Here is a 72,089-nt window from a genome sequence, read left to right as displayed (position 1 = left end):
GCTCCTGACACCACCCAGTTTAACAGGCAGTGGACACCCACTTAGCACCTGCTCTTCTCTGTACTGTGCCCCCAGAGTGCCCCTGGGCTTTAGGAAGTGTAGTGTTTTTTTTAAACAACGGACATTTATTTCTCACTCTTCCAGAGGTCCAGGGGCTAGTAGGTTTGGTTTACAAACCTACACACCCTTTCTCAGGGGTGAAGGCTTCCTGCTGTGTCCTCAGAGGGTGGAGAGAGTGACAGCTCCGGTCTGTCTTCCTCTGCTTCTGAGGATGCCAGCGTCGTCCTGGGACCCCATGCTCATCACCTCATCACAACCTAATCAACCCCTAAAGGCCACACCTCCAGATACCATCCCTTTGCGGGTTAGGGTTTCAATATACAAATCTGGGGGTGACATATTCAGTCCATAACAGAGATGTAGGAGATACAGGAACATAGAGATATTCCTTCTGGAACAGAAAGAATCACTTTTGTGACTACTTACTTAAGAAGTATAGTTTTGATGGCACATTCTAGACCTCCAGAGGGTGGGGTTTTGCTGCTGACGCCTCTCGTATCTACTTTTTTGGGTGACTCCTATATGAGCTTGATTATTTTTAGCAACTTTTTCAAATACTTGGCCATCTCTTCCCAAATACGTGTCAGAATTGCAGTGGCAGTTTTTCCTTCTCTTGTTGATTTGGACTCGTTTCCAGGAGCAGATTAGGAAAAGCCTGAGTTACACACCATGTACTGTCACTTCTCTTCTGCAGTTTCTTATTCTTTTTAATTTGTACTAAGTGGCCTCACTCAGACAGGTATGTGCAGAGCGTCCAGATTGGTTGCTGCAAGGACCACAGAGTTGGGTTCATGCGATTCCAGGCCCCTCATGTCTCTCTCCTTTACAGACATAGAGCAGGTCCTCTGTGTCTGTAAAGTTTCCTCGTGCTCTGTGAGTTTGCACACCTATAAATCAGGACGCCCGACAGTGGTTCTGCCCCAGGCACAGGGTCAGACAGATCTCGGTCCTGAGCAAGCCCTGGGGCCATAAGGACAGCGGGACGAAGCGTGGGAGCAGGACTCACCGCGAGCATCTTGGGGCGGCGTTGGATGCTGACCGCACTGTCCCCACAGGTTCTTGAACAACGTCGCTCCTTCTTCCCGCTGATAGCGATGCTCACGTGGATGGTGTCTGTGGCCAGCGTGGTCCGCAGGCTGGTTTACGAGCTGGAGATCCAGCTGGAGGAGGTGAACAGCCTGGGGGATGGGAGGGGGCGTTGGGGGGTTGGGGGTTGACGGCTGCCCCATCACGGACGGGACGCTGCGTGCGCTCGGCTGGGTCCCACCGTCCCAGGAGACTCGCTCCGCATGGAAGCCCAGGGCCCTGGCAGAGCTGCAGAGGTGACACGTCTGGTCCATCCAGGAGAAGAAAGGAGGCTGAGGACGGGCCCACGAGAGTCGCTCACTCGGCAATGTTTACGCGATCCAGACAGACACACGGACGGAATTCCCGTCTTCGTTTACAGATGGAACTCTTTACGTACAGCTTTGCTGTTTTTATCCCAGTGTTGTTAAAACTCGAAACTATCAAAACTGCTTTTAAGAATGAAAGTTCATAAAAGCGTCTGGTAAAGACCTGCCTTCCCATTCAGCCGGGCAGATAGGTGGGCACATGGTATCCACTTATTTATTAAAGCAAAGGAAAAGTGCAGAGAGTCATTCAGTTTTTTTTTTTTTTTGACAGAACTGAAAGCCATTCAAATGGCATTCTCTTTTTTTTAATTAATTAATTATTTATTTAATTTATTTATGGCTGTGTTGGGTCTTCGTTTCTGTGCGAGGGCTTTCTCTAGTTGTGGCAAGTGGGGGCCACTCTTCATCGCGGTGCGGGGGCCTCTTATTATCGCGGTCTCTCTTGTTGCGGAGCACAGACTCCAGACGCGCAGGCTCAGTAGTTGTGGCTCACGGGCTTAGTTGCTCCGCGGCATGTGGGATCTTCCCAGACCAGGGCTCGAACCCATGTCTCTTCCATTGGCAGGCAGACTCTCAACCACTGCGCCACCAGGGAAGCCCAGTCATTCAGTTTTGACTAGAGTTGCACTGTTGTATTGCATGTTGTTCACCTGTGTAGCACGAATGCATTCCTGGATTTCTGTGTTTCTACCCCATCCAGCTGGGCCCCAGGTGTAAGGCCTGGGACTGGGCGTTGGTGGTGCTGAGCTCCCTGCCCAGGGTCGCCAGGGTGGGGCGTGCATCTGAATTGCTCTCACTGTGAAGGAACCAGCCCTACACCCAGGGGTATCACCATGTTATAGGTGAGCAAGCGGTCCGTTCAGTGGATGGATTAATTTTAGTGTTATTGCTTCAAACTGAATTACTCTGCAAAACACATCCTAGAACCTGAGCAGTCACCCCCGAAGTGAACAGCTTAAGGCCCAGTGTTTCCCCCTTCATGTTTCTCTTTGTTGTTATTAAACAAAACCAACACAAACCAAATGACAAAAAAAAGAGGGAACAAAACCGACAAAAGTTCAATAAACCAGGAAAGGCATCGAGACTGCGGCCGGTCAGGCTGGGGTCTGGGGTCTGCTCCCCTTCGCAGCTGACTTCTCACAGCTGTGAGGTTGTTCTCAGGCCACCTCGTCCCCTTTCTCCCCCTCCCCACGGCCAGCGACCTGCTCTGCAGGGGGTTCGTTCGTGTCAACGACTGACTCTGGAGGACGCGTCCAGCACGGTGTCTCCGAGGCCATGTTTCCACACTGGCGGCCACAGGCAGGGATGAGCCCCGGCTGGCCTGTCCCCCTGGCGCACCTGCCGTGTCCTCTCTCAACCCCTTGATGACCGGTTCTCCCTGTGTTGGCAGTATGTGAGGACGATGGGCGTGCCCCCCGCTGTCCACTTGCTGGCCCGGCTCCCAGAGCACGGGGCCAAGCTGCCGGTGAGCAGCGCCGCCCTGGCCCTCATCCTCGGGGTCAGCGGCATCTTCCCCTCCAGCAGCACCTGGATGGCATCCTCTTCCTCCTGGACGTCGGGGTGTCGGTGGTCACGCTGAGCTGCCTCCTGAGTGCATCCTTCGGCCGGGCGAGCTCGGCCGCCCTGTGCAGCAACCTGCCCTACGCGGCCAGCTTCCTGCCCTGCATCGCGCCGGCCTGCAGGCCTCCCTCGTCAGTGTGTTGTTTTGTGAAACTGCAGAACAAGGCTGCCGTGTACCCCACAGCACGTTTCAGTGCATCACTGTCAGATGTGTGGGGCTTTCCCGTCTCCCCGGTGTGTCCTCCACCCTCAGCTGCAGCCTTGCGGTGGTAGGTTCACTGACACCACGGAGGGCTTGCTGAAGGGCGGTCCATGAAAAACTGGTGTTTTTCACGGAATAGGGACTCTGCTCTGAAGACTCTTGGAGAAATCGGGAGCATCCTAAAGGAAGCGCACGACTTCAGTTTCTCTTTGTTTCACACATGGAAGGAAACAGATCTCCAAAGCTATTTTAGAAGTAAAAAATAAGCATTTTTTTTGAAGCATCATGAATTACATCACATTAGCTGGAAAGATGTCTCCGTTGGCAGTGTCAGAGTCACCCATCCATTTAGAATGTACCTCCCCAAAAGCATTAGAATATGTCCAGGTCTGTGCTATAAATACGTAGAAGACAGAAACTCATCCATTCTTGGTGACTGTTACCTGGTGAGCGCAGTGCCGACACACAGTAGGGTCACACAGTACACAGCACTGGGACGCACAATAGGGACACACAGTACACAGCACTAAGACACACAGTAGGGACACAGTACACAACACTGGCACACACAGTAGGGTCAGCACTGGGACACACAGCAAGGACAGCACTGGGACACACAGCAGGGACACAGTACACAGCACTGGGACACAGTACACAGTACTGGGACACACAGCAGGGACACAGTACACAGCACTGGCACACACCATAGGGACACAGTACACAACACTGGCACACAGAGTAGGGTCAGCACTGAGACACACAGTAGGGACAGCACTGGGTCACACAGCAGGGACATGGTACACAACACTGGGACACACAGCAGGGACACAGTACACAGCACTGGCACACACAATAGGGACACAGTACACAACACTGGCACACACAGTAGGGTCAGCACTGGGACACACAGTAAGGACAGCACTGGGACACACAGCAGGGACATGGTACACAGCACTGGGGCACACAGCAGGGACACGGTACACAGCACTGGGACACACAGCAGGGATACACAATACACAGCACTGGGACACACAGTACATTGGAAGGGATGGTGGAGCCATGTCTCAGGGCCTGCGTCATGGCCCTGTCATCACGTAAACATCCCTGACCTCAAGGGCAGGGCAGGTCCTCATGGCACCCTGTGAAGAGTGTGATTGGAGTCCCTGAGGGAGAATCCGGGGTGGGACCAGGTGGGAGAAGTCAGACAGAGAGAGACAGTTGCTGTGTGTTTTCACTTAAAGGCGGAATCTAAAATATCCAGCAAATGACCGAATATAACAAAACAGAAGCCGACTCACAGATACAGAGAGCAAACTAGGGGATACGAGGGAGGGGTGGAGGGAGGGGCACGATAGGGTAGGGAGCAAGAGGTGCAAAGTACTAGGTATGAAATAAATGTTCCGAGGATGTGACGTGCAGGGCAGGGAATATAGCCACTATTTTATTGGAACTTTATGTGGAAGATAATCTATGAAAACATCAAATCACTATGTTGTTCACTTGGACTAACAGAACTCGTAAGTCAGCTATACTTCAGTTATTAGGAAAAAACCGCCCAGGGTTGCCAGGGGGCCCCTGAGGCCTTCAGAGGTCACCCGGTCCTGACAGCCCAGCCAGTCTCACTGATGTGGGTGGGGTGAAGGTCTCTGCTCATTTCGGGCCTCGGGGCAAAATGCTTCCATGAAAGCCAAATTACTCTTCTCCAGCATCAGTAAACCCTTCAGTCTGCCCTGGTTTCCACAGCTCGGCTCCTATGCTTAGATTTGCATGGTATTCATCAGTATGTTATCCAGTTTGGGTTAGTTTATGTCACACCGGTAGTCAGTAATTTTGTGTGTTAATTGGATGTTTTCAGAATAATGAAAACAACTGGGACCACTCAGTGACCCCACCAGGTATTCCTTATGTATAGAAAAAGAGCCACTGACCACCCGGCCTGAATTTCAACGGGTGTGTTTTGTTTTTTATTTCAATCTTTAGGTTTAAGTTTTTATGTCTACAAAGTCTGATTTCCTTTTTACATGTTGAAATGGTTTCTAGCAAATAAAGAATCTAACTCTGGTACATTATATTTTTAAACGTAAGATACTTTTCCAATGAGCTTTCTTTTTTTTAAACACCAGAACTCGCTGCTGGAAATGAAATCACATTTTCCTCCAATGCGCCCTCTTCTCGTGTGCAGTCTCCATCAGTCGGCCTGCAGTGTGCTCCAGGGCATTCACTTAATAAAAAATACATAGTAAGTTGCTCTATTCCATTTGCCACTGTTTTGTGTTATACATTTGTGTGTACCGTGCATTGTATCTACGACACTTCAAGCACTGCAGTAAAGAGAGAGAATTCCTTTTAACATTAAAAACTGGCTTGTTATCACGCTTTTCAGAACAGGCTGATGCACGGCCCAGTCTTGGGCTCAGATGTGGAGTCACCGTCTGGAGCGATGGTTTCGCATCATTAAGACCCTGAATGTGCTGTGGTGTCGTTATTTGAACTTAGGGCTGTGGACTTCCTATGGCCCAATTGGACACTAAGTTGCAGTTTTTCTCTTCTCCCCCTCGATCTGCAAGCAGTACCTCCTCTCCACAACTGCCTTTGGACGAGGAGTATTTTTGGTTACATTCCTGGAAGGGCAAGAGGCAGGTAAGAGGATGCAGTTTTTAAAAAAGTGACTCAGGTTTTTGGAAATTTAGTTATCGTGTTGCAAGCGATACAGTAGAGAGTGTTAGTTACAAAGCGTAAGGTTTGGAAGGAGATCCTGGCGTTGGTTTAGCTGATGTAAATCCCTCCCTCCATCCAGTTATCCTGGTTTTAGGAACAAGGACAATCCTGGCCTCCTGTGCTCCAGGTCGGCCGCCCAGCCAGTGCCTGGGGCTTCCTCGTGACACCCCTGAAACACACTTGGTCAATTAGTGACTCTCGGAATTCTCCCCTGAACGGGCCGTACAGGGTCTCGTCTCTTAGACTGTTATTAAGCTGCAGTCTGTCTTCCTGGACTTCCTGCCCACTGTTCCTGGTTTCTCTTTCTAACCGCCTCTTTCACATGCAGCTGTTTATATATCAGCTGTCATCTTCACCTCCAGGGTTTCTGGATCCTTCTTGAAGCCATGATCCAGAAGGAGATCTAACCAGCATAGAGCAGAGAACAATTATCTCCCCTCTTTTCTCTGTATTTTATTCCTATTAATTCAGCCTACAATAATTAAAAAAAATTTTGTTGGCAATGTTTTTCACTTATATTGAGATTTTGTCAACTAAAACCCTAGACCAGAACAGACATATATTTCTTAGATGTTTACATAGTTTTTTGTGGTGTGTTTTTGAAAACACAGGGAAAATATATGCCATATATGAAACTGAACTCCAGATAGCATTACACTAGCTCATTAATTTGTGCCAGTCTTGAAATTCTCCAACTTTTCTGTAAAACATGTTGAACTGTTCTGAACTATACTACAATAAAAATGTATTAAAACAGATGAGTAATCCTGAAATGACCTATCCTGAATTCCTCAAACTGACTTTTAAACAAAATTGGATCATAAGGATATGGCAGAAAAATGGTCACTGTTAGATCCTTTGAATATTTTGGACCAAATTCCAACAAGTACACAATGTTAAAACATTTATTTCATCGAGTTCTAGGTCAGTACTTGAGAAAGATGAATATTTTTCTTAAAACAAATTATATTTTAATCCAGCAATAACTTGCAGATATATTGTAATAAGAAAATGATTCTTTCCAATTGCAGATCCTATATATCCTGTTTATATGTTTTCCAAGAGCGAGAAGAATAGTATAATTTAGAGTTCAGGTTCTCAAGGAGCCGTCATCTTTTTTTAAAACATGCTTATTTTCCCTAAATATAGATTGTTTTAGTTAAGCAGGTAATATAAGTAATATATATAGTATATATATATATATATATATATATATATATATATATATATATATATACTATATAGATAGTATATAGATATAAGTAAAGCAAACTTTAAACTTTTTTAAATGTTAGGTATTCAGGCATTGATAATGGTCACCCACCTGCTGTCCTTGAATCAGGGTGAGATGAAGCTAGCATTTCACAGGAGGTACAGGGCCCATGGCCTTGACCTTCCTTTTGTTTTAGTTGCAGTCAGCTTTGCCTCCAGGACTGATGAATTCACCTCACCAAAGTCTGCCTGAAAGAGGGTGAGCAGCTCTGACTCTGACCTTACTCTTCCTTCCAGGTATTCAGTGGGATAATATGTACCGGTCTCTGGAACTAGGGGGCATGACATTTGGCTGGGTTTGCTGGATGATTCTGTTTGATTCAGGCCTTTACTTCTTATGTGGATGGCACTAGAACAACTTGATTCCTGGTAAGAATTCTGCACTTTATAAGATGACAAAATCAACTTAAAAAACAGTTTGAACCGAAGTATGTGAACATTAGGATAATTATTTATTCTTTAAATAAGACATCAGAAAGGGAGTTGATAGGATGTGTTTTATTTTATTTTTTAAAAAATTTATTTATTTAATTAATTAATTTATTTTTGGCTGCGTTGGGTCCTCGTTGCTGTGCATGGGCTTTCTCTAGCTGTGGCGAGCGGGGGCTGCTCTTCGTTGCGGTGCACGGGCTTCTCATTGTGGTGGCTTCTCTTGCTGCAGAGCACGGGCCCTAGGTGTGCAGGCTTCAGTAGTTGTGGCATGTGGGCTCAGTAGTTGCGGAACACAGGCCCTAGAGCGCAGCCTCAGTAGTTGTGGCGTGTGGGCTCAGTAGTTGTGGTGTGTGGGCTCAGTAGTTGTGGCTCACGGGCTCTAGAGCACAGGCTCAGTAGTTGTGGCGCACGGGCTTAGCTGCTCCATGGCATGTGGGATCTTAGTTCTCCCACCAGGGTTTGAACCCACGCCCCCGGCAGTGGAAGTGTGGAGTCTTAGCTACTGGACCACCAGAGAAGTCCTAAATTCTTTTATTTTTTAAAGAATCTTAGTTCCCTCTCCTCTTCTACCTGAATCATTTCTAGATTTTTATCTTTGGGCTCAGTAATTCTTCCATATGGTCTGCTCTATTTCCAGAGCTTTCTATTGCATTCTTCCTCGCATTTATTGAGTTCCTCAGCTCCAGAATTTCTGTTTGGTTCTTTTTTAGAGTTTCAATCTCTTTGGCAAAGTATTACTTCTGTTCATTAATTTTATTCCTGAGCTCATTAAACTGACTTTCTGAGTTTTCTTACAGCCCGTGGAGTTTCTTCTTGACAGCTATTTTGAATTCTCTATCAGTTAGATCACAAACTTCTGTGACTTTAAGTTTGGTTTCTGGAGAATTGTCACTTTTCTCTCTGTGCTGTCATGTTATGGTTTTTTGTGGAGCTGGATGAATTTCTCCTCTGCTGGCACACTTGAAGTAGTGAACACCTTTCTTATTTTGGTAAAACATTTTTTAACTTTGATTCTAACAGTTCAACAGATTGGTGATTAGAGGCCCTTTTTTGGTTTTTCAGTAGGTGATGCTGTAGCTCAAGTTTTTGGTTTCTCTTACCCGAGTGGCCTCCGGCTGCATTTGGGACTCAGAACTTCCCATCCGTCCACGGCCTGTGCCAGAGGTGTCCCCACTGCCCTTGTTCCTGCTCTTTGCGTCTCTGGAGTCCTGGTTCCCTCTGTCACTGGCATTGCCACTGGGGGGCACCAGGTTGGAGGACACCTCCCCTGCATCCCAGGTGGCCTGGGTCAGGGCACTGCTGCCCTGGCATGGCGAGGGGGGGCAGGGAGGGGCCGGGGTGGCAGGTGTCTCCCCCAGGTCTGGGGTTGTCAGACAGGGCGGCTGGAGTCATGGGTGCCACCGTGGCTGGAGGGCTCGGGGTTGTCGGCCCTGTCCTGTGGCTGTGGGCACCTCTGTGCTGTGAGCCTGGGGTCCTGTGCCCCACCTCCCGGGTGCTGTGGTTCTCCGGGCTGTGGGCTCAGCTGTCGTGGCCCCAGTGGGGACGGGGATCACAGGCCCCGCCTCCTCTATACCTTCAGACAGGCAGGTGTGAGGGTCTCTCCAGGGTCCTGGTGTACTGGGCAGAAGAACCTTTGCTTAGTCATGGGTGTTTTACGAGTTGCGCATTGAAGGGGGTGGAAAGAGGGAGCATCTCATGCCCCTGTGGTGCTGACCTTGAATCAAAGTTGGTGTTTTTAATCGAGGAGAAAAGATACATAATTCAGTCAGTCTATTAGGGAGAAAAAGTTTTGCTCATTCATAAATTCATCAAAATAAGTAGCATTAAAAATAATGAAGAAATAGGAAAAGTATGATTTTAAAGAGAGGGAAGGCCTTTCAAAACATTATGCCAAGGACATAAGCAATAAAAATCACTAGTTTTCATTATAAGAATTTAAATTAATATTTCAAAGTATCCAAAGAAAAATGACAATATGCTTTGCAAAGTTATGAAAGAAAATTGAAATTCTCAGGTCAAAGTTTAAAAACATAATATCTCAGTGGAAATCCTAGCAAGTAACTTGAACCAATTATTTATTAAAAAGTAAAGTTTAAATTTAGTGAATTTATAAAAAGGTTTAATGAGCACGCAAGAGCATAGATTTGCACATACCTAGAAGACAATTTTTTCTTTTCTATGATAAAAATGACAATAACTAGTGCAGGAGATAGACCGTAAAAATTGACTCTATGTTTTGTTTTTTGTCTTGTTTTCTCAGAATGCTAAATAATTTAAGAAGAGGAAAAGATTGGCGGGGTGGTGGTGCATACAACAGCATAGAAGGGAGAGAGACATGTTTTCGGAGCAAAGCAGCCTGGTGATGGCCGAGAGTTTACTCCAGTGGTTTTGTCGAGGAAATGCTCTTTCTTCCCATTCTTCCTTTAAAAACTGTGAGAGGCTTGGTTCTGTCTTCCCGGAGGAACTGAAAGAACAGACCCTTGAGTGAAATGTGGACGTGCTGTGAGCAGGTGTCTTTCGAAAGGTGATGATGTGCCCTGGAGGCTAGATGGACCGCGCATGTGCGCTGAGATCCACCGGTTTTGAGCTGGTCCTGTCTGCTCGGCGCTCCCGCCCGGCTCCTGAGAACTCACGTGTGTGTTGCCCCTCTCCTCTCATCCCGGTCTGTGCCCGTCCCCGCACCTCCTGGCTCTGCTTCCTGCTCCAATGATGAGTTTGCTTGTTGGGCTTGTAGAGAGATGTGGTCCTTCTTGTTTGGACCTCCGGATCTCCTCAGAATGAGGTTTTTGTTAATTTTCTAAGTTTTGCTGCTTCTGGCAGCTCTGGACACTGGGAATCAATCACCTGGCCGTAGGCTATGCCCAGTTCCCCAGTCACTGCCTCGAGGGAGGGGAGGTTTGATGAATGGGTGCAGGGTGGAGAAGTGATGTGACCACGACTTTCCAGAAGATGCCCTGGAGAACGGGGTCTGGGAGTTGGTGGAGAAAGCTCAGGGGCAGGACAGACCAGAGAGATGCTGCCACCAGAAGAGGCTTCTTGCAAGAGCAGCAAACACCCAAAGCACTGAGCCCGAAAGAATCTAAAGCAGGGTCTCAGAGAGATATTGGGGCATCCACGTCCATAGCAATGTTGTTCACAGTGACCAGAACGTGGAAGCAACCCAGGTGTCTATCGCTGAATGAATGTGTAAATAAAGTGTGGTCTATACATGCAATGGAATGTCATTCAGCCTTAAAAAAGAAGGAAATTCTGACACTTGCTACAAGGTGAATGAACCTTGAAGATATTATATGCTAAGTGAAATAAACAGTTACAAAGAGATAAATTCTGTATGATTCTACTTATATGAAATACCTAGTGTGATGGTTAATTTTATGTGTCAACTTGACTGGACTAAAAGATGCCCAGATAGCAAGTGAAACATGATGCCGGGTATGTCTGTGAAGGTGTTTCCAGAAGAGATTAGAATGAGTGAAACAAATGGCCCTCAGCAATATGGGTGGGCATCCTCCAAGCTACCCAGGGTCTGAATAGAACAGAAAGGCACAGGAAGGGTGAATTTTCCCTGTGCTTAAGCTGGAGCATCTCTCTTCTCCTGTCTTTGGACACTGAAGTGCCTGGTTCTTGGGTCTTCAGACTCAGACCAGGACTTGTACTAGCAGCCTGCCCTGGTTCTCAGGCCTTTGGGTTTGGACTAGAACCACACCACTGGCTCTCCTGGGCCTCCAGCTTGCAGACGGCAGATGGTGGGACTTCTCAGCCTCCATGATTGCATGAGCCCAATGTGTCATAGTAAACTTCTGTCTATGGACACACACACACACACGTATGTATATATGTCTTCTTGATTCTGTTTCTCTGGAGATTGCTGAGTGACATACCTGCAGTAGCCAAATCATGGAGACAGAAGGTAGAATGGGGGTCAATAGGGGCTGGAGGAGGGGGAGGTGAGATGGTACAAGGTGAAAGCTGTTCTGGAGGTGGTTACACAACAGTGTGAATGTACTTCACATTCCTGAATTATTTGCTTAAACATGGTTAAGGTGGTAACTTGTGTGATATGTACTTTATGATAGTTAAAAAAAAAAGACTGAGCCCTTGAGGGAGGTGTCTGGTGCTCAGAAGTCCCACTTTGTAGATCATGTTTCAGGGGAAGAAAAGGGAGCTTGGGCGAGCTCATGGAGGAGAGAAGTTGGCCCAGAAAAGCTGAGCGATGGCGGGAATGCTGGTTGGTGAGGAAGCGCTGAGTCATCCCTTATCATGTGAGTCAGCAAACTATCAGCCAAGCTGGCGGTTTCTAGAGAGCATTTTATTTTTTTCTGAAAGGTAAATCAGGTCAACTTGGGGCTCAGAAGGGAAGGGAAAGCTGTCTTCCTTGAGGGGCCAGGAGACCTAAGAGCCCAATTTGCTTATCTTTTGGAAGGACCGAGGCCACGAGGGCCACACTGGGTCCGGGGTTTGCCAGCATCAGGTTGGGGGCCACTCTGAGTGGTTGAACTACTGGCTAGATAGGAAGACCAGAGTCTATTCCAAAATCAAAGGTCAAAACTCCGAGATCGTTGTAACACAGGTATAAAAACAAAAAGACACAGAGTCGGCCAAAGATGGCAATAAATATTTCTCCTTTTTTTAATCATGAAATTCCTGATTCTTCTGTTTCAAAAGTTAAAAGAACAATTGCAGTTGGTAATTTATATATCCTTAAATAACACAGAGTATTTATTTTCAACTTTGACAAAGTCTGCCAATAATAACAAAAAATAAAATTGCTAGGAAATATCAGTGGGCTCTCAGATCCATAAGTAGTAATTACAATTTCTAGGTGTTCCCTGACTCAGTTTGCTCTTTTTAAGACAAATATTTTGTAACACACCCTTGACTCTCTTGAGATGAAATTCACAGATAATAAAGCCTACCTGCACACGTGATACCTGCAGATGATTTAAAAATTAGTGTAATGTCTTAACTGTAATATAAAAGAGAAAGAAAAAGTAATTCGTAATGAAATAATATACAAATTCTCAATGCTCAGCCATGACTTTATTAAAACACAAAATGAGGTAGCTACTCGGATGCTCGGAGTAAGTTTATATGTTTAAGGGAAGAAAAATGATCAGAAAGCATTTGGTACTACAAGTAAAAGAAACAGAGGAGATAAAGACAGAGAGTAGAATAAAGCTAATATTCAGGTAAGTAATGACAGATAAGACTCACTTGTATATGATAAAGATGGAAATAACTTCAATTAAAGTAGGAAAAATTAGACACAAATGGACTGGAAAAAAGAATGATATTTTGGTAAATGATCTGGGTCTTATTTAAAAGTGTACGATCAGATAATTCCCTGTGTCATCTCACGGGGCTGGTAATGATGAAATGGCAGATACATCTGTCTTATAATTCCACCCCATGTCAGGGCCTCCACTCAGACTCTAGATTTTTAGACTTTGGTTATTGTATTCTGTAGTCAGCGTCAGGAAATGGAGGGTGGACTGGACAAAAGAACAGTAATAAAGAGGGTTCATGGAGAAGACACAGGGAGATGCCTGGGAACAGCATCAGAATAAGATTGAAATCTAACAGGAAGCCTCCCTATGAATCATTTGAATGTGTAATTTTTATACAATGGATTTCTTATTGTGCTATAATGCTATATATATATATAATGACAGTAACGTAAAATAGTTTTCAGAAAACCTTTATTAGTAACATTTAGCGCATTCATGAAACTACGCTAACTTTAAGAGCATTTGGTTCCAAGTTTGTTGGAAGCATCTCAGCTCTAACCCGTATTGTGGGTCACAGGTTGTGCCGTAGCCACAGCTGCGCTGCCCCGCAGACTCAGACAGTGAGCCGGCATCACACCCATGATGGGATGTGGTTTCCCGAAATGATGAACAACTTCCTCATCAAATAATCTCCCACTGGGTTTTAAAGTGGTTGCATTCCTGGAAAATTCTGTGTGTAATGCCCAGGAACTTTGGGTTTCTGTGTCCTGCACTCACGTGACCATAAGAGCTTGTCCCTTGCGTGAGTGCGTGCGGTGGTCTCACAGGATGCAGGCCAAGGACAGGTCTTTGTTGGGTTGTGTTCTGTGCCTTGTGGGACTCCTCCCTTCCCACATGCCTGCCCACTGGAGGGGATTTGTGCAGCCCTTAGTCGCTCATCAGGCCTTTTTATTTTCTGTGTTTCTACTAATCTGACATCCTGGGCTTTCCTGACTCTGGAGGGATGGCCCCCCAGGGCGAGCTAATCCCTGGAGACAGTGAAGGCTATGCCAGTGGGCACGCCTTTCACACTCAATACAACAGCCTCCAATGCAGGTTCCCACACTCAGGCCACTGTCCCCTGCCCTCCTCACCCGGCCCAGGGCCAGGCAACCGGGGCAGCCCTGTGCCCAGAGCCCGTGGGCATTACTCAGACTGGCCGGTCCTAAGCCTGCTCGCCCTTTCCTGCCACGGAAACCACAATAGAGGCTGTTGCCCACGATTTCCCTGGTTTCCTCTGCTCCCTGACTGACTCTGCTGCTTCCCTGTGAGGCCCTGCAGGGTGAGGCACGTCCCCTCCTCTTGAGAACTGTGACGACCAGAGACTCTGCTGGCCTCATTGTGCCTGAATAATAATAAAGCCTACGTTTAAAACTACCCGTTCACTCTGCCCACTCAAAGCGTCCCTTCCCACGTGTCCAAGACAGCCCTGGGGGCTCCTAGCCACTTGGGGATCAGGACAGTCACCGTGTGAGGGTCTCCCCGGGTAGGAGGGTCTCCCCGGGTTGGGGGGCGGGTGGGAACTTCCTGTCTGTCTCTCTCACACGCTTACACATGTATATACACCGCCACACCGGTGCTTTCTCTGCATTCCCTTGTCTTTTTGATGAAGCGATGGTGTAGGAACGCAGCCCAGCGTTTCCCAGGCTGAGTGTCTGACGGGGACGCCCTGCAGACCCAGTGTCATACATCACACGGTCTCCCCGCCTGCAGGGCCCTGCACTTCACTCAGCTCACGAGCAAGCATCTGGTCCTCCCGGAGTTGGGAGTTTTGTTTCATAAACTCTCTTTACGTGCCTCCAGTGGGATCGGATTCTGCCCTATCCGTCCAACATCCCCGGCTTCTTCCTTCGCCACCGTCCGCTAGGGGGCAGCACTGATCAGCCTCCCGGCCCCGTGGTCTCCGGCGTCCCCCCCTCGAGCAGCAGAGCTCGGGAGGAACTGAGGGCCTTGGCATGTGTTAACGTTCCCACAGCACTTGGTAATGTGAGCAGGTGCCCAGAAATCAGGCGTGACTTCAGGAGCAAAAGCCCAGGGTGGAGGAGCGCCGAGTGGCCTCTGTGCCAACTGGGACTCGGCAGCTCCCCATCCGCTTAGATTAATAGGTTAATTAGGAGGATTTAAAAGTCCAGACAGAGCAAAGCGACGATGGGCTACTTACCAAATCATCCATTAATATTCAGTTTATGTCTAATTTGTTTTTCTAACTCGGCACGGCCTGCAGCCGTGACCCTGGCCCGGGCCTCGTGCACAAGACCTGGACCACCCAGCGTCCTCCCAGCGCCCACCAGGCCTCTGGGGGCCTCCCCACCTCTGCTGACCCACAGTCTGTTCCATCCCCAGCGTCTGCCCCGCCTGCTCTTCTACCAGGCGGCGCCCCTCCCACTGGCCGGGGTGGCTCCGGGGCTCGCTCAGCCCGGGGTGGGAAGGGGGGTGGGGGGTGGTGTGCTTCCAGCAGGAAACCGCTGCCCGAAGGCCAGAGGGAGAGAAGGGGCTGCCGGCCCCGCAGACCGGGTTCCCTGATGCGTTCGTTGCTCATCCTCTCCTTCTGTTTCCGCAAACGCATCATTCACACGAGTGTCCAGGACCTGACTCTCGTTCCCACTGGGTGGTTGAAGAGGGTGGGGCCCAGGAGCTGAGGCAGGCGAGGCTCCCTGCTGATTTGAAGGGGCAGCAGCCTGTGTGCAGGTGGGCAGGTGCCACCAGAGGCCGTCCGGCGGTTCCCCGAGTGGCTTCTTTTTTGTTTGTTTTTTTAGCAGCAAAAATTTTATTAATAAAAATGAGAGCGATCGCTTACATAATTTGCTTTGTCTGGTAAATATCAACTCATTTAGGAACTTAATGCTCATTATCATCTCCATTTTTACAGATAAGATAACTGAGACACAGAGAGGTTATTTAAAACTTAAATGGCAGAACTAAGATTCAGACTTCGTCAGCCTGGCACATAGCCAATGCTCTTAAATGCTACAGTGCCTTGCCTTTCGTTTGACCAGAAGGATTGCATTCCACCCAATTAAATAGGACATTCCAAAATGCTTTTCTTCATTTAGTTGATAATATAGATTTTAAATACACAAAATCTCAGTAATATAAGGACTAAAAAATTTAGGAGGGTAGAACATTTTAAAATAATTGCTTTTCGGTAGAAGTTGAAAGGATTTGGCATCACAGTCTATATTATTGATGTTAATTTGACACTCTAAGTGACGAATGACTTTTTTTTTTAATTTTTAAATTTCATTTATTTTTTTTATACAGCAGGTTCTTATTAGTCATCCATTTTATACACATCAGTGTATACCTGTCAATCCCAATCGCCCAATTCATCACCCCCCCCACCCCCCCCCCCCCACTGCCGCTTTTCCCGCTTCGTGTCCATACATTTGTTCTCTACATCTGTGTCTCAATTTCTGCCCTGCAAACTGGTTCATCTGTACCATTTTTCTAGGTTCCACATATATGCGTTAATATACGATATTTGTTTTTCTCTTTCTGACTTACTTCACTCTGTATGACAGTCTCTAGATCCATCCACGTCTCTACAAATGACCCAATTTCGTTCCTTTTTATGACTGACTAATATTCCATTGTATGTATGTACCACATCTTCTTTATCCATTCATCTGTCGATGGGAATTTAGGTTGCTTCCATGACCTGGCTATTGTAAATAGTGCTGCAGTGAACATTGGGGTGCATGTGTCTTTTTGAATTATTGTTTCCTCTGGGTATATGCCCAGTAGTGGGATTGCTGGGTCATATGGTAGTTCTATTTTTAGTTTTTTAAGGAACCTCCATACTGTTCTCCATAGTGGCTGTATCAATTTACATTCCCACCAACAGTGCGAGAGGGTTCCCATTTCTCCACACCCTCTCCAGCATTTGTTGTTTGTATATTTTCTGATGATGCCCATTCTAACTGGTGTGAGGTAATGCCTCATTGTAGTTTTGATTTGCGTTTCACTAATGATTAGTGATGTTGAGCAGCTTTTCATGTGCCTCTTGGCCATCTATATGTCTTCTTTGGAGAAATGTCTATTTAGGTCTTCTGCCCATTTTTTGATTGGGTTGTCTGTTTTTTAAATATTGAGCTGCACGAGCTGTTTATATATTTTGGAGATTAATCCTTTGTCCATTGATTCATTTGCAAATATTTTCTCCCATTCTGAGGGTTGTCATTTCATCTTGTTTGTAGTTTCCTTTGCTTTGCAAAAGCTTTTAAGTTTCATTAGGTCCCATTTGTTTGTTTTTATTTCCATCACTCTAGGAGGTGGATCAAAAAAGATCTTGCTGTGATTTATGTCAAAGAGTGTTCTTCCTATGTTTTCCTCTAAGAGTTTTATAGTGTCCGGTCTTACATCTAGGTCTCAAATCCATTTTGAGTTTATTTTTGTGTATGGTGTTAGGGAGTGTTTTAATTTCATTCTTTTACATGTAGCTGTCCAGTTTTCCCAGCACTACTTATTGAAGAGACTGTCTTTTCTCCATTGTATATCCTTGCCTCCTTTGTCATAGATTAGTTGACCATAGATGCGTGGGTTTGTCTCTGGGCTTTCTGTCCTGTTCCATTGAACTATATTTCTGTTTTTGTGCCAGTACCATATTGTCTTGATTACTGTGGTTTTACAGTATACTCCGAAGTCAGGGAGTCTGATTCCTCCAGCTCCATTTTTTCCCCTTAAGACTTCTTTGGCTATTCGGGGTCTTTTGTGTCTCCATACAAATTTTAAGATTTTTTGTTGTAGTTCTGTAAAAAATGCCATTGGTAATTTGATAGGGACTGCATTGAATCTGTATATTGCTTTGGGTAGTAGAGTCATTTTCACAATATTCATTCTTCTAATCCAACAACATGGTACATCTCTTCAGTTTGTATCATCTTTACTTCTTTCATCAGTGTCTTACAGTTTTCTGCATACAGGTCTTTTGTCTCCCTAGGTAGGTTTATTCCTAGGTATTTTATTCTTTTTGTTGCAATGGTAAATCGGAGTATGTCCTTAATTTCTCTTTCAGATTTTTCGTTGTTAGTGTATAGGAATGCAAGAGATTTCTGTGCATTAATTTTGTATCCTGCAACTTTACCAAGTTCATTGATTCGCTCTAGTAGTTTTCTGGTGGCATCTTTAGGACTCTCTATGTATAGTATGTCATCTGCAAACAGTGGCAGTTTTACTTCTTCTTTTCCAATTTGTATTCCTTTTATTTCTTTTTCTTCTCTGATTGCCATGGCTAAGACTTCCAAAACTATGTTGAATAATAGAGGCAAGAGTGGACATCCTTGTCTTGTTCCTGATCTTAGAGGAAATGCTTTCAGTTTTTCACCATTGAGGACAATGTTGGCTGTGGGTTTGTCATATATGGCCTTTATTATGTTGAGGTAGGTTCCCTCTATGCCCACTTTCTGGAGAGCTTTCATCATAAATGGGTGTTGAATTTTGTCATAAGCTTTTTCTGCATCTATTGAGATGATCATATAGTTTTTATTCAATTTGTTAATATGGTGTATCACATTGATTTATTTGTGTATATTGAAGAATCCTTGCATCCCTGGGATAAATCCCACTTGATCATGGTGTATGATCCTTTTAATGTGTTGTTGGATTCTGTTTGCTAGTATTCTGTTGAGTATTTTTGCATCTATGATCATTAGTGATATTGGCCTGTAGTTTTCTTCTTTTGTGAATTCCTTCTCTGGTTTTGGTATCAGGGTGATGGTGGCCTGATAGAATGAGTTTGGGAGTGTTCCTTCCTCTGCAATATTTTGGAAGAGTTTGAGAAGGATGGGTGTTAACTCTTCTCTAAATGTTTGATAGAATTCACCTGTGAAGCCATCTGGTCCTGGACTTTTGTTTGTTGGAAGATTTTTAATCACTGTTTCAATTTCGTTACTTGTGATTGGTCTGTTCATATTTTCTATTTCTTCCTGGTTCAGTCTTGGAAGGTTATACCTTTCTAAGAATTTGTGCATTTCTTCCAGGTTGTCCATTTTATTGGCATAGAGTTGCTTGCAGTAGTCTCTTAGGATGCTTTGTATTTCTGCGGTGTCTGTTGTAACTCCTCCTTTTTCATTTCTAATTTTATTGATTTGAGTCCTCTCCCTCTTTTTCTTGATGAGTCTGGCTAATGGTTTATCAATTTTGTTTATCTCCTCAAAGAACCAGCTTTTAGTTTTATTGACCTTTGCTATTGTTTTCTTTGTTTCTGTTTCATTTATTTCTGCTCTGATCTTTATGATTTCTTTCTTTCTGCTAACTTTGGGTTTTGTTTGTTCTTCTTTAGTTCCTTTAGGTGTAAGGTTAGTATGTTTATTTGAGATTTTTCTTGTTTCTTGAGGTAGGCTTGTATTGCTCTAAACTTCCCTCTTAGAACTGCTTTTGCTACATCCCATAGGTTTTGGATAGTCATATTTTCGTAGTCATTTGTCTCTAGGTATTTTATTTCCTCTTTGATATCTTCAGTGATCTCTTGGTTATTTAGTAATGTATTGTTTAGCCTCCATGTGTTGTTGTTTTTTTTTGTTTTTTTTTTTTTTTTTACGTTTTTTTCCCCTGTAATTGATTTGTAATCTCATAGCGTTTTGGTCAGAAAAGATGCTTGATATGATTACAATTTTGTTAAATTTACTGAGGCTTGATTTGTGACTCAAGATGTGATCTATCCTGGAGAATGTTCCATTAACACTTGAGAAGAAAGTGTAATCTGCTGTTTTTGGATGGAATGTCCTATAAATATCAAGTAAATCTATCTGGTCTATTGTGTCATTTAGAGCTCTGTTTCCATATTAATCTTCTGTTTAGATGATCTGTCCTTTGGTGTAAGTGAGGTGTTAAGGTCCCCTATTATTATTGTGTTACTGGCGATTTCCTCTTTTATAGCTGTTAACAGTTGCCTTATGTATTGTGGTGCTCCTATGTTGGGTGCATATATATTTATAATTGTTATATTGTCTTCTTGGATTGATCCCTTGGTCATTATGTAGTGTCTTTCCTTGTCTCCTGTAACATTCTTTATTTTAAAGTCTATTTTATCTGATATGAGTATTGCTACTCCAGCTTTCTTTTGATTTCCATTTGCATGGAATATCTTTTCCATCCCCTCACTTTCAGTCTGTATGTGTCCCTAGGTCTGAAGTGGGTCTCTTGTAGACAGCATATATATGGGTCTTGTTTTTGTATCCATTCAGCGAGCCTGAGTCTTTTGGTTGAAGCATTTAATCCATTCACGTTTAAGGTAATTATCGATATGTCTGTTCATATTAGGATTTTCTTAATTGTTTTGGGTTTCTTTTTGTAGGTCCTTTTCTTCTGTTGTGTTTCCCACTTAGAGAAGTTCCCTTAGCATTTGTTGTAGAGCTGGTTTGGTGGTGATGAATTCTCTTAGCTTTTGCTTGTCTATAAAGCTTTTGATTTCTCCATCGAATATGAATGAGATCCTTGCCGGGTAGAGTAATCTTGGTTGTAGGTTCTTCCCTTTCATCACTTTAAACATGTCATGCCACTCCCTTCTGGCTCTGTTGAGTTTCTGCTGAGAAATCAGCTGTTAACCTTATGGGAATTCCCTTGTATTTTATTTGTCATTTTTCCATTGCTGCTTTCAATAATTTTTCTTTGTCTTTAATTTTTGCCAATTTGATTACTATGTGTCTTGGTGTGTTTTTCCTTGGGTTGATCCTGTATGTGGCTCTCGGTGCTTCCTGGACTTGGGTGGCTATTTCCTTTCCCATGTTAGGGAAGTTTTCGACTATAATCTCTTCAAATATTTTCTCTGGTCCTTTCTCTCTCTCTTCTCCTTCTGGGACCCCTATAATGAGAATGTTGTTGCGTTTAATGTTGTCCCAGAGGTCTCTTAGGCTGTCTTCATTTCTTTTCATTCTTTTTTCTTTATTCTGTTCCACAGCAGTGAATTCCACCATTCTGTCTTCCAGGTCACTTATCCGTTCTTCTGCCTCAGTTATTCTGCTATTGATTCCTTCTAGTGTATTTTTCATTTCAGTTATTGTATAGTTCATCTCTGTTTGTTTGTTCTTTAATTCTTCTAGGTCTTTGTTCAACATTTCTTGCATCTTCTTGATCTTTGCCTCCATTCGTTTTCTGAGGTCCTGGATCATCTTCACTATGATTATTTTGAATTCTTTTTCTGGAAGGTTGCTTATCTCCACTTCATTTAGTTATTTTTCTGGGGTTTTATCTTGTTCCTTCATCTGGTACATAGCCCTCTGCCTTTTTATCTTGTCTGTCTTTCTGTGAATGTGGTTTTTGTTCCACAGGCTACAGGACTGTAGTTCTTCTTGCTTCTGCTGTCTGCCCTCTGGTGGATGAGGCTATCTAAGAGGCTTGTGCAGGTTTCCTGATGGGAGGAACTGGTGGTGGGTAGAGCTGGCTGTTGCTCTGGTGTGCAGAGCTCAGTAAAACTTTAATCCGCTTGCCTGCTGATGGGTGAGGCTGGGTTCCCTCCCTGTTGGTTGTTTGGCCTGAGATGACCCAACACTGGAGACTACCCAGGCTCTTTGGTGGGGCTAATGGCAGACTCTGGAAGATCTCACGCTAAGGAGTACTTCCCAGAACTTCTGCTGCCAGTGTCCTTGTCCCCATGGTGAGCCACAGCCATTCCCCCCCCACCTCTGCAGCAGACTCTCCAACACTAGCAGGTAGTTCTGGTTCTGTCTTCTATGGGGTCACTGATCCTTCCCCTGGGTCCCGATGCACACACTACTTTGTGTGTGCCCTCCAAGAGTGGAGTCTCTGTTTCCTCCAGTCCTGTCGAAGTCCTGCAATCAATTCCTGGTAGCCTTCAAAGTCTGATTCTCTAGGAATTCCTCCTACTGTTGCCAGACCCCCAGGTTGGGAAGCCTGACGTGGTGCTCAGAACCTTCACTCCAGTGTGTGGACTTCTGTGGTATAAGTGTTCTCCAGTCTGTGAGTCACCCACCCAGCAGTTATGGGGTTTGATTTTATTGTGATTGCGCCCCTCCTACCATCTCATTGTGGCTTCTCCTTTGTCTTTGGATGTGGGGTATCTTATTTGGTGAGTTCCAGTGTCTTCATGTTGATGATTTTTCAGCAGTTAGTTGTCATTTTGGTGCTTTCGCAAGAAGGAGTGAGAGCATGTCCTTCTCCTCCGCCATCTTGAACCAATCCCACCATGTGGCTTCTGAAGCCTCATGTCCTCAGACAGCCTTGCTGCCCCCTTTCCGCTTGGGGAGGAGAGGAGAGAGCCATGTGCCCATGTCCGGTGGTTTTAGGGCCCTGGATGGTGCCCGGGACAGAGTGCGGGGGCAGTGCCTGCCGTGATGTAATGTAATTACTGATCTGCTACTCCCCCTCGTCCCCTGAGGGATGGTTATTAGTTTGTGGAATCTTGGGGAATATTCCACCTGCTCTAGTTGGTTAGGGCTGCATCACAAAGTTCACAGACTGCAGGGCTTAAACAGGAGACACTTATTCTGTCACAGTTCTGGGCTCCAGACTCCAGGATCCAGGTGTGGGCAGGGCTGGTTCCTCCCGAGGCCTCTCTCCCAGGCGTGTGGATGGCCGCCTTCTCCCCGGGTCCTCACATGGTCATGCCTCTGTGTGTGTCTGTGTCCTGATCTCTTCTTCTAAGAACACCAGTCCTATTAGATCAGGGCCCACCCCCATGACCTCATTTTACCTTAATCACTCTTTAAAGACTCTCCCTCCAAATACAGTCACATTCCGAGGTACAAGGGCTAAGACTCCAACAACATGTAACAGGTAGTAAATACTGGACCAGATGCCAGCTCAGCATCTTCCTTCACATCAAAAGACAAGGGACCCCCATGCTTTCCTTTGCGGTCACCTCTTTGAATCTTTTGCGTCGAGTGTGTGATTGTGTGTCTCTTCTGTGCTCGATGGTCAAAGTGCTAATATATAAAACAGTCTGCACAGAGGCCTTTATCTCTTCAATCACTTGTAGAACTTAGACCAGGCCTCAAACATAAGCTAGGCTGTGTTAAAGAAAATTGATAGGCGTTAATAATTAAATCCGCTTTCGTTTTGACATATAATGGGGCAAAGTAACTATTAAGTGGATGAAATGAATTTGGAGGATCCGTTTGAAGAATGGCGATATACCTCATATAGAAATGTTAGCACTATGAGTTATCTTTCTCTGTAGGGTTTTTTTTTTTTAACATCTTTATTAGAGTATAATTGCTTCACAGTGTTGTGTTAGTTTCTGCTATATAACAAAGTGAATCATCTATATGCATACGTATACCCCCATATCCCCTCCCTCTTGCATCTCCCTCCCACCCTCCCTATCCCACCCCTCTAGGTGGTCACAAAGCACCAAGGTGACCTCCTCGTGCGATGCAGCAGCTTCCCACAAGCTATCTATTTTACATTTGGTAGTGTACATATATCCATGACACTCTCTCACTTCGTCCCAGCTTACCGTTACCCCTCCCCATGTCTTCAAGTCCATTCTCTACGTCTGTGTCTTTATTCCTGTCCTGCCCCTAGATTCATGAGAACCATTTTTTTTTTTTAGATTCCATATATATGTGTTAGCATACAGTATTTGTTTTTCTCTTTCTGACTTACTTCACTCTGTATGACAGACTCTAAGTCCATCCACCTCACTCTCTGTAGGCTTTTAATTGATTAATTCCTTCAGCTTTTAATAGTGTCTAGTAATCCATGCAGACAGCAAAGATAGGAAGAGTGACAGCTAAATGGGAGGGCAATGGGGAACATTCCATAATTATTTAATGCCAGTTTCACTTTTAATAAAACCCGTCTGTTTATTGAACACCTGCTTGGAAGGCGTTTTGGGGGAAGGGTACATGAGGGCATCGCAGGTGGCTGGGCCAGGCTGAGGAGGGAGGCTTGGGGCTGATGCTCTGTACCCCGCAGTCACTGGTCTGTGTATGGGATGTGGACTGAACAGGTTAAGATGGGATAACATTTTATAGTGATTTAGCTAAGATATCCTACTACAGAATCCGAAAAAAATTGGTATAGATGATTTTATTTACAAAGCAGAAACAGAGACATAGATACAAAGAACAAACGTATGGATACTAAGGGGGAAAGCGGGGGTGGGATGAATTGGGAGATTGGGGTTGACATATATACACTACTGATACTAAGGTGGGATGAATTGGGAGGTTGGGATTGACATATATACACTACTGATACTATGTATAAAATAGATAACTAGTGAGAACCTACTGTATAGCACAGGGAACTCTACTCAGTGCTCTGTGGTGACCTAAATGGGAAGGAAATCCAAAAAAGAGGGGATGTATGTATACATATAGCTGATTCACTTTGCTGTACAGTAGAAACTAACACAACATTGTAAAGCAATTATACTCCAATAAAAATTAAAAATTAAAAACAAAAAAAACCCAAACAGAAAACAAACAACAAAAAGAGGTATTCCACTTTAGAATCTTCTAAGTAGAAAAAAATTAAACTGATTTCAATTTATCTTATTTTTTAGGAACTTCCGGTTTAAGGAAACCATGGTATTTCCCCTTCACCGCTTCCTATTGGCAGGATGTGTGTGGGTTGGTGGTGAAAAGGCAGATCATGGCGAGTTCTCACCTGTTCTTCTTCAGTGGGGATGTGGACAGTCAAGGTTGGTAATGAGGAGTGTAGTTGGAGGCGTGTTTCTCCTTCTGGCCAGTTTGGTTTTGTTTTTCATTTCTGGTTGAGCCTTTGTAACCGTGTGTGCACCGCTGCCCAGAGGCCCACTTTCCACCCCTCGTGGGCAGGAACCCCGGTGTTAGTGTTACTGTTTACAGCATCCTCTGTGCATCATGTGCATTTGTGCACTATTGTAATTCAGCAAAATGAAGCTTCATTTCTAACATGAATTTGTGTAATAAATAGAAGAAAAAGTCCCAGATGTAACATACTTTAGAACGTTCAAAGTGTTTCACAAGTGCTAGTTTATTCGAGGCTCCATGAGAGAGATTATTGCTGCCCCTACAAATGGGGATGTGCTTCCCAGGAGACTGGCAGGGGGCGGCTGGTCCCCACCCCAGTCCTTTCGGGGCCTGGGGCTCGTCCACAGAGCACACCTTAGCAGGAATCTATGAATAAACAAGCCCCCATCGTGACAGTTTTATACTGTAAGTCAATATTGTAATTTTTTTCTGACTGCACAAGTAAAATATGAATCTCACAGAAAATTTGGGACAGCACCACCTAGTAATGGTCACCTTCTCTGGAGACTGTCAGTCGTGTGTAACTAACCTGCCTGCCATCATTCCTCTGCATATATACAAACACCTGTGTGTGTGCGTGCTTGTTTTTATTTTCTTGCAAAATGTGTAACATAGGGTACAAACTTTGTAGTAAGTGATTTCACTTAATTTTTGCCATCGTATAATCTGCCTCTTGATTTTGGTAGAGAAAGATTTTTGAATTGCTTTGCAAGTTTCACAGAGCTAGAATTCAAGCCCGAGGCAGCCACTGAGTTATTAACTGTGAACGTTGCTTTGGGTGACAGGTGACAGACAGGGTGAATTGCATCTTCCTCACAGGCTCATGCATGCAAAATGGGGAAGGAGAGCTGGAAGGAGGCCCCCCAGGTGTTGTCCTGCTTTCTGTGACCAAGGAGAACGTTCACCACCAGGCAGGGGTCCAGGACCTGACCCTGACCTTCCACAGGGACCAGATCACTGCCCTGCTGGGCACCAACGGTGCTGGGAAGACCACTGTCATGTGCGTCCCACTCCCCTCCTGAAACCCGGGGCTTTGGTTCTTACGGATACCAGTTTACCTGTGAGACGGAGGCTAGATCCCTTTTCTTTTTTTTATTTCGTCTCAGTACAGAGTTTAAAGACACAGCAGAAAGACAGACCTCTTGCTAGAGCTGCCGTGGGTCTGAGCAGACTCAAGGGTGGGGGAGGGACTTTTTAAAATAAATTTAATTCTTTTATTCCCTAAAAGATATTCACGGTTTTACTTTGGCCTTTGAAAGTCCTATGACGTATTTTTTCTCCTACGAAGTTTAACTCTGCTTGCGTATCTAGAGGAAGATGAAATTTGCAATGACGTTTGCAATTTTTTAACACCTGAGTATTTTTCTTTTTCATGTTCTGCTTTTTGTGTGGTTGTGTTTTTGTGAAACCTTTATTTTTGATTTGGGATCTAATGGCTCCAGATTTGTTTAAAGAATCAAATCATGTGATCCCAGAGAAAGGATGAGCTCAAACATTCATGGCCCACAAAACAGCCCTGAGCTGACTGTGGAAATGGGGCTTGTTTAAGGCCAAACCACCCAAATTACTGAATTTCTCTTTTGAACAAGTGACTGTCTTTTTGTTCTTTATTAGTAAGACTAAAGTATGCTTAGTTAAAGCAAGAAAAGGGAGGATTTGCTTCAGAATTCTTATAGGTAGAAAACATAAAGCTTCAGAAATCTTTTACCGTGAAAATGTGGAAAGGTTTCTACTTTCCTCGGATGCTGAAATAGAGTTGAAGATTTCGCTGAGTACTTTTTTAGTGTTTTCAGATCAGGAAAGTAAATGTTGCTCAAATAATGACTCAGAAAGCCAGCCTCCACACTGTGCTTTTACTAATGCACATTTCCTACAAGAAAACCTGGAGCTTGTGTTTAGCACAACGATGAGAATCAAATCAGGAGTTTCTCGATGTTTCAAGGGTCGCTGACTGCATCATTTTTTGTGCCTGTTTGCAGCAGGCTGTGAGTCACCCCAGGGGTGTCTCTTCCTGGCAGGTCTCAGAGGAGAGGCTCAGAGGCCTGTTCACTGGCTGGTGGTCACTGTTTGAAATGAGAAGCTCTGAGACTCATCCAGATGTGTACACACAGTCCCATTGTATCCCCCGAAGAGGTTTGAAAATTATATAGGACACAGTTGTCAATCCAAGTTACTGAGGTGCAGTTCACGTGCAGCAAGCAGTATGTGTCCAGATGTGCGTCTGATGGGCCGACAGGCTTAGCTACAGCTGCACAGCAGCTGGGGGAGGAACAGGACACTGACATTTGTGCCCACCCCCCCGCCCCAAGGCACCTGTGCCTCCTGGATCCTGGCCCCCGAGTGACCAGACCTGCTGTTTGTTGCTGTTACGCAGTTTGCATTTTCTAGCGTTTCCTATAAGTTGAGTTGTGCTGGATCCCCCGTTGGCACGATGCTCGTAGACCCACGTGTGGTACTGTCACATCAGTTGTCTGGTCCTGAGGATTCCACACAGTGGAAACACCACAGTTGGTTTATTGTTTCACCTGTTGGTGGCAGTTGAGGTTGTGTCCAGGTTTTGGTGATTATGAACATTCATGTAGACCCCTTTGTGTGGACACACATTTTAATTTCTTTCTGTAAGTAGTTAGGAGTGGTTTGCTAGGTCTTGTGGTGGGTGTATATCTCACTTTGGAGAAAAAGAACATAGTCTAAAGCATGAATAATAAACTCCCTGAACCAGCAGACTGGGCAGTCCTCAGGTGTCCTGTGGGCAAGGCAGACAGGAGTTTCTGGAGACGGGCCTCAGCTTGTCATGGATTTGACGTGGCAGATGGGTGGCTCCAGCGTAGAGGAAGGAGGCCCGGCCGCAGGGCTGGGGGTTGAGGTTGCGTCTCTGCTCTGCTCACATCCAGTGAGGACTTGGGTGATCAGCTGTTTCTCTAGCCTGCTTCCTCGTCTGTGACGACAAACTCGGAGTCACCATCCTAAACTCTCAGCTCTGACGGTCGGTGGTCACTGCGCATCCCAGGGGAGCATGACCAGACCGCAGGCCCGCGTCCCGCCGAGCTCCTGACACTCTTTGCCTCCCTGTGGACGAGGCGGCTGGCGGGAGGTTAGGTGCGACTCCCCGCAGGCGGCAGGCGTCCCCGGGGCCGCTGGGAGTCAGGGCGGCACCCCCCCCCACACTTACGTGTCTTCTCTGCAGATCTTTGCTGAGGGGGCTCTACACCCGCCATCCGGAGCCATCGCGGTCAATGGCAGGAACCTGCAGATGGAGGCATCCTCGGTCAGGGCGGAGCTGGGTGCGTGTCCGCAGCACGACGTGTTGTTTGACCCCCTCACGGCGCTCGAGCACCTGCCGCTCTTCTCGTCCCTGAAGGCGCCACAGGGGAGCCCGCCGGGAGCTGCGTGGGCGTGTCCGTAGGTGGGTGGCAGCCACCTCTGCCCCCCGTCCCCCGCCCTGTGTGGGTGTGTAAGGGGTGTGGGTGCCCCAAAGTGCAGAGGACGGGCGGAGGGGGTGAGGAGCAGGTGAAAGAGCCTAAGCGGTCCTGCCGAGGAGTCTGGACGTTACCCTGCAGGTAGGTGGCTGGAGGCAGCAGGGGCCGAGCAGCCTGCGGCCCGGCGGGTGTACCGGGGGCCCTGGGTGGGTGCCAGCCCTGAGAGGGAAGGGACGCAGAGAGGCCGCTGAGAGCCTGAGCCATGGTTGCGAGGGAGGCCCAGGTTTGAAGGCTGTTCAAGACCACATTGACCAGCTGGGTGTCCAAGGTGGGGACGGGAGGGGTCCGGGGTCAGGATGCGTTCTGGGGGGAGCAGAGGACACGTGTGTGGGGAGACGAGGAGGGGCTGGGCGGCAGGACGGGCCGCGAGGCCACGGAAGCTCCTCCCCTTTCACTGGGATGCATAGAAGCTGAGCCCAGAGGGCAGAGGGGACCCGAGTCCCTGGTCAGGACACAAAGTGGCGTCTCTGGAAGGTGGGTGTGGCGGGGGCCGAGGGGGAAGGACAGGGCCGGGTGGGGCCTTGAGCCAGCGGGCGAGCCACTGATGTAGAAGACACGGCCGGGGTGGGTGTGAGGGCCGTGGCCCAGGCTGGGCTTGGCCGCTCGGGGGGACGCGCGGCCGGGCCAGTGTGGAGGCTCCTTGTTCCCAAGCCGACTTCACGAAGCAGGACGTCAGGTGGGCCCGACCCGCGGCGGGGAGATGCTGCTTTGGGGCCGGGGTGTGAGGACAGATGGTCAGTACTGCATGGGCCTCAGCAGAAAACGGGCATCTAAGGAACTGTCACACGTGACCGCTTATCGCTGCCTTGAAACAGTTTTGCAAGATTCATTTTGTAAAGTGAGGGTTTACAGTCAGCGTGTAGTGAAGGATAAAGCGTGCAGGGCTTGGGAGCGCTCCGCCCCCCGAGACCCTGTTCCTCACCACGCGAAACGGAAAAACCTTGCGGTCAGGAGCAGTGCTGGAAAACGACCCACTGTTTCTCCAGCAGCGCCCGCCGCCGGGCGGTTGTATCCTCCACGCCTGGAAGAGAGCAGTGCTTCTCTGGATGATCTCCCTTGAAACGGGGGACTGTGTTTAGGGACAGCGGGTGTGGAGCACGTCAGATGCAGGCGGACGCTCACGCTTGCGGGGTCAGATACGAATCAGATCTGAAGCAAGGCAGCCCCAACCTTGGGACACGAGGCCATAAATGAGAGATGGTGCCCCAGGCTTCGTTTTACCGGTGGTCTCCCCCCACCCCCCAGTTCACATTGTTGGCCGGTAAGTGGCGTCTAGAGGCCGTTCTCCACTGCAGGGGGCGGGTTCACATCACGTCTTCAGAAATGGCTGCTGATGACAGCCATGCTAGTGACCGTGGGGTCTCAAATACACGGGAAAATGTCTCCTCTCCGCTAGTCAAGCCCGTCCTAAACGACAGCAGGTACTTGCAGAGAAGTGACGCGTGTCGCTAAGGGACAGATTGGTTATGTGCCACCTACGTTTTTATAAAAGTCACGGGGCACCAATTTTCATTCAAAGTATGCGCCTACCCTGGACCACGGCAGACTCTGCTCTGCTAGTGGCTGGGCCTCAACGTAGCTCCTAACGATGCTTTGTGGGCTCCATCTTTTGATGTGGGTGCAGCAACCTCGGTGGTTATCAGTTTGCTGCGTGTTACCTGGCAACGAGGCTGGTGCGCACAGAGGTGGTCGGGGTGCGATCATGTTTTAGGACAGCTGTTCTCAATTAGAGGAGCGACGGCTGGAGCCCCTGACTCGGAGCTGGCCGCTCAGTGTCAGCTCCCGTGGCAGTGCTTCGTTTCCTTAACGGGGAGCTTCGTTACAATCCTGTTCAAGGCGGACGGGATCCAGGGTAGACGCCTCAGAGGGAACATGTGTCAAGAGTCAGGTCTTTACTGCTGCCTTTTATTTGGAGGAGAAGGTAGGAGAAGTCAAGGAGGTGCTTTATCAATGGGATGCCGTGATGCAGTGAGCGTTAGTCTTGAGGATTCTGGCGAGCACTGCAGGGCTCCAGCTGCAGGCTGGCTTGTTCGACGGTGAAGAGACGCAAGAGGGCACGTGTGCAGGTGGACGTGAGGAGAGGACAGGGCATCGAGCCCTGGACCCTGCAGTGTGGAGAGGCTGGAGGGATGAGGAGGGACCCACCAGGGATGAGGGGGAGGGACCGGTGGGGACGGAGGAGGGACCAGTCCATTGAGGAGGGTCAGGTAACATGAAGACTGAAACGTGACCTCTGGACTTAGTGTAAGGAGCTGGCTGGTGACTTGGGTCAGAGCCATCTCAGTAGCACAGTGGGAGGGAGGTCTCTCTGGAGTCTGGTAGAGAGAGGATGGAAGGAGGGGGCTGGAAACCGCACTTCTTCCCCGGAGTCTTGCTGCGAAACGGAGCAAAGAAGTGGGACGTTATCAAGATGCAAGAGAAAAGGATGTTTTGAATACGGAGCAAACCACTGAGGCCGATGAGGGCGGGTGGCTTGCTGGGCGCTGCCCGGTGAGAGGTGGGGAGGGTTGTCGGGGGGGGGCACTCTGCGGAGGGCAGAGCCTGTGGACGCAGAGGGCAGGGAGGGGCCGCGGGGCCCAGAGGAGAGTCGGGTTTTGTGGGTGAGCGGTGGCTGGAGAAAGGATGTGGTCAGAGGAGGACGTGTGGGATCGAGCCTCTGGTGGAGCCGCGGCTGCTGGAAGCAGCTGGGTCCAGGGTGTGGCCTGGTCTGGAGTGCGTGGGAGTGTGCTGAGTTCAAGGTCGAGAGAGAATGGGCAGGGTTTTGGTATAACATAGAAATGGAATTAGGGCCCGCGTGTTTGAGGACATCTGACATCTCACTGCCTTGCTTTTCTGTTGGTTTTCTCTGCCGGTCCATGTGGGACTAACGTGGGCTTAATAAATCCACCTCCTCTGGTGTTGGAGTCACCTGGCTGGGGAGGGGTTGGGGGTCTAATGGGAATAAAGGTGAAGTCAGTCCCCTGCTGAGATGGACCGCTTGTCCTTTTCCTCCCAACTGGGCTGCTGTCCACAGTAGGAGCACCTGAAAAACAAGGGCAAGAACGGCTCCAAATGTAAGTTGAGGTTCACCCTGCAGGAAATGCACGGGGACGCTGACCAACCGTCAAGTGGGCAGACTGACAACCAGACCTGAGAAGCTCTCCTGGGCTCCTTCTGGGTCGGGATGAGAAATCTGCAAACAGTGAAACAGACACGAAGCATTTCCTCGGTGATCAGGTGGGCAGGTCCCTGGGATTTTACCAGCCAGTGTCTTTGCCTGAGGGTTTGCAGTGTTCTGGGACCTGACAGTCTTGAAGCCAGCCTGCGTGGCACCTTGTAATCCCTCCCCGGGCCTCCGCCTCTCTGGCTGCTTCTTGGCCTCCAGGAAGTTGTGAACCCGCCTGCGGCTCCGCGGGAGGGAATCCGCTGGGTGTGGGCGCTCAGGGGAGGGTTTCGGGGGGCACTGCTCTAAGAGGGGCTGCACAGAGGGTGAGATTACGTAGGTGGGGGGAGCTAAGTGTTCCCAAGAGTTCACGGGGTGCAGAGTGAAAGGAAAGGTGTGAGGAAAGATGGCGGTGGCCCCTCCCGTTGGGAGATGCCGGGCGTCTGAAATCAGCGTGGAGACTGAAGGCTCCCGGAGATAAGAGGGGGCCGATCCCCACTTTAACGGCGTCTGATCATCCCTCAGTCAGGAAGGGGCTGCTCCAGATGTAGCGCACGTGGGCCAGAGTCCAGACCTTCCGCAGACGCGCCTGGCGGGCTGCTCTGGCCGCCCCACCGGCCTCCGCAGAGTCCCGAGGGAACGGAGGGCCCTCGGTGGCAGGTGTGAGCGAAGCCCAGAGAGGAGGCAGCACGTATTTCCTACAAACGGGACCTAAGGGCAGGTCCTGCTCACGAGGCCCCGCGCTGGGTCCCCTGACGTGGCTCCATCTGGGCCCCTCGGAGGCCGGTGCTGTCGCGTCAGGACTCGTGGGCAACGTGGGTTCTGGGCCTCCTCCGTGTTTCTGGGCCTCTTAGGAAGCGCTCGGTGCTTGCAAGGCATTGTTTGTGGAGTGGGATTGGGAGCTCGGGGAGGTGAGGGCTGTGCCCTCGTTCCAGAACTCTCCAGGACGCGGGGCTGGCGCAGCACCTGCCCCAACACGCCTGCGCCCACTCGGGGGCACGTGGAGTAAGCTGTCCCTCGGCATCGCCCTCCTCGACGCGTCGTGGTCCCGGACGAGCCCACCGGCGGGGTGGACCCGTGTTCCCGGCGTGGTGTCTGGGAGGTGCTCCTCGAACACCGAGAAGGTGGGGCTGGCCGGCGCTCCGCGTTCTCCTCCCGCGACACCGCCGTGGAGGAGGGGAGCGAGGAGCGTATCCCAGCACGTTACCCTCCTCGGGGAAAGACATTTCCCGGGAACCCACGGAGACACACCCGTCGTGCAGCATCTCCGTGGTGCTGGGCGTCTGGGGTTTGCTCAGCCTCGGCAGCGGGGCCATCCGAGCTTGTCACGCCTGATGTCAGTGGACACCGCACGCATCCACGTTGGGCTCCATTCTGGAGTAATTCTGGGATTACGAGGAGGGGTGTCCCAGCTATAATCTGGAAAAAGCCCTCCCTTTCCTCGGGGAGGAAACCGAGGCACAGAGAGAAGGGCTGGGGTTTGCTCACAGCCACAGGGGAGGTTCCCCGAGCCAAGCGTGGAGCCGGGGCTGTGGTTTGGAAGTTTTGTGTTTCTCACCTGTATTATTGTGTACAGTATTTCCAACTTAGGGCATTAGGTGGGCAGTTACTGACTGCCAGCTTCTGATTCCTGCTGTGATTCTGAAGCACTGCAGCCAGGAAGCACTGCATTTCACACAGAAACACCGGAGTTTGGAAAAAGCATCGGGAAGAGAGAAACGTACCCAGTGCTGCTGCTAGGCACGCGTGGGAACAATGGCGGCAGGGTTACCGTGGAAACTTGTAAAATGTTGTTTTCTTTTCCTTTTGGACTTTTGAGTACAAAGCCTTTTTGACTTAACCTGAAACCTTCACCTCCCTGGGGGAGATAAGGATTTGCTTCTTAAGAAATGCAGGGAGAAGGGACCAGAAAAAAGTCGTCATATTCTCTCCTTAAGGCAGAAAAGATGCTCCTGTTTGTCCCTTAAAGCTTGGTCGTAAGGCCGGGGTCGGGGAGGAGACCTGAAAGGACCACCCCGTCCTTTTCTGTTGCAGAAACCTAGGGGGGTCGTGGAGGGAGAAGACAGAAAAGGCCATAGACCGCCCTGGGCTGGGCGACCGCTCCGGGACCGTAAGGTGGTCAGGGGTGAGGGGTGCTCCCGACCCGGTGCAGCCGCATCAGAGCTCATGAGGCCCAGCGGGACGCACCCGTGGCGCCTGTCCCGTACATTCATAGCCCCCAACTTCTGCACTGAGAGGACGGCAGAGCCTGCCAGGGGTGCTGCCTACAGGGGTGAGGTGGGCCCTGGAAGCCAGGGGAGACTCGGGGGCTGGCGGCCAGCAGGACCGAGGGCCCCGGGGGGGCAGAGGGCCCCGTGCTGTGGGTTGACTCTGTTCAAGGCCCTGCTGCACAGGTAGGGCGGGGACAGGACCAGGTGGTCCCGGTCGTCACCCGGGGCCAGAGGATGCTGAGCACGCCGGGCCCGAGCCCCTCACCCTGCCCACTGCCCCGAGATCACAGCACCCCCCCCCCCTTACCTGAGGCCCTTTGGGGAGAAAAGTAGGATGAGAAATCGTGACCCTCTGTGCAACAGACTTTGGACACCACTTAAAGGGACGGGTGACGTTTTGAGATAAAATGAACGTAAATCCTTTCCCTGCCCTGGGAGTGGGGTTGATGAAGACGACAGGTGAGAGGCGGGCAGGTCAGCAGATATTGCTACTCTGCTCGCCTGAGTTGCAGCGCACAGTAAACACCACAGGCTCTTGGCTCTTGTTTATTTTAAAAATCAGAGCTGGGGCCTTCAGGGCTCAGCTGACAGAACATTTGAGTCACGAGCATAATCGTAACTTTGGACAGAAAACCAGATACGATAAAAGTCTCAGAAACAGGCAGCTTTCTTCAAATTCTGTTGTTATAAATTAAATATATTCTTGCTGTTCTAGGTCATTTGGCAATGGTTGTCTCTGGGGGCTCCTTTGGAAGAGTCTGTGCACTGGCGGACGTGTGAAATCAGTAGGATAAGATGGGTGGTACCAGGAGGGAAATAGGTTTTCAAGCATCAACATGTAGCGGTGTCTGGAAACAGCCCCAAACCTCCAGGCAGCTGTGCCACAGCTCTGTAAACCAGATCTAAGGGCGGCACAAAAGCAAGCGATCCCTGCTGAGTAGAAGGAGGCTCTGCTGGCAGAACACGGGGTGTTTGGCGCTCCGACTCCCTGGGATGTGATCCGCGTTTCCTGCTGAGTGATGCTTGGTGCTGAGGTCCTGGTCAGCCCTAGGACTGGTGCTTCCAGGCCTCCCTTGGAGGACCAATAAGGATGGAAAAGGTACCAGAGCAAATTGGTCCACTCGTCCCCCTCCTGCTCTACACATCCTGGACAACCTGGGAAATGACCCCACACCTCTGGACTCCAGTTTGCAAGTGGAGACAGTCAGGCACCTTGTGGGGCTGTGTGTGAAGTGAGTGTGTGAAAGTGCACAGCTCAGTGCCTGGTACGTGGGTGCTCGACCAGTGGCCACTCATCACTGTTGTTAAAACAGACAAGAGAAGTGGTTGGGGAAGGACCACTTTCCGAGGAGAGGGGACCAAATGCACCACCTGAACTGGGGGAACGCTAAAGTGGTGTCTTACCGAGCAACACTTGTCCTTTGAGGTTTTGGGGGTGTCTTTTATTTATTTATTTATTTATTTATTTATTTATTTATTTATTTATTTATTTATGGCTGTGTTGGGTCTTCGTTTCTGTGCGAGGGCTTTCTCTAGATGCGGCAAGTGGGGGCCACTCTTCATCGCGGTGCGCGGGCCTCTCATTATCGCGGCCTCTCTTGTTGCGGAGCACAGGCTCCAGACGCGCAGGCTCAGTAGTTGTGGCTCACGGGCCCAGTTGCTCCGCGGCATGTGGGATCTTCCCAGACCAGGGCTCGAACCCGTGTCTTGGGGGTGTCTTGAATTCCCTAAATGTCCACTGAGAAGCATCAAACATCTGTGAACTTAATCTACATTTTTTTGGAATTTACATTCCAGCTAACTTTCATTTTCAGATGACTTGATTGTCTGGAAACACATCATCTGGTCTCTAAACTGTTTCTAACCCCAGATCAGGGACTGAGCACATTTTCTTAGCCTCGAAGGACTTCTCATGCCAGGGGGTTGGCCTTGGTCTTTGGGACACATCTCTGGTGATATTGGCCGCTGTGCTCTAGGGTCTGTGTATCATGGTTTCTTTTTAGATGCAGTTTAAAAAAAAAGTGAATTGAGAATCCTGGTCTTTCCATCTTTCTCTGCTATTTAAAAATATAAAATCTGGTAGAGTTAAAAACGTGTTCGGCCTTCTCTCTTGGAAAACTTGCTTTTGAGATGAGAATCAATCAATGGGTTTATTTCTATTCAGTGAACTAGAATAGGTAGAATGGGCTTGATGTAGGCCTGAGAGCTTCCCTTCAGGTAGCTGAAGTGAACTTTATGAAAGCACCTTGCAGGGCCTCTGGCCTTCTGAGGTCAGTCTGGCCCCTTTCCTCCTCCAGGAAACGTAGTGAAACTCGGCAAGCGAGAGAATTCATAGGGGACACCTATGAGCCGAACGTTTGTTTCTACAAAAAGCAGACACGTGCCCTGTGCTCGGTGGGGCCTTTCTTCCTGGGGAGGCCCTGGCTCACGCCCTCCGCCTGCACCCTGCCCCCCACCTGCAACACACTCTCTGTGGCCACAGCCGCCGTGAGCTCTTCCGGATGGGGTGGCTGGCCCCGGGGACTCCCTGGCTTGTCTCTCAGTGTCACCCTTCGCGATGGAGGGTTTGCAGAAGCCGTGTCCTGACCCAGAGGCGTTTCTGGGCTTCTGATTTGGAGGGTGACCTCAGCTAACTTAAAACTCTGTGATGCCCTTGACACCACCCACCCCCGCATTGGCTCCCCGCACTGGAGGGTCGAGATGGACCCCTGGCATGTTGTGCGGGTCTGATGCCGGACTGTCGTCTTCACCACCCACCAGCTGGACGAGGCCGAGGTGCCGAGTGACCGCGTGGCCGTGCTGCAGCAGGGGCGGCTTCAGTGCTGCGGCACCCTCTCCAGCCTGACCCAGGCCCATGGCCGGAGCCTCCGCCTGACGCTCAGCAAGGAGGTGAGACCCTGGGGGTAGGTGCAGGGAGACACGAACCTCCTCGGGGGCCAGAGGAGACAGATCCAGACTGTTCCCCAGTCACAACATTTCCACGTTGGGGTCAGGTCACTCAGCAGGTGTTTATTCCGAATCCAGCCTGGGCCTTGCCTGCTGTAGGTCTCGGGGAGGTGACAGAACAGGACACAAGGTCCTTGGGGTCTCAGTCCTTGTGGAGGAAACGATGTTCCTGAGAAAGGGAGAAACAGAATGTGGACACTGGTGGGTGTGGAGCAGGAACTGGAATTTCAGAATAATTTGCTTAGGGATAGATGTGAAATCAGTTGATGTAAATTTGGTATGTTTGGGTTTACATTCCTTGCTGTTCCCTGACTTTTTTTTTGGATAGCCTTCTGTTCTGGAGGCCGGCGACCCAAAGGACACAGCTTGTGCCACGTCTCTGATGCAGACCTACATCCCACAAGCATCCCTCCGAGGCAGCAGCTGGGGCGAGCCGAGCTACACGATCCCTGAGGATGCAGACAGAGCCTGCTTCAAAGGGCTTTTCCAGGCCCTGGACCAGAACCTTCACCACCTGCACCTGACGGGCCATGGGATCTCAGACACCAGCTTAGAAGAGGCACATTCTGATGAAAGATGCTTGAGCAGGCTTTTCTGATTTGTGCTTTGCCACTCAGGGCATGATGGGGACCCTGTGCATGTTCATTCATTTCCCAGCTCTGACTGGCGTTTAATACACGTGACAGGTGACTGTGGTCCTTTAGCGGAAATAGCATTTTTATATTCGAGAACTTTGGTGTCTTTAATCCAGAATCACTGGCTGTCCAGACAGTTTCAGGAGCAGGAGGCTGCCTGGTCGTAGTTCCTCACCTGGAGGCACCTTTCTCTTTCCTCTGTGGACCTAGTCCTGCTCAGAAGCCCCGGCCCACGGTGGGCAAAGATGAGCAGAAGGTCACGCAGGGGAGCAGTGCGGCCCCCACTCTGCTCCCCTCTCCCTGGGACAGAGGCGACCGGCACCAGCCCCTCGGTGTGGGTGTGGTTTCTTTGCAGTGGGCGCTCAGAGGAGTCCGAGCCAGGCCTTTCCTCCACGAGGAAGCTGCTGCTTTGTGTAACCAAACCTTGAGGTTGGTGTGAACCAGATCTGAGTTTTAGGAAGTGCTGCAGATTTAAAATAGAAATCAAGTGCTGCAAAATGAAAATTTTAAAAAATCTGGGAAGAACCTTGGGCCACCTTCTCTGTATTGCCCGAGAATAGTAATAGTGGCCGATCAGGTTTTGTGTTAGTAGTTGGCACTTAGAGTCTAAAACAACATCTGGGACTTTAAATGACCATGAGAATTAAAATAGTGTGGCTTTCAGAATGTCAAAGGCTGAACTTTTGGTTGGGTTTTGGAAGGGATTTGGGGGCTGAAGGCACATCGCTGGGTCAGCGATGCAGGAGAAGCAGCCACTTGTGTGTAAATCAGTGTGATCCCAAGTGGTGATAGCAGCCACTACGATTTTTGTCTGGAATAAGTGGCCATAGAAGATTGTAAAGCAGTAAAAGGTTCACAGTGTTACAGACTGCCTTTATACGTAGAATGTATTTGATTATCCCCTCCTAACTCTGTAACTTACTATCATTCCTGTTTTAAGGTTGAGGCTCAGGTAGGCTAACTTCTTTACCCCAAACCACACAGCTCATAAATGACAGGTTTTCTGACAGTGAGTCCAGTTAAATGTGCCTATGACCTTGTGGGCGATGCTCTGCCTTCCATGGACCGTCAGCCGTCACCTTGTCCTTTTGAATAGGGCAGTCGGGGCCCACAGACCAGCAAGGAGCAGCCTGATACGTACCCAGGAAGGATACAGGCTGCTTCCTAAGCCAGAGAGCGCGGAGTCGTGAATCTCCTGTGTCAGGGCCGGCTCCCCTGCTGTCGTGCTTCCGGCCACGACATGTATGCCATCTCGAGGAAAGGCAGCCCCAATCCGGGGTTCCAGCAGCGCTGCTTGCCTCCTCTCCCCACCCTCTGTGGTCCACTCCACGACCCCTCTCTGCCTTGTCATCTCACCCCGGGTGCTGAGGGGTCCTTGGTGCCCAGCTCCATCCCAGCTTCACCTGTGCCCGCTCGGCACCAGTGGCAGCCGGTAAATGTTTCCTGAATGACCGTGTGTCCGGCTTCTGGGAGCAGCCTGTCCCAGTGGATGGGGCGGGAGCCCTGAACCAGCCGGGTCTCAGTACACACCTTTCTCCCTCCAGTACCTGTGGCCTTGAATGAGTCACTCTAGTTCTTTATTTTTTTGCTTATTATTATCTGTATTTTTTTAAAATACAGCAGGTTATTAGTTATCTATTTTATACATATTAGTGTATATATATCAATCCCAGTCTCCCAATTCATCACACCCCCCTGCCCCCCCCCGCTTTGCCCCCTTGGTGTCCATACGTTTGTTCTCTATGTCTGTGTCTCTATTTCTGCCCTGCAAACCAGTTCATCTGTACCATTTTTCTAGATTTCACATATATGCATTAATATACGATATTTGTTTTTCTGACTTACTTCACTCTATACGACAGACTCTAGGTCCATCCACCTCACTACAAATGACCCAATTTCGTTCCTTTTTATGACTGAGTAATATTCCCTTGTATATATGTACCACATCATCTTTATCCATTCATCTGTCATTGGGCATTTACGTTGCTTCCATGTCCTGGCTATTGTAAATAGTGCTGCAGTGAACATTGGGGTGCATGTGTCTTTTTGAATTATGGTTTTCTCAGGGTATATGCCCAGTAGTGGGATTGCTGGGTCATATGGTAATTCTATTTTTAGTTTTTTAAGGAACCTGCATACTGTTCTCCATAGTGGCTGTATCGATTTATATTCCCACCAACAGTGCAAGGGGGTTCCCTTTTCTCCACACCCTCTCCAGCATTTGTTGTTTGTAGATATTCTGATGATGGCCATTCTGACTGGTGTGAGGTGATACCTCATTGTAGTTTTGATTTGCATTTCTCTAATAGTGATGTTGAGCACCTTTTCAAGTGCCTCTTGGCCATCTGTATGTCTTCTTTGGAGAAATGTCTACTTAGGTCTTCTACACATTTTTTAATTGGGTTGTTTGTTTTTTAATATTGAGCTGCATGAGCTGTTTATATATTTTGCAGATTAATCCTTTGCCTGTTGATTCATTTGCAAATATTTTCTCCCATCCTGAGGGTTGTCTTTTTGTATTGTTTATAGTTTCCTTTGCTGTGCAAAAGCTTTTAAGTTTCATTAGGTCCCATTTGTTTATTTTTGTTTTTATTTCCATTACTCTAAGAGGTGGATCAAAAAAGATCTTGCTGTGGTTTTTGTCAAAGAGTGTTTTTCCTATGTTTTCCTCTATGAGTTTTATAGTGTCTCATCTTACATTTAGGTCTTTAATCCTTTTTGAGTTAATTTTTGTGTATGGTGTTAGGGAGTCTTCTGATTTCATTCTTTTACATGTAGCTGTCCAGTTTTCCCAGCACCACTTATTGAAGAGACTCTTTTCTCCATTGTATTTCCTTGCCTCCTTTGTCATAGATTAGGTGACCATAGGTGCATGGGTTTATCTCTGGGCTTTCTATCCTGTTCCATTGATTTATATTTCTGTTTTTGTGCCAGTACCATATTGTCTTGATTACTGTGGCTTTGTAGTATACTCTGAAGTCAGGGAGTCTGATTCCTCCAGCTCTATTTTTTTCCCCTCAAGATTGCTTTGGCCATTCGGGGTCTTTTGTGTCTCCATACATATTTTAAGATTTTTTGTTCTAGTTCTGTAAAAAATGCCACTGGTAGTTTGATAGGGATTGCATTGAATCTGTAGTTTGCTTTGGGTAGTATAGTCATTTTCACAATATTGATTCTTGCAATCCAAGGTCATCTTGGATCCATCTCCATCTGTTTGTGTCATCTTTGATTTCTTTCATCAGCGTCTTATAGTTTTCTGAGTACAGCTCTTTTGCCTCCTTAGGTAGGATTATTCCTAGGTGTTTTATTCTTTATGTTGAAATGGTGAATGGGATTGTTTCCTTGATTTCTCTATCTGATTTTTCGTTGTTAGTGTATAGAAATGACAGAGATTTCTGTGCATTAATTTTGTACCCTGCAACTTTACCAAATTCATTGATTAGCTCTAGTAGTTTTCTGGTAGCATCTTTAGGATTCTCTGTGTACAGTATCATGTCATCTGCAAACAGTGACAGTTTTACTTCTTCCTTTCCAATTTATATTCCTTTTATTTCTTTTTCTTCTCTGCTTGTTGTGGCTACGACTTCCAAAACTATGTTGAATAATAGAGGTGAGAGTGGACATCCTTGTCTTGTTCCTGATCTTAGAGGAAATGCCTTCAGTTTTTCATCATTGAGAATGATGTTTGCTGTGGGTTTGTCATATATGGGCTTTATTATGTTGAGGTAATTTCCCTCTATGCCCACTTTCTGGAGAGTTTTTATCATAAATGATGTTGAATTTTGTCAAAAGCTTTTTCTGCATCCATTGAGATGATCATATGGTTTTTATTCTTCAATTTGTTAACATGGTGTATCACATTGATTGATTTGCATGTATTGAAGAATCCTTGCATCCCTTGGATAAATCCCACTTGATCATGGTGTATGATCATTTTAATGTATTGTTGGATTCAGATTGCTAGTATTTTGTTGAGGATGTTTGCATCTATATTCATCAGTGATATTGGTCTGTAGTTTTCTTTTTTTGTAGTGTCTTTGTCTAGTTTTGGTATCAGGGTGATGGTGGCCTCATAGAATGAGTTTGGGAGTGTTCCTTCCTCTGCAATATTTTGGAAGAGTTTGAGAAGGATGAGTGTTAGCTCTTCTCTAAATGTTTGATAGAATTCACCTGTGAAGCCATCTGGTCCTGGACTTTTTTGGGGAGATTTTTAATCACAATCTCATTACTTGTGATTGGTCTGTTCATATTTTCTATTTATTCCTGGTTCAGTCTTGGAAGGTTATACATTTCTAAGAATTTGTGCATTTCTTCCAGGTTGTACATTTTATTGGCATAGAGTTGCTTGCAGTAGGCTCTTATGATGCTTTGTGTTTCTGTGGTGTCCGTTGCAACTTTTCCTTTTTCATTTCTAGTTTTATTGATTTGAGTCCTCTCCCTATTTTTCTTGATCAGTCTGGCTAAAGGGTATCAATTTTGTTTATCTTCTCAAAAAACCAGCTTTTAGTTTTATTGATGTTTGCTATTGTTTTCTTTGTTTCTATTTCATTTATTTCTGCTCTGATCTTTATGATTTCTTTTCTTCTACTAACTTCGGGTTTTGTTTGTTCTTCTTTCTCTAGTTCCTCTAGGTGTAAGGTTAGATTGTTTATTTGAGATTTTTCTAGTTTTTTGAGGTAGGATTGTATTGCTATAAACTTCCCTCTTACAACTGCTTTTGCTGCATCCCATAGGTTTTGGATCATCATGTTTTCGTTGTCATTTGTCTCTAGGTATTTTTCGATTTCCTCTTTGATTTCTTCAGTGATCTCTTGGTTATTTAGTAATATATTGTGTAGCCTCCATGTGTTTTGTGTTTTCTACGTTTTTTTCCCCTGTAATTGATTTGTAATCTCATAGCGTTGTGGTCAGAAAAGATGCTTGATATGATTTCAATTTTCTTAAATTTACCAAGACTTGCTTTGAGGCTCAGCATGTGGTCAACCCTGGGGAACGTTCCGTGTGCATTTGAGAAGAAAGTGTAATCTGCTGTCTTCGGATGGAATGTCCTGTAAATATCAATTAAATCTGTCTGGTCTGTTGTGTCATTTAAAGCTTGTGTTTCCTTATTAATTTTCTGTGTGGATGATCTGACCACTGGTGAAAGTGAGGTGTTAAAGTCCCCCACTATTACTGTGTTACTGTCGATTTCCTCTTTTATGGCTGTTACTAGTTGCCTTATATGTTGAGGTGCTCCTATGTTGGGTGAGTATATATTTATAATTGTTATATCTTCTCCTTGGATTGATCTCTTGATCATTATGTAGTGCCCTTCCTTGTCTCTTGTAACATTGTTTATTTTAAAGTCTATTTTATCTGATATGAGTATTGCTACTCCAGCTTTCTTTTGATTTCCATTTGCATGACATATCTTTTTCCATACGCTCACTTTCAGTCTTTATGTATCCCTAGGTCTGAAGTGGGTCCCTTGTAGACAGCACATATATGGGTCTTGTTATTGTATCCATTCAGTGAGCCTGTCTCTTTTGGTTGGAGCATTTAATCTGTTCACGTTTAAGGTAATTATTGATATGTATGTTCCTATTACCATTTTCTTAATGTTTTGGGTTTGTTTTTGTAGGTCCTCTTCTTCTCTTGTGTTTCTCACTTAGAGAAGTTCCTTTAGCATTTGTTGTAGAGCTGGTTTGGTGGTGCTGAATTCTCTTAGCTTTTGCTTGTCTGTAAAGCTTTTGATTTCTTGATCGAATCTGAATGAGATGCTTGCCAGGTAGAGTAATATTGGTTGTAGGTTCTTCCCTTTCCTCACTTTAAATATGTTGTGCCACTCCCTTCTGGCTTGTAGAGTTTCTGCTGAGAAATCAGCTGTTAACCTTATGGGAGTTCCCTTGTATGTTATTTGTCATTTTTCCCTTGTTGCTTTCAATAATTTTTCTTTGTCTTTAATTTTTGTCAGTTTGATTACTGTGTGTCTCAGCGTGTTTCTCCTTGGGTTTATCCTGCCTGGGACTCTCTGAGCTTCCTGGACTTGGGTGGCTATTTCCTTTCCCGTGTTAGGGAAGTTTTCGACTATAATCTCTTAAAATATTTTCTCAGGTCCTTTCTCTCTCGCTTCTCCTCTTGGGACCCCTATAATGAGAATGTTGGTGCATTTAATGTTGTCCCAGAGGTCTCTTAGGCTGTCTTCATTTCTTTTCATTCTTTTTTCTTTATTCTGCTCTGCGGCAGTGAATTCCACCATTCTGTCTTCCATGTCACTTATCTGTTCTTTTCCCTCAGTTATTCTGCTCTAGATTCCTTCTAGTGTATTTTTCATTTCGGTTATTGTATTGTTCATCTCTGTTTGCTCTTTAATTCTTCTAGGTCTTTGTTAAACATTTCTTGCATCTTCTCGATCTTTGCCTCCATTCTTTTTCCGAGGTCCTGGATCATCATCACTATGATTATTCTGAATTCTTTTTCTGGAAGGTTGCTTATCTCCACTTCATTTAGTTGTTTCTCTGGGGTTTTATCTTGTTCCTTCATCTGGTACATAGTTCTCTGCCTTTTCATTTTGTCTGTCTTTCTGTGAATGTGGTTTTCATTCCACAGACTGCAGGATTGTAGTTCTTCTTGTTTCTCTGCTATCTGTATTTTATCTGTAAGAAAACTGAGGCTTAATGAGGTTAACTTGTCCAACTACACAGATAAGTGGCAGAGGGTATTCACAACTCCATGTCTTCTTCCGTTACTCTTTCCAATGGATGACACAGCATCCCTGAAGTTGTTACTGTTATTTTCAAACTATAATCTCACAGAACAAGGATCCTGGAGAAAGTCAGTGGTGTGGTTGATTCCATTGCTCCATAGTGTCATTCAGAACATACCCTGTTCTATCTGTCCACTCAATCATCCTCAGTAAGTTAGGAATATTGTCCCTCAAGCTCTAACCACTATCACCTCAAAAACCAACTCAAAGGTGGTAAGAGAAGGTGAAGCATCCTACCAACTTGCTTCTCATTTTTGACTAATGAGAATCGAGTCACTCAACTTCTGAGCCTCAGTTTTCTAATCTTTAAAATGGAACAATTAGAACAGTTTCCATGGTTATTCCAAATAACCATTAATAGTTAAACGCCTGGAACAAATCAGGCAAAATGGTAAAGGTCCTTCTTGCCTACAAATCATAGAATGTGAGACTGGCCATGGCTTTGTGGTAACAGTGGAATTAAATTGCATCTGTGCTCCAGGAAAAGGCACCTCTTGTCCAGGGGTTTCTGGCCAATGCCCATCCTGCCCGTGTGGATTCAGAAGACGGGACGTTTCCTGTGGCTTGAGTCAGGGTGGGTCGGAGTTCTCTGTGACCTGGGTGGATGGCCCAGGTCACTGCTTGGAGCCCCGGCCACACACCACTGGTCACTGAGGCCTGGATAACAAATCCCAGTATCATGCCGGGAAGCTAGTAATTTGTATAGTTAGGAACCTTTGTGTCGTGTGAATCACAGTTTTCCTTCAGATGTGAAGAGGTGGTGCCTTTGAGGGTTGTTTCGCCAGCCTGGGTCACTTGAAAGTAAAAAAGGTTTCTTCTGGATTGTAAGAAGAAGCGACTGGCAATCACGCGCAGACTTGTTGCCCAGTGTCTGTCTCCAGAATCATCCACGGTTTACCAGGTGTTTCCTAGCTTGTGGTGTCTGGTGTGGACAGACAGACGTGTCCTGTGCTCGCTGGATTGTCAGGCAGGGCAGCAGGGCCTAAGGGGACATGGCCCAACCTTTTAGGCCACACACACTTATCAATAACCATGAGCATTCACCCTCGTCGTGTGTATACTCATTTATTTATGCCTAAACCCACAGCTAGAATGCGCGTTCCCTTCCTGTAAGTGGTGTCTTGTCTGCTGCCAGTAAAGGAGGAGTCCTCAGGAGTCCTGTGATGCTTGTGGTTAGGTGGAGTGAAGTTTTGTGGAGTGACTGGCTTGACTCTTTATGGCTTTAAACATCGCAGGGAGAATGGTGAGGAGGGTCTTTAAGTTCCGGGCAGATGTTTAGCTTTTAAATGTTTTGTTAATTAGTACGCATCCTGTAACTATCTCAAGGCAAAGTGAACATCCAGGGAGAGGATTACTGAAAACTATGCTTTATATAAATAAGACACTTCAATATTCATTTTAGTAATGTGTTCCCTCCTTCCCTCCCTCCCTCCCTTCCTTCCCTTTCTCCTCCCTCTCTTCCACCCTATCCCTTTCCTTCCTTTCTTTCAAATGATCTGTTCTGGCTGCATTTTTCAGCCACACCCTGAGATTACAAAAAGGACCCTTCTAGAGCAGGAGAGATGCCAGCCCCGCTGTTTACTTTTCTGCTTATGCTTGTACCACTCATATTATCTGCCAGATCTTTTAAAGCCACTTGTCTTCTTTGTAAGCATATTTTAGTAAAATCTAGACAAATCAATGGAAAATCGACTTAAACGGCAACAGAAAGCTGTGGCCTGTGGAACCGGAGGGAACAGTGAGGTGGCCACTGTCACCATCACCCATAGCCACACCGGCCAACCGAGGACAGCATGGCCACACCTTAAATGTTAGGGATTCCTAACTGCTGACGGGGTTTATCTAGGAGTAGAAACCGAGGTTTTCGTATGTTCCCCTCACACCTGGGCAATGGTGACGTGCCTGGGAGCCCTGGCCTGGACACCCTGTGGGACAGCCTTCCAGGGTTGTGGCTGAATTGAGGGAGGCCCAGCATAGGCCAAGAGTCTGCAAGTTGTGGTCCCACCTCAGCGGGATGTGTGCTCTCCATGCTTGGTGCCCCCCACTGAGAGCTGGGTGCCCTGAGGAGCGGGGAGCTGGGCTGATGGAGGGGACCCCAGCGCAGGGCCTAGTGTGGTTCAGTTTGACAGGGGTCCATGTGGAATGTCCGGCAGGGTGGGGTGTCTGAGGGCCTGAGAGCCCCGAGGGCTGGCCACATGGGTGGTCCTCCACTGCATCCTGGACTCCCTCCCCCCTCCCCCGGATGGCGGGTGGCCCAGGATCCTCCACACCGCTGTGCAGGGCCATCTCTTCCCCTTGCCAGGCCCCGTCACCCGCCAGCCTCCTTGCCTAGCCTCCCATGGGCCCCCCTTCCTGGCTTCTCCCTGATTTCTGACACCCCACCCTCACCCCCTCCTTGCTCTCCTCCCTGGAGACCTGGGGCTTGTTAGCACCTTGCCCAGAATTTTAAATCAGATTGGAAATGTCATTGCATACACCTTTTTTTTTTTTTAAAAAAGGAGTTACCCAATTAATACTATTTACCTCAAGCAATATCCATTTTTTCCCATAACCATGATTTTTATGACTACATAATTTCTGATATAAAAAAGCTCCATCATACAGTTTCTCACTTCTGCCTTGTAGGGCACTTAAGTTGTTTGCAGTGTTTCCATGTTAGGAATAGGATGACACACACGTCTGTGAACAGGGCTGGGGGGGAAGTGTAATTTCTGGGACAAAGACATGAACCTTCAGACCTGTGATCTTGTCAGATAGCTGCTTCCCAAAGTGGTTGTACCTGTTTGCAACCCCAGTGTTTTCCTCTGGGCCTCGTAACCTCCCCCTGCCCCCGAGGGCCCAGTGTGTCCTGTTCACGGCTCTGTTCATCACCCCTCATGGCCGCGGGGGTGTGGGAAGCACAAGCCAGTGGGTTTTTGTGCTGTGCCTACTGTCAGGGTGAAGCCGGCCCCGTGTCCTAGGCTGGAACTTCATTTTCCTCATCCCTAAAATAGACATATCTTCCCTAACTTTCATACACAGTTTTTGCTTGGATCGAGTTATATAATAATACTGAGAATAGGTTACAAATAGCAAGAAAACACACAAAGGTGAGGACTTACCAATATTACTTTTCCTGCTACTTATATCTGAAATACCTGTGCAGTGATTTATTCTGAAATTAAGCATTTCTGTTATTTTTAATATTATGGTCGGTGTTCCATCACAGTGTGACCTCTAAAAATGATTTTTATGCTATATTCCTTAAATATTCCACTTTCTGTTTAGTTATTTGCCTTTCTTCTCCAAAATATTATTTATACTTTACCCATCCACGTTCCTTTTGAACATTTCTTAGCTTTTATTGAGCTATAGTTGATTTACAATGTTGTATTAGTTTCTGGTGTGCAGCAATTAATTCAATTATAGATAAATATGTATATATGTTTTTTTTAACGTTATTTTCCGTTGGAGTTGACTACAAGATATTGAATGTAGTTCCTTTTCAACATTTCTTAATCTTGTTCCTCTTTTCTGTTCTTTTTTTTTTTTTTTTTTCATTAAATTGCATGCAGTAAAATCCACTCTTAAACATTGTGACAAAGGCATTGGGTCATGGAACCACCACCACACTCGACATACAGAGCGGCTCCGTTCTCACTGCCTTCTTAAAAGAGTCATTCTTCCACACAACTTGCCTCCCTGAAAATGGCTTTTCTTTTTCCAGGATTCCCGCCCCCCCAGTCTCACGTCCTCTGTTAATCATCCCCAAACAAACCCAACGAGGAGCAAAAGAACCGGCTGCTCAATTACTCTGGAGATTTTATCTGCTTCTCCAATTTCTTGCAGTAATTTCCACCTGCTACATTTAGTGCATGCTTCCTACGTAATAGGTGCTAAATAAATATTGATCCATAGGGTCTCATATCTCTCTTCTCTCTCACACATGCAGATGCTAAAAAAGGAAGTATCTGTGTTAAGGACAGCCAACATTTTATGGCTCTCAGATAGCAGATTTAACAAAATACAGTTTTATAGTATATTTGGATCTGTTTGAGAAAGCTGTCTTGAATTGGAAAAAGATAAAGCGCCTTTAAAAAAAAACTTTCTTTTGTTCAGAATAGTCTATAAAATACCATCTCCACCAATTTCGTGTCTTTACACTTGGCAAGTATTGACTTTCCTGTCTTGTGTCTGTGATCGATCGCGATTGGCGTGGCTGTAATCGCACCCCGGGACGTTTTCTTTTGTTCCTCTGCATTTTGCACCGACGACTTCACAGTGGGCGGGGAGGGGCTGCCAGCAACGCGCCTGGCTCTGCAGCCGTACCACAGGCTTCACTTAAACTGTGACAAAGTCCTGTAAATCACAGCCCCTAAATCGGCCCCTAAACCGGCCCCAGACCAGTGAGACTGAGACGTGGAATTTGATCCTGGGGTCACCGACTTTACTGCGGCATTTACGCGCCCTCCCTCTGGGCTTTACTGTGGCATTTACGCGCCCTCCCCCCGGGCTTTACCGTGGCATTTATGCACCCTCCCTCTGGGCTTTACTGCGGCATTTATGCGCCCTCCTTCTGGGCTTTGCTGCAGCATTTACGTGCCCTCCCCGGGGCTTTACTGCAGCATTTACGCGCCGTCCCCCAGTGCAAGGGACAGTGTTTACTGTGTATGGCTGGGGCTCAGGAGAGCAGGAGCCTGCCTTGGGCAGATGAAGTCGGTTCGCAGCCGTCCCCGAAACCAAGACTGGATCTGCTGATGTAATGCCAACAGGCTGAATGTGAGTAGCCTATTGTTGGACAGACTTTTTTTTTTTTTTTTAATTTTTTGGCAGGGGTGCATGGCATGTGGGATCTTAATTCCCTGACCAGGGATCGAACCCGTGCCCCCTGCAGTGGAAGTGTGGAGTCTTAACCACTGGACTACCAGGGAAGTCCTCTGAACAGACTATTTTTTGGAGCAGTTTTAGGTTAACAGCAAAATCGAGTAGAAGGTACCAAGGTTTCCCATACATTCTCTCCCCCGACACATGCAGGGTCTCCCCTATCATTAATATTCCAGAGCGTTTTTAATAAATCTGAAGTGCTAGTAATATTCTAGGAAGGTCAGACTGCCTGCGTGAGATGGACAAATTCTCCCCACCCAGCTTGCTGAGTTCCATTCAGGGGCTTCCTTTGTCTCTCCTTTGTCTCAAGTGGGTCCTGGATGTCAGTCCCTTGGGTGCTTGAGCTTGTGGCCACGAGGGTGCTTCTCCTTCCAGTCTATTCCTGGTGGAGCTAGAGGCTCTGTGCTTGCCTCCATCTCTACACACTGAAAACCACATGGAACGTCCAGAGCCATCTCCTCCCTGCAACCTGTAAATGTTACCTGTGTGGACCTTATGTTGGGACAATTATCTGGGATTGTCTTGGGGGACCTGGTGTTATCACAAGCGTGCTCGTAAGAGGCAAGTAGGAAGGGTGGACGGGGAGCAGGTGATGCCTTCATGGAAGCAGAGATTGGAGTGATGAGCTTTGAGGATGGAGGAAGGAACCACAAGCCAAAGACTACAGGCCACTAGATGCCAAGAAAGCAATCAAGGGCTGTTCCTTGATATTAAGGCACATAGTGCCTTAGTGCCTGCAGAAGGAACAGCCTTGCAATGCCCTGATCTTGGTCCTGAGGCCCACTTTAGATTTCTGGCTTCCAGGATTATGAGATGATAGATGAGTGTTGTCTGTGACAATTTGTTGCACCAGCAATTGGGAACTCATACAAGTTTCTATAAAATAATAGAAGTCCTTCTGTGTGCATGTGGTGGCCTGTCAGGGCACAGCCCTGCCCACAGTCCTGTGTCTGCAGAGGATTGGCCACTGACTTGTCTTATTCTTTATCATCTCAACTATCCCCATGATTTTATCTTGTGCTTCTTAAAAAAAAATCACTTTTGGGAAACTGAAAAGACATAGCATATGTTACATTGGCCAAAGTTTGGAAATTCTTCCTCTGCTCATGTCTTTCTTTGGTGGGATGATACTGCTATTGTCTTACAGAGTTTGGTGGGTTTCATGTATTTCTCCAGCATCCAGGCAGAAGGCACCTTGCACTGAGCATCTCTGGGGTTCAGTCCATCCACCTGGCACTTTCAGTGCAGGCTGAGTTTGGCATCTAATGGTGCTTGGTGATGGGGCAGTCTCAGCCCTGCAGTCTGAGGATCAGCAGCAAAGTCAGCATCGAGTTGACACTGCGCTGTCATGAAAGTTTAGACCCTGAAGCTCTTCTCAATTAAGAATACCCGAGTCCCCAGGTGAAGAATCCCCAACTGCTGAACTTCTGATCCTCTAAAACAAAGAGCAGAAAAGCCATAGGCTTTGTACTTAAACCCATAGTTTTGTTAAATTGTAAATTATTTTCATGCTATTTAGTGTCCCTGAGATTTAATTTGATCACTTCTTTCTCCCCAGTTTTATTGACATATAACATTGTATTAGTTTAAGGTACACAACATAATGATTTGATTTATGTATATATGAGGAAATGATCACCATTATAAATTTAGTTAACATCCATCACCTTACATAGTTATATATTTTTTCTTGTGATGAGAAATTTAAAAGTCTATGCTTTTAGCATAGATTTCAAATATATACAATACAGCATTGTTAGCTGTAGTCACCCTGCTGTATGTTATACCCCCAGTACTTATACCTGGAAGATAGTACTTTTTGACCACCACCCATTTCTCCCACCCTGGCAACCACCACTCTGTTCTCTGTATCTATGAGTTAGTTTTTTTTAAGGTTCCACATATAAATGATATCGTACAGTATTTGTCTTTCTCTGTCTTTCTCTGACTTGGTGTAATGTCCTCTAGGTCTATCCGTGTTGTTACAAATGGCAGGGTTTCCTTCTTGTTTATGGTAGAACAATATTCTGTTTTATAAATACATCACATCTTCTTCATCCATTCATCCAGTGATGGACACTTAGGTTGCTTCCATGTCTTGGTTGCTGTAAATAGTGCTGCTGTGAACATGGGCGTGCAGATATCTCTTCAACATACTGTTTTCATTTCCTTCAGATAAATACCCAGAAATGGAATTGCTGGATCATATGGCAGTTCTATTTTAATTTTTTGAGGACCCTCCATACTGTTCTCCATAGTGGCTGTATCAATTTACATTCCCACCAACAGTGCAGGAGGGTTCCCTTTTCTCCACAGTCTCACACACATATTATATCTAGTCTTTTTGATAATAGTCATTCTGACACATGTGAAGTGATATCTTACTGTGGTTTTGATTTGCATTTCCCTGATGATTAGTGATGTTGAGCACGTTTTCATGTGCTTGTTGACATTTGCATGACTTCTTTGGAAAAATGTGTACTTAGATCCTCTGTCTGTTTTTTAATTGGATTGCTTTTTTTGCTGTTGAGTTTAATTTAATCATATCTTATGTTCTTATTCATTTCATGTGATGAATTTACTTAAAATTTAATGAGAGTAGCTTGGCCAATCCTCACTTGATTGTCCTTTAACTTGGGAAGACTAAGCTAATTTCAGTGAAATTTAAAACTTTAGATAAGATCAAAAATCACTCTTTTATGTAAAAGAGGGAGATGTGGGTCCTATTTTATCATGTGAATTGGCCTATGGCCTCTATTCAGGGAGAGGTACAGAGAAAACACCAAAAGAGGAGCAAGATATGTGTATAACATCATCCCGTATCTGCATTAAAAACTCACTAAAGTAACTTTCTTCTTAAACTGTGGGGAGTCTAGCTGGTGTGTGAGATGCTCAGCCGGCTATGGGGCTGTTCAAGTTTTGTTTCTCTCTCTTTTGAAAGGTTGTTTCCATGTGTTTAGTAGACCTTCCCTAATCTTATCTATAAGGAGAATTTTTGCAGTATTTTTCATTTCCTTATCCTTGTCCAAGTGAAGTGAAGCATATGTTTCCCCGCTTTGGTTATCCAAAAAAATTTGTGAAGATTTGGCCTTCAGGTACAAAGATTGATTTAAAGTTGTGCTGGAGAATATGTATCATGTAATAAAGGATGGATTAAGACTAGAATGTGGGACTTTCCAAACTCAGTGTGGTGTGATGAGCCTTCCATTCTGGATGGTAAGGTTCCTTGAGACCCGTGACAAGGGAGCTTTAGGACTGTAGTCTAACTGCTTCCAGCAAGCATGGGAATCACAACCCAGAATAACGACGTGGTACCTGCCATTGAGAACCCAAACTTTTGAGTACAGCAGGCATCATCACATGCTTCTGACAGATGTGGCCTTCACTGGGCCACGATGATACTGTCTCATTTTTCTCAGCCTCCCGGACGTTGTGCCTGCAGTTAAGGTGGGTCGGCACTGGATGGCACTCATGGTGTTCTTATTGTCTCAGCCCTGCCTCTCACCTTTCACAGGTGATGTTGGAGGATTCTGACAGTGAGCCTGAGGCTGAGTGCTGTGTTGTACTGATGGTGTCCAGTGATCTGTGAGATTCTGAGAGCAGGGCCTCTGCCATTATTCTGTTTTCTCCTCCAATGTGCAGACACACATGCATGCTGCCTTGCTAGGAAAGGAGAAGAGAAGGAAAATGTAAAAAGGTAGATGAAGATGATTATCAAGCATCTTTCCTTTGTTACCAAATATGCTTTATGTAATTCACAATTACATTTGAACATCCAATGAAAATTCCATTAAAATGAGATACAAAGGAAGTCTTTGCTCCGTGAATGAATCTTGACTTGCACTATTTCTATTGTCTCTCATTTCCTTCTTTTTATAAATGCACTGGGTGAATGCTGATCACGTGGGCTCCTCTTAGGCAGGATGACGGTACTGATCTCACTGGGCTGACTTAAGCATTAAATGATGTGATGCATCACGGGCATCCCACTGTCCTTATACCTCCTCCTCCACTACTCTTAGGACCAGATGTCGCGAGCTTTACATACAAACGCATTCACTCCTTGTAACAATTCTGTGTTGTGTGTCTTCTTGTCACCATTTATCATATGAGGCAGCTAAGCCGACGTGGCAAATCATGCTCCCCAGGTGACACCTGGCACAGTGTTGTTGTTCTTTTATCATTAATCACTGTTGTTGTTTCTACTTGTAGTAATTGTGAGGTTTGCAGCTCTTCCTCGGGGTCTTATTGGGAATCAGCGAGGGGTTATCTTGCCAATAAAAGTAACCTCATCGGATCTAATGGCACCTCATGGCTCGTCACCAATTCGGAGGATTCAGACTCCTCTTAGCAGGACTCTGACCCCAATTAATTCACCACATGCACTGAGAACGCACGCCTCCCCCTCCTGCCGGCTGCTTCTCTCCTGGCGCCCTCTCCCCATCTTCTCCTGGGGGCTGGGGGCTTCGCAGAACACCCAGAGCCAGTCAATACCTCCGTGCTCATTCTTCTAAGAAAGCAGTCAGGATGGAAGTGCTGTCTACAGAAATCTGAAGCCCAGGGGCGCTGCTGCCTTGGGGTCTCAGCTGGGGCACGCTGAGTGCAAGACCCACCCGGTGGCGGGGAGGCTGGGACAGCTCAGGGCCAGGCCCTTGGGGCTCTGCGGCCGTGGGCAGAGGGGTGTGTGCGTGTGGTGACGCCACCAGAGGAGAGTGTGGCCCACGGGGACGTGGAGTGAATCATGGCTGAGCGGTGAGCGAGGAAACTCGCTGCCTGCTTCCCTCTGTGCCCTGCACCTCACAGCCGTCATGCGCTGAATTAGCCGCCGTTACTGTCATCCCGGTCTGTAGACGAGGTGTGAGTCCTGTGTTTGCAGTGCATGGCAGGCCCCGACCTTTGCTGGGCGTGGAGTCCCCGCCTCAGAGCCCAGCGCCCCAGCCCTTCTCCACGGGGATGTGCAGCTGCAGGGCGGCCTTTATGCACCAGCCACGTGGCCCCTCCTCTTTGCCCCGCCCAGGGTTTACGGTAGGGACGCCCTCCCGCCTCTGCACAGGCCTGCCCCACCTCTGGCAGCTGCCCACGGCCTCCCGTCCTCACACCTCCCTGACACTGCGCACACTCTCTTCCACCTCACTCGTGCTGATATGGGGCGCAGTCCTTAGATTTGTACAAAATTTTATTGAAGTACAGTTGATTTACAATGTTGTGTTAGTTTCAGGTGTACAACACAGAGATTCAGTTATGCATCTATATGTATATACATATATATATGTTCTTTTTCAGATTCTTTTCCATTAAATTACAAGATATCACAAGATAATGAGTATAGTTCCCTGTGCTATACAGTAGGACCTTGTTGTTTATCTATTTTATATATAGTAGTGTGTACATGTTAATCCCAGACTCCTAATTTATCCCTCCCCCATTTCCCCCTTGGCAACCACAAGTCTGTTCTGTGAGTCTGCTTCTGTTTTGTAAATAAGTTCATTTGTGTCATTTTTTAGGTTCCACATATGAGTGATAGCATATGATGTTTGTCTTTGTCTGACTTACTTCATTTAGTATGACAATCTCTAGGTCCATCCATGTTGCTGTTAATGGCATTATTTCATTCTTTTTTATGGCTGAGTAGTATTCCACTGTATATATGTACCACATCTTCTTTATCCATTCCTCTGTTGATGGACATTTAGGTTGCCTTCATGCTTGGCAACTGTAAATGATGCTGCAGTGAACATTGGGGTGCATGTATCTTCTTGAACTAGAGTTTTTGTCTTTTCCAGTTATATGCCCAGGAGTGGGATTGCTGGATCATATGGCAGCTCTATTTTTAGTTTTTTGAGGAACCTCCATAGTGTTGGCTGCACCAACTTACACTCCCACCAACAGTGTAGGAGGGTTCCCTTTTCTCCACACCCTCTCCAGCATTTGTTATTTGCAGACTTTGATGATGGCCACAGCCCTCGGGTTTGAACAGTGAGGCTGGGCTTCAGCTTCCTGCACAAACCAATTAGCGACTTCAAGCCAGTTTCTTAGACGAACCTGTTTATGTAGCGTGGGGTCCCATAGCCTGTATAGACAACGGTCCAGTGGGGATTTTTACACATGGTCCCGCCCATGCTGAATCAGCAATGAGCCTCACGAGTTCATTGCCTGATTCATCCTGAATTTCTGAGATGCCAGGACAGTCTGTCATAAACTCCAGCTGAATTGGATGTGCTGTGCTATCAGCCTTTCCTTTCCCTGCCCACTCCTTCCTGGGGACTTGCCCAGAACCAAAGTGCCCTGAGGTTCACTGTCTGGTTTCACTCACCTGTGTGTCCTGCGGGCAAGACTCGGTGGCCTTAGAATTATGCCCATTAACTGAATGACCAAATGAAATATGATGGCTGTTTGGTGAATATTGTCATAATGACCCAGTTGGGTAACTGAGGCAAAAAAAGTACAATGTGGAAAGGAACATAAAGTAATGCAAAGCTCTCTTCCATTTACAAAAAGGTGTTTCTGAGTCTTTTGCAAGATTCCTCGAAGCAATGTGACGCTGCCCCAGGGACAGAGTCGGCGCCCCCAGAGCCTGTCCCTGGTGTCTGTAAGTCAGAGGATTTCTTTGAGTTTCTGCTGGAGGGGTTATGCCACCACCCTGACCAACACCCCTTGTTTTAAAAGTTGAAGAGAAAGAGATTAAACACAGTGAGGGGTATAACTGGAGAGAGGCAGAAAGCTTGGCGTTTTATCCTGACCTGAATCAAGCAGCTGTGTGTCTGTGGGACACTTTACCTTTTCTTCAGAACTTAATTTATCATGTAAACGATGTCTCAGTATGTAAAGTTAGAATAATGGATGCAGTTTGTCTTGTTTTCCTGCCTCACAAACAAGCCAGTCTGGCCGTATTCACGATGTGCGTCTTATGTGCAGGCACTTTGCTGGGATGGGTTTATGTGCAGAAGAATCCTCATGTGAGTCTTGTCTCCCAGGAGCCTCTGTCCACTTGGAACCAAAGTGTGGTCTTAGGTTTCGTGTGCAGGTCTCCACGCACAGGCGTCAGCCGTGGAACAGAACCCTGGTGTGTGACTGCTCCTCAATCAAGCCAGTTTTTACCAGGTTTACTGGCAACAGCCCAGCAAGGAGGGCAGAGCTGGACTCCAGAGGTGTGGAGGGCGACAGATCTCAGAGCCTTCCACAGAGGCTCCAGGCCACCAGCCGTGCAGAGCCGCGAATAAATGACCAAAACTAAACATGTCAGGATGTTTGCCAAACTGCCTTCTCACCAGAAATGTCTGGTTTTCCATTGTCCCCACTTGCTCCCCAGCTCTTGGTACTGTCAGGTTTGAAAAATACGTATTTTAGGCATCGTGATTGGTTTGTAGGGGTCTCTCAATGTGGTTTTAATTTCTTTTTCCCTAATGATTGATTATGTCGGGCGTATCTTATTCTAACAGCTTTACTGAGATATAATTCACACACCACACAATTTGCCCATTTAACATGTACAGTTCAGTGGCTTTTAGTTTATTTACAAAGTTGTGTATCCATTGCCCCCCCCCACAAGTTTAAAGCAGTTTGCGTTACCCCAGGAATAAACCCCGTATCAGTTTACCTGTCTCCTCCCTGACCCGCAGGTCTTCCAGCCGTAGGTAACCTGTAATCTACCGTCTGTCTCTGTGTGCTTGTCTGTTCTGGACATTCACACAAGTGGAACCCACAGCACGTGGACCTTTGTGTCTGGGTGCTTTCACTCAGCCTGATGTTTTCAAGGGCCATCCGTGTGGTGGCCTGTGTCAGGTGGCCTGTGGCCTCTCCTTTGATGGCCAGATAGCGTTCACTGTACAGATGCGAAGGTCTTTGGGCTTGTTTTGAGTTTTTAGCTGCTCTGAATGCGTTGCTATGAACACCTGTGTATGAGGTGTCTGTGGACGTACGTTTTCTCCTGGGCATGTATCTAGGGTGGGGTCTCTGGGTTAGCCAAGTGGGTTGGCCAGACCCTACCCCTCCAGCAAGTCAGTCACGTGCCCTTGCTTCCTCCTGAGCCTTCACGGGTGGTGCCTACAAACTGAGGTGTCTGACCGTCTCTCTGAGGAAGGTTACGCTTTTCCCCACCATGCTACTCAACATTTTTCCATCTTTTCTCTACTTACTGATTTCACACCATTCCTACATTAAATATTCATATGTGTTACAGAAGTTCTCCATTTCCAGTGACCAAAATTTGCATTAGGTTACTCTTGCTGTTAACAGATTACAATCAATTTAGCAGTTTAAAACATATCCACTTCTTTTTTTATATCTTATTTTAAAATTTTTATTTTATATTGGAGCACAGTTGATTAATAATGTTGTGTTAGTTTCAGGTGTACAGCATCAGTTATACACATACATGTATCTATTCTTTTTCCAATTCTTTTTCCATTTAGGTTATTACAGAGTATTGAACAGTGTTCCCCGTGCTCTCCAGTAGGTCCTTGTTGTTTATCCATTTTAAATATAGCAGTGTGTACATGTCAATCCCAAACTCCCAATCTATCCCTCCCCCTCCACTGTTCCCCGCATCCCCCTGTAACCATAAGTTCATTCTCCAAGTCTATGACTCTGTTTCTGTTCTGTAAATAAGTTCATTTGTATCTTTTTTTTAGATTCTGCTTATAAGCAATATCATGTGATATTTGTCTTTCTTTGTCTGACTTACTTCACTGAGTATGACAATATCCAGGTCCATCCATGTCTCTGCAAATGGCATTATTTCATTTCTTTATATGGCTGAGTGGTATTCCATTGTATATATGTACCACATCTTCTTTATCCATTCCTCTGTTGATGGACATTTAGGTTGCTTCCATGTCCTGGCTACTGTAAATAGTGCTGCAATGGATATTGGGGTGCATGTGTCTTTTAGAATTATGGTTTTCTTAGGGTATACGCCCAGTAGTGGGATTGCTGGGTCACATGGTAGTTCCAGTTTTAGTTTTTTAGTTCTCCATAGTGGCTGTATCAACTTACATTCCCACCAACAGTGTAGGAGGTTTCCCTTTTCTCCACGCCCTCTCCAGCATTTATTTTTTGATGATGGCCATTCTGAACAGTGTGAGGTGATACCTCACTGTAGTTTTGATTTGTATTTCTCTAATAATTTGTGATGTTGAACATCTTTTCATGTGCCTCTTAGCCGTCTGTATGTTTTCTTTGGAGAAATGTCTATTTAGGTCTTCTGCCCATTTTTGATTGAGTTGTTTGCAATTCTGATATTGAGCTGCATGAGCTGTTTGTTAGTAAATTTTGGAGACTAATCCCATATCAGTCGCATCGTTTGTAAATATTTTCTCCCCTTCTGTGGGTTGTCTTTTCATTTTCCTTATTGTTTCCTTTGCTGTGCAAAAGCTTTTGCATTTAATTAGGTCCCATTTGTTTATTTTTGTTTTTATTTCTATTACTCTAGGAGGTGGATCAAAAGAGATATTGCTGTGCTTTATGTCAAAGAGAGTTCTGCCTATGTTTTCCTCTAAGAGTTTTATAGTGTCCGGCCTTACATTTTAGTTCTTTAATCCATTTTGAGTTTATTTTTGTGTATGGTATTAGGAAGTGTTCTAATTTCATTCTTTTACATGTAGCTGTCCAGTTTTCTCAGCAGCACTTATTGAAGAGGCTGTCTTTCCTCCATCATATAATCTTGCCTCCTTTGTTGTAGATTAACTGACCATAGGTGTGTGGGTTTATTTCTGGGTTTTCTATCCCATTCCATTGATCTATGCTTCTGTTTTTGTGCCAGTATCATACTGTTTTTGTATGTAGCTTTGTAATATAGTCTGAAGTCAGGGAGCCTGATTCCTCCAGTTCTGTTTTTCTTTCTCAAGATTGCTTTGGCTATTCAGGGTCTTTTATGTCTCCATACGTATTTTAAGATTTTTTGTTCTAGGTCTGTGAAAAATGCCATTGGTAATTTGATAGGGATTGCACTGAATCTGTAGATTGCCTTGGGTAGTATAGTCATTTATACAATTTTGGTTCTTCCACTCCAAGAACATGGTATATCTTTCTATCTGTTTGTATCATCTTTGATTTCTTTCATCAGTGTCTTATAGTTTTCTGAGGTCAGGTCTTTTGCCTCCTTTGGTAGGTTTATTCCTAGGTATTTTATTCTTTTTGATGTGATGGTAAATGGGATTTTTTCTTGAATTTCTCTTTCTGATCTTTCATTGTTAGTGCATAGAAATGCAACAGATTTCTCTGTATTAATTTTGTATCCTGCAACTTTACCAAATTCATTGATGAGCTCTAGTAGTTTTCATGTCATCTGCAAACAGTGACAGTTTTACTTCTTTTCCAATTTGGGTTCTTTTTATTTCTTTTTCTTCTCTGCTTGCCATCGCTATGACTTCCAAAACTATGTTGAATAATAGTGGTAACAGTGGACATCCTTGCCTTGTTCGTGATCTTAGAGGAAATGCTTTCAGCTTTTCACCATTGAGTATGTTAGCTGTAGGTTTGTCCTATATGGCCTTTATTACGTTGAGGTAGGTTCCCTCTATACCCACTTTCTGGAGAGTTTTTATCATAAATGGGTGTTGAATTTTTTCAAAAGCTTTTTCTGCATCTATTGAGATGATCATGTGGTTTTTATTCTTCAATTTGTTGATGAAGTGTATCACACTGATTTGTGTATATTGAAGAATCCTTTCATGCCTGGGATAAATCCCACTTGATCATGGTGTATGATCCTTTTAATGTATTGTTGGATTCAGATTGCTAGTATTTTGTTGAGGATTTTTGCATCTATTTTCATCAGAAATACTGGCCTGTAATTTTCTTTTTTTGTGGTATCTTTGTTTAATTTTGATATCAGGGTGATGGTGGCCTCATAGAATGAGTTTGGGAGTGTTCCTTCCTCTGCAATTTTTTAGAAGAGTTTGAGAAGGATAGGTGTTAACTCTTCTCTAAATGTTTGATAGAATTCACCCATGAAGCCATCTGTTCCTGGGCTTTTGTTTTTTGGGAGTTTTAAAATCACAGTTTCAATTTCATTATTTGTGAGTGGTGTGTTCATATTTTCTATTTCCTCCTGGTTCAGTCTTGGAAGGTTATACCTTTCTAAGAATTTGTCCATTTCTTCCAGGTTGTCCATTTTATTGGCATAGAGTTGCTTGTAGTAGTCTCTTATCCTTTGTCTTTATGTGGTGTCCATTGTAACTTCTCCTTTTTTGTTTCTAATTTTATTGATTTGAGCCCTCTCCCTTTTTTTCCTTGATGAGTCTGGCTAAAGGTGTATCAATTTTGTTTATCTTTTCAAAGACCGAGCTTTTAGTTTTATTGATCTTTTCTACTGTTTTCTTAGTTTCTAGTTCATTTATTTCTGCTCTGCCCTTTATGATTTCTTTCCTTATACTAACTTTAGGTTTTGTTTGTTCTTCTTTCTCTAGTTGCTTTAGATATAAGGTTAGGTTGTTTATTTGAGATTTTTCTTGTTTCCTGAGATAAGATTGTATTGTTATAAACTTCCCTCTTAGAACTGCTTTTGCTGCATCCCATAGGTTTTGGAACATTGTGTTTTTGCTTTCATTTGTCTCTACGCAGTTTTTCGTTTCCTCATTGATTCCTTCAGTGATCCATTGGTTGTTTAGTAGCATATTGTTTAGCCTCCACGTGTTTGTGTTTTTACAGTTTTTTTTCCTTGTAGTTGATTTCTAATCTCATAGTGCTGTGGTTGGAAAAGATGCTTGATATGATTTCAATTTTCTTAAATTTACCAAGACTTGCTTTGAGGCCCAGCATGTGGTCAATCCTGGAGAATGTTCCATGTGCACATGAGAAGAATGTGTATTCTGCTGCTTTTGGATGGAATACCCTATACATATCAATTAAGTCCGTGTGGTCTAGTGTGTCATTTAAGGCCTGTGTTTTCTTATTGACTTTCTGTCTGGATATCTGTCCATTGATGAAAGTGTGGTGTTAAAGTCTCCCACTGCTCTTGTGTTACTGTCTATTTCTCCTTTTATGGCTGTTAGTATTTGCCTTATTTATTGAGGTGCTCCTATGTTGGGTGCACATATATTTACAATGGTTGTATCTTCTTTGAACTTCATATAAATGGAATCATACAATATGCACAAAATTATGTGCTTTTTTCCTGTATGTTTTGTCTCTGAGATTCATCCATGTTATGGCTTGTGTAATTTCTATATAGTAATATTCCACTGTATATATCAAAATTCATCTCTGTTTTATATAAAATTTTTATTTTAACTGGGCATAGGCATTATTTTCTCTTTTCATTACTAGAATTTTGCCTAAAGGTTTAATTTCTGAGCATTCATTTTTTATGTTACATTAGTTAATGACTTTCATATGTACAAACAAATGTAAAGAATATATGATTATGCTCTTATAGACATTTTGTCATCATTGAGAACTTAGGATAATTTACACTGAAAATGTATTGCCTCCAAATATCCTCCTCATTTTGGTCATACATCTGTTTTGAAAAATGATAATTTCATGTTCTGAATTTCAGGAACATTATGAAAATCCATGTAAATATGTTAGAAGTAGAACATATGCAAAAAAGCTAATGTTACTTGCAAAAGAGTAGTATTTTAAATTTAAGAAAGAACACTGAGGAAAGAAAAATTGTAGTGTTTTCCATTACCATTGTAAAATATGATATAAAAATGTAATGTATCATTGAAATTACAAGTTATGGAACTGGAAAATATATCATTTAAAAATCTATTTAAGTGTTTCATTACTAAGAAAAAAATGAGTCCAGGATGCATTAAAACAAATTTGGTACGAGATTGCCTACATTTACCAATTTTATTATATATCTGCAAAATCCTCCCGTATAGCTCTGCATGAGGCCTGTACCTAAGTAAAAGTTATACTGCTTCCTGGAAGTAATTTTATCAAAATTCTAGATCAGAATTTTGGAGACCATGTGTTTTAATGTCTTCTGGGTAAAACGCTTTAGTTACTTTGCTTTGTTTGTTTGTTTGTGAGATCCATAGTAGGGAAATGTGACTTCTGGAATAACGATTTACAGAATCCTTCCTCCTCCTATGGGTATCCTAGAAACTACTACTTGTCATGGATTCCTACTCCAGGGGGCCCTCACCCACAGGACCTTCTCTCTACACATGCCCACGTCTTCAGAAACAGTCTCCCACAGCCAGCTCGCCAGTAACTCAATTCTTGCTTCTCTGAGAGATTGGTAAAGGCAAAATAAAATATAGAATAATAAATTTTTAACCACAGGGGCCCTAGTGGCTCCACAGAAATGAGTGGTGAAGACGGAGCCCTGGGGCTGCATGTCCGTCCTGTGTCCTGTGTGGTGAGGCAGGCATGGCAGCCGCCCCTGTGTGGAGGCACCCAGAGGGCATCAGACACTGCAACCTGCGTGTTGTGTGCATGTTCTCTCTGAGTGCTCACAGCTCTCCTGTCTCCGCATCTGGGTGAGGAGGCTGAGGCTTACAGTCATCCCATGTGTCTGCCTGCCCACCCTCAGCGGGTCCAGCAGGAAATGCCCTTCCACGTGCAACGCCTGCCATTTCAGTCTCTTCAGATCCTTTATTTTTTTGCAAAAGTGAGGGTGGGTCTCCCAGGGTCACTCGGCTCCAGGCTTGCGCCTCCCACCTGGAACCCGCTGACCCCAGGGCGGGTGAGCGTCCCCTTGGCCACAGGCCTCTCTGCTGTCCTGAGTGGTCACATCCCTGCAAGGGTCAGTGAGTGTGGCTTTCACAGTTTGACCAGGCTGAGTTCTCTTCAGTCATTTGCATGGTTCTCACCTTCCTCCTGGAGGTTCATCCAGTGGTGCCAGGCGATGGAGATTCTCAGGACGAGCTCTCAGCCGTCCAGCCCTGTCTCCCGGGGGCTCAAACTCTCCTGGTTGCTGGGAAGCCGACCCTCCTCACGGCTTTGTGCCCCCCGCATCAGAGGAGCCCCCTTCCTGCACCACAGAGACCACTGACCTCTGCCCGCACAAACCTGCTGTACCCGTCCTCTGCGCCCCTCTCCTTGTCAGCTTGCCCAGGTGAGCACGGTTCCTCAGCCCATGACAAGTCCCTGCCCACCTTCTCGGCAGAGTCCTTTCCTCTGTGTTTTCAGTCTCTCCCGTCTCCTGGGTCTTTCCCATCCGGACTTACATGTGCTCGTGGCGCTTCCTTTGAGGAAAAAAGTGGCACAAGACAAACAGGAACTTCCCTCCAAAGCGCCTCCAGTCCAGAGACCTGCTTGTCTCCCGGGTCACAGCTGGGCCCCCTCCTCACACGCCTGGGCCACTCGCTGTGTCCTGCTCCCCTGCCCCTCACCTGGGGCTTGTTCTCATTCCCCGGGGGCCCCTGTGCCGCTCCCTTTGAAGGCATCACTCCTGATCTGTAAGTGGTGGTCAGCCCCCGCTTTGTGCATGAAACTCCCTTTCCTGGGACTCGGTGACGCCACATGTCCTCGGCCTTCAGGTGACAGCGCCCCAGAAGCCCAGGCTCCACGCTCCACGCTCTGCCCGCGGTGGTTTCGCCTCTGCTGCTGGTCCCCGTGGCTCTCGGGGCAGCTCTGGCCGCCCCCGGGGCTGTGACCACCTGCTTGCAGCTCCAGCCAGGAGCCTCCCAGGGCCCTGTGTCTGCACGTGGTCAAGCCCAGCTCGCGATTTCCCCCAGCACCTTTCTCCCCCTCAGAGAGCATCATCTCTCTCCACCTGGTTTACACGTCACCCCCTCTGCTCACCCCAGATCCCACCCATCCACCCTCCACTGTAGCCAGCGGCGTCTAAGTATTTGATTACAAGCTCCTCACTTAAAGTTTTCCATTTTTCGGCACCAAATTCTGCCCGCAGGCCCAGACCCAGAGGACCCGGGGCCGGGGCCTGCCTCGCAGTGTCTGCGTTGTGGCCCAGCTGGATCCCGTCCATTCTCGAGCCGATGGGGTCCCGTCTGGCCCCCGGGACCTGCGCCACAGCTCCTCTGCTGCCCCCGAGACCCCTCCCCTCCCCGCGTCTTGGAGAGAATCCCTACTTGTTCTTCCATGTGTGGTTGAATTGTTCCCTTTTCAGAGAAGTCTTCTCCAGTTGCACAGACCGGGCCGCACCCCTGTTCTGGGTGCTCAGGGGACCCTCTTACCCTTGCAGCACCTGGAACAGGTTGCACTGAACTGTACTTCTTTTCCCCGACACAACTGCCAGCCCCAGGGGACGGGCCCGGGGCTGTCCTACTTACTGCTGTATCCCAAACACCCCACGCAGCCCCCTTGCATCATAGACGTTGAACACGTTTCTTGCCTAACTGACCAGATGGTACTTCGGTGAACCCATGGCCCTGCACTGGAGGCAGGTGGTGACCATCCGGCCTCACTTGGGCCACCCCAGGCTTCTGGTACCCGTGCGTCCCTATGCATGTCTGGTCTCTGGAGGAGCAGGTCCTGGGACAGACAGCTCACTGATGTGTCACAGCCCCAGCTGCTGTGTTCAGGATATAGTTTTAAGAGAAGAGAGCTTTTTAAAGGAATTTAAAAAAATCACCCAGATGCTTTTGTGTGTGTGTGTGGGATCTAGTTCCCCGACCAGGGATCGAACCCGTGCCCCATGAATTGGAAGTGTGGAGTCTCAACCACTGGACCATCAGGGAAGTCCCCTGGGTGCTTTTTTTTTTTTAAACTTTATTGTATAATTGATATAAAAAAGCTCCATATACTTAATGTATACAGTTTGATGAGTTTGTGACAGCATCACTACAATCAAGGTAGTAAACATATTCACAAATCCAAAAATGTTCTGGTGCATCTCCCTCTTTTTTTTATGTATGCTAAGAACACATGACATGAGAGCTGCCCTCTCAGTAAACACTTTAAGTTGGCTCTGGGCACAGTGTTGCCTGCACAGCTCTGGAATCTAATCAATCATCTTGCTTAACTGAAACTTTATACCCATTGAAGGACAAATCCCCTATCCCCTCCCACACCTTGACAACCACAATTCTATGCTCTGTTCCTATGAGTTTGACTAGTTTATTCCTCATATAAGTGGAATCAAAAGTATTTATCCTTCTGGGTCCAGCTTATTTCACTTAGGGTAATGTCCTCCAACTTCACCCATGTTGTCATACGTGATAGGATTTCCCTCCTTTTTTATTGCTAAATAATATTCCATTATATATATGTGTGTGTATATATATATATATATATATATATATATATATATATATATATATATATATATATAAGTATACAAGGGTTCTAACTTTCCCATATTCTTGCCAAAAGTTTCTGCACAGCAAAGGAAACAACAGAATGAAAAGGCAACCTACAGAATGAAAGAAAATATCTGCAAACCATATATCTGATAGGGGGTTAATATCCAAAATGTATAAGGCACTCCTACAACTCAGTAACAAAGAAACAAATAACCTGATTTAAAAATGGGCAAAGGACCTGAACAGATATATTTCCAAAGAAGACGTACAGATGGCCAACAGTTACATGAAAAGATGCTCAACATCACTAGTATCAGGGACACGGAATTCAAAACCATGATGGGCAACAACTCACGTGTGTTAGGATGGCTACTTTATATATATATATATATAAAACAAGATAACCTGATGTTTATTAAATTGGCAGTTTCTTAGGCCCAGTTTCTGCAAATTTTGATTCCAAAGACTTAGACATTTACATTTTTAAGCAAGCACCCCAGTTTCCTTTGATTTAGGTGGTCTGTGGTCACTGCTATGAAAAACACCCTATAAGAATCTCTTTAAGCTCAAATTTGATGTGAAACTTCACAAATCCATCTAATAGAGAGTGAATCTGGGAAACCATTGTTTTCCGCCTGCAAGACTCTGCTGTGCCTTTTTTCTAAGAAGCCGTATTTCCACTCCTCCCCTGCCTTGTGAGATCTGAGATTGCATTGAAATTCTTATAACTCTATGTCTGTCGGCATCACTTTACCTAAACTTCTTTTTTCTCCCTCAATTTAATCCTCTGTATTTCATTCTTTTTTTTAAACAACTTTATTCAAGTATAATTTACATACTGTAAAATTAACTGATTTTAAATAGATAATTCATTAATATTTAGTAAATGTACTGAGTTGTGCAGCCATCACCATAATGCAGTTTCAGAACTTATTGTTTATTTTTTATTATTATTCTTTTATTAAATTGGAATATAGTTGCTTTACGATGTTGTGTTGGTTTCTGCTCTACAGCAAAGTGAATCAGCCACATGTATACATATGTCCCCTCCTTCTTGGACCTCCCTCCCGTTCCCCACACCGTCTCAGCCCTCTAAGTCATCACAGAGCACCGAGCTGGGTCTGTGTTTTATTCTTAATTGCTCCTTCCTGTGATGATGGGAAGTGATTTCGGCAGCGATTAATCTGGAGGACCTGCAGCCTCTCGTTTGCTTCCTGAGACCATCCTGTTTGCACAGCCCATCCTACCCGGGAGGTCATCATTCTCTGCCTCTTCAAAGAGCTGTTCCAGATTCTGTGTGTCTCCTAGGCTTGGCTGTGGCATTAGACGCAGAGCTGTCTTTTCTTCTTTGTCCGCATTTCCTCAGACTTCAAACACATGCAGCCGAGGTGGAGAGGAGATGCGTCTGCTGCCAGTCATACCCGCCAAAGAAAGTTTGTGTGCCGTGTTCGCTAAAATCAGCAGAGAGCTGACGGCGGGTGCTTTGCAGAAAACCGTCTACCAGAATGAAAATGGAATTGAAATAGACTTGGGCGGGTTAATGCTGGTGGCAGGTGCCAGAAAGCAGCAGCTTCTGCTGGGGCCTCGGGAAGTGGGGAAAATGTGTGGAGATGGAGTTCTCGCCAGCGTGCAGATCAGACCTGCCAGAGAAGGTGCCAAAGGTTGGTGATGAATAGTTACAATCCTCACTTCCTGAACTGGAATCTCATCTACTCGTGAAATATTTGACAAAGAATGTGTTTTACTTCTCTTAGGGTAGTCGCTGCCTCAAACTTAACGACAGGACAACTTGGGGAAACCTTTGTGGGCCTGTCGGTCTTCAGGAAGCTGAAGACAGACGTGCCCTCGAGGGCACCCTCCTCCGCACTTACCTCCTGGCCGGAGCGGAGGGGCGTTGAGCCGGGCATCCTGAACCGGTACCTCCGTTCCCTCCTCCCTGATGGCATGAGATGCCGTAGGGTGTCTGAGCAGCTCTCTTTGCCTCTCTTAAAACCACGAACTCATCTCTTAGCCTCATCACCCACTTCAGCATTCTTGTTTACACTGATTGAAATCAGATTGAGATGGACCCACCACTGGTGGCTTGAAGACGGCTTTGCATGAGGCCCACCAGGCATGACTGTCACAGCTAAGAGAGGACGTCGGGGGTGGGGGGCCTGGGGAAATGCACAGGGGGTGTTTCCCAAGTAGGAAGAATGGCCTTGGGGTGGGGTTGGGGGGGGAGCCTCAGCTCAGTGAGATGAGAAACAGACGGGGGTGGTGGGTACAGCATTTGGTCAGCGTCCATCCGTCTCTCATCCATCTGACCCACGCAGAGCAGAACCAAGGCTGAGGTCGCGATGGGGGTGCAGCAGGAAGTGTCCCCGGGTCCTTTTCCTAACCATCCATTAGAACTTTGGAGGGAGCTCAGGTTTGAAAACCCAGGTGTGAGGCCGCTGAGAAGCTTCAGGAAGACCTGTCTTTGGTGCATTTAAGACAAAACCCAAATTCTGAGCTTGCGACCAGCGCAGGAGATGTATGTAGTTGGTGGCAGAGCCAAGCTGTACCCTGGTTGTCTGATCGTCAAGTCACTATCTTTTCAAGGCAGGTTTAAACAAAGGGGTTTCAGCAACCTTTAAATTATTCAAAAAACGTGGCTAGGTGTAAGGGATGACCCTATTCCAAAGTGAAATCCTAGTTTGATTCTTTTAACACTTCGCATATCATGATCATAATGCTTTTTTTTTTTTTTTTAAAGATTTATTTATTGATTGATTGATTACTATGTTGGGTCTTCGTTTCTGTGCTAGGGCTTCCCGTAGTTCTGGCAAGCGGGGGCTACTCTTCATCGCGGTGCGCGGGCCTCTCACTGTTGTGGCCTCTCTCGTTGCGGAGCACAGGCTCCAGACGCGCAGGCTCAGTAGTTGTGGCTCACGGGCCCATTTGCTCCGCGGCATGTGGGATCTTCCCAGGCCAGGGCGCGAACCCGTGTCCCCTGCATTAGCAGGCAGACTCTCAACCACTGCGCCACCAAGGAAGCCCCATAATGCTTTTTAAAAAAAAAATTTTATTGAAGTATTGTTGATTTATAGTGTTTTGTAAGCAAAGTGTAAGTTTTGTACAGCAAAGTGATTCAGTTATACATATACATACATTCTTTTTCATATTCTTTTCCATTGTGGTTTATCACAGGATATTGAATATATTTCTCTGTGCTATACAGTAAGACCTTGTTGTTTATCCATCTTGTATATACTAGTTTGCATCTGCTAACCCCAAGCTCCCAGTCCTTCTCTCCCCCACCCCACCTCCCCCTTGGTAACCACAAGTCTGTTCTCTATGTCTCTGAGTCTGTTTCTGTTTCATAGATAAGTTCATTTGTGTCATATTTTAGATTCCACATATAAGTTATATCGTATAATATTTGTCTTTCTCTGTCTGACTTACTTCACTTAGTATGATCATCTCTAGGTCGATCCATGTTGCTGAAAATGGTATTATTTCATTCTTTTTTATGGCTGAGTAGTATTCCATTGCGTATATGTGCCACATCCTCTTTATCCACTCCTTCGTTAATGGACATTTAGGTTGCTTCCATGTCCTGGCTATTGTAAATAATGCTGCAGTGAACATCAGGGTACATGTATCTTTTCGAATGGTTTTGTCTGGATATATGCCCAGTAGTGGGTTTGCTGGGTCATATGGTAGTTCTATTTTTAGTTTTTTAGGGAACCTCCATACTGTTCTCCAGAGTGGTTGTATCAATTTACATTCCCACCAACAGTGCAAGAGGGTTCCCTTTTCTCCACACCCTCTCCAGCATTTTTTATTTGTAGATATTTTGATGATGGCCAATCTGACTGGTGTGAGGTGATACCTCATTGTAGTTTTGATATGCATTTCTCTAATAATTAGTGATGTTGAGCATCTTTTCAACAATCATAGTGTTTTTCAAAGAATCAGATCAAGGATATATACCTGTATAACAATTGGAACCTTCAGTGGCTTTTCATGTAGAAAATTACTCTATCACCTATTTTTTTCTTTTTTTAAGAAAAATCATGTACAAGAAAATAGTATGGTTGTTACAAGAAAACAGGTAAAGCATCAGAAAAGTTGGGTAATATAGAGCTGTGAGATTATTATTAAAACAATTTAGATAAACATAGAATCTACTTGTTAGCTTTTTGTTTGTTTGTTTGTTTTTTTTACTTGTTAGCTTTTTAAAGAATTAAACATAATACTCTTTTTGCTTTTCAAAAGCAAGGTTACAGTAATCTAGCATGGTTTTAAATTTTGTATATTTTTATATTATCATGTTTAATATTTAAGAAATAATTGTATTTTGGGTTTTATGTCATATTAATAAGCATACCAATGTGTCACAAAAATTTTCCTTTCACTTTTTTCCCCATCTTTTTTGATTTTCTCTTTTTTCTCTTTTCCTCTCCTTCCCTCCCCTGCCCCCCCCCTTCCTTCCTTTCTTAATAGGAGGATATTTGATTTTGTTAGTTTTTCTTCTTTAAATGGTATGAATTATTATTCATAATTCAGTCATAATTTGCATAAATGTCACACAATTATAGTCTTTACCAAGACAAAGATTGGGGACCACCTCACCTAAGCCTTTTGTGCTCTGAATGGGGTCACTGGTGGCACGCTGCCTGTACAGACGTCAGTGTGTCCACGTGAGGTTGGGATTCCCGAGTCCTGGTGCTGGGACACATTTTCAACATTAATGCCCATCTGCAGGTGTTTACCTGTTTGATTAAAAGCCTAACCCCCAGGAGCCATCCAGCACTGTTAGTTTTCCATACAGCTTGCTGATTCTGTTTTCTGGATTGGTGAGAACAGATGAAATCATTTAAGCCTTTTCCTGTCTGCTAATGATTTTGAAGTCCCAGATCATGACTGGGACACAGTAGAAAATGTAGTCATCCCTCAGCATCCGAGGGGGGATTGGTTCCAGGACCCCTGTGAATACCAAAATCCCTGGATGCTCAAGTCCCTTATATAAAATGGTGTAGTCTTTGCATATAACCTACACACATCCTCCTGTATGTTTTAAATCATCTCTAGATTAGTTATAATACCTGATACAATATATACACTCAGTAAATAGTTACCAGTGTGTGACAAATCCAAGTGTTGCTTTTTGGAACTTTCTGGAGTATTTTTTTTTTCTTGAATATTTTCTGAGGCAGATAGAGAGGGCCGGCCATATCCCTAATACCTGATGTACCGTGTTTCTGTCTCAGAATCTGTGTCTACTCCAAGGAGATCCTCCCCACGCCGGACACCCTCCCTACCTGTCAGAGAACACCTTTTACTCCTTGAATTCCTGGCAGTGGCAGCCCCTTGGAGAAGTCTGACCCACTGTTAAATACAGTACACTGTGTTGGTCATGGTTAATTGTCATGTTTCGTTACGTTTGACTCTATTAGAAGACTAAAAGCTTTGAGAACTTTATTCAAAGAGAAAACCTAAGGAACTAGCATAGCACTTACACATAATAAATACTGTGCTTTGTTCTCCCAAATTAACTCACTTCACAATTTCTCCTGAACTGGGTGTATTTATAAATAAGTGAAAGGTTTGAATTACATTATTTTAAAGATCCACTTCAACTCTAAAATTCTCTTAACTCAGTGAACAAAGAAAGATACTATTTCTGTTTCATAAAATCGTGCATCTCCCAAATAAGTATACAGTCTTTACAGAATAATTATTGATTACAAGATGCAAAAATATTCATTGTTCAAAAAACCAGAAAACTGTGAAGAAGAAAAAGTAGCATGATCTCACCACACAAATAAATAGAAATCTTTAATAAGTAGGTTGAAAATGTATATAGTACTTTGACTTTTTTAAAAAGATATTTATTTATTTATTTACTTGCACTGGGTCCTAGTTGTGGCAGGTGGGCTCCTTAGTTGTGGCTCGTGGACTCCTTAGTTGTGGCATGCGAACTCTTAGTTGCAGCATGTATGTGGGATCTAGTTCCCTGACCAGGGATGGAAGCCAGGCCCCCTGCATTGGGAGCATGGAGTCTTGTCCACTCCGCCACCAGGGAAGTCTCACTTTAAATTTTTGAATCTAAAAAATCACTTGGTCAAATTCAAATAGTGTATAGAGTGTAGAAATTATTTCATAAAAGACAACAACTTTTCACTAAAGTATATACACCAAAACAGTAATAATTTTTCTAGTTTAATATTAGTATTGTTAGTAAATTATATTCATTCTGTATGTATTATTTTGTAACACATTTTTCTCCATTGAGTGGTTGTATTTTAAATTGTTCAGTTAATCCCCCCTGTGTCAGACAACTTCTTGCTACTATTTTCTCTAAGATGTAACACACCACCTTGTTTGCTATATTTGATGAATTTCTATTGCTTTTTGACTAATACAACTCTTGGATTGGAATTAAGCTGATCAAAGGTGGTTCATACTTGCTTCCCCCAGAAAGACTGAACAGGTCTATTCTCACAGCAGCACTGTTAAGAAGGCCCATTTCCTAAAACACTCAGTAACAGTAGGGATGAACATTGTTTTTAATCCTTACCATATTGATAATCTGAAAATGTATTTTCCAGATAAGTTTTCTTACATGAAAATATCTGATTTTGCAATAAACATATATTAGTTATTTTGTAGTTTTTTTTTTTTTTAAAGGAACTGCATATTCAGGCATGCTGTTCGCCCAGTTTTCTTTTGGAGTATTCATTTTTCAAAAATTGACTTGAAGGCATTACATTTATAATGCTTTGTTTTAAAATCTTCACGAATATTTGGATGAACTTGGCAATGTGGAGATTGCATTCTGGCGTGGATGCTGAGTCTTTAAGTAATCCTTTAACAATTGAAGCCACCTGACCAAAAAAAAAGTCTTTGGACATCTTCCCTAAGCAATTTGATGGTCAGTGTAAATGGGAGTGAATAATTATGGATGTAACTGGAGTCCTTGAATATAATTGCACTCATAAGTCAAATGAGACAATTCATAACAATTTGGTCCAGTATTTCAGTTTTGTCTGTTACATTATTCATATGAATACTTTCATGAGTTTAGCTGTGACTATTTGATTGGTGGTTGGATTCATGACATCAACTATCTTAGCTCTTCATTTTTCCAATTGTGTCTAATTAACATATATGGGAAGGTGGGGAAAATTTGTTTTTCTTAATATAAGAAACACCTTTCCCCACGGACTTACTGAGGCTGTCTGATGAGCATTTACTAGGACTGGTAGTTTCATAAGTGTGGTAATAATAATCCTCATTACCTCAAGGGAAAATACTACAAGTTTCTATTTTACA

This window comes from Balaenoptera musculus, chromosome 9, assembly GCF_009873245.2.
Source record: "Balaenoptera musculus isolate JJ_BM4_2016_0621 chromosome 9, mBalMus1.pri.v3, whole genome shotgun sequence".
In the NCBI taxonomy this organism is placed as follows: Eukaryota; Metazoa; Chordata; class Mammalia; order Artiodactyla; family Balaenopteridae; genus Balaenoptera; species Balaenoptera musculus.
Note: the sequence above shows the minus strand (reverse complement) of the source record.